The sequence below is a fragment of the Vanessa tameamea genome, chromosome 14 (assembly GCF_037043105.1).
Source record: "Vanessa tameamea isolate UH-Manoa-2023 chromosome 14, ilVanTame1 primary haplotype, whole genome shotgun sequence".
Classification (NCBI taxonomy): Eukaryota; Metazoa; Arthropoda; class Insecta; order Lepidoptera; family Nymphalidae; genus Vanessa; species Vanessa tameamea.
Window position 1 is genome coordinate 4777400 of NC_087322.1, and position 72089 is coordinate 4849488.

The 72089-nt window shown below is 31.1% G+C and overlaps 2 protein-coding genes and 1 pseudogene across 2 annotated transcripts; 1 reads left to right on the forward strand and 2 right to left on the reverse strand.

Annotated features, from left to right (window-relative positions):
• Positions 1-10472: 10472 nt before the first annotated feature.
• Positions 10473-11417, forward strand: LOC135193639 (histone-lysine N-methyltransferase SETMAR-like). Its single transcript, XM_064217011.1, has 3 exons — positions 10473-10576; positions 10654-10813; positions 11130-11417. Exons 1-3 carry the CDS (start codon positions 10473-10475, stop codon positions 11415-11417), a joined length of 552 nt encoding a protein of 183 aa, XP_064073081.1.
• A 3744-nt stretch (positions 11418-15161) lies between these two features.
• On the reverse strand, positions 15162-47386 carry LOC113398765 (cell adhesion molecule 1). Its single transcript, XM_026637651.2, has 8 exons — positions 47228-47386; positions 25246-25349; positions 21809-21976; positions 19468-19631; positions 19099-19312; positions 17344-17773; positions 16116-16219; positions 15162-15861 (listed from the first exon to the last, which is right to left on the reverse strand). Exons 2-8 carry the CDS (start codon positions 25304-25306, stop codon positions 15749-15751), a joined length of 1254 nt encoding a protein of 417 aa, XP_026493436.1. The 5' UTR covers positions 25307-25349; positions 47228-47386; the 3' UTR covers positions 15162-15748.
• A 16695-nt stretch (positions 47387-64081) lies between these two features.
• On the reverse strand, positions 64082-66763 carry LOC135193620 (uncharacterized; annotated as a pseudogene).
• Between the last annotated feature and the right edge of the window lie 5326 nt (positions 66764-72089).

A 72089-nucleotide genomic window follows, 5' to 3' on the forward strand; every position in this document is an offset into this window, starting at 1 on the left:
TTATAGCAAACAATAAATAGAGTTATTATATTTTATAACAACGCTGGTAATGGACATACATTTATATCGTGTAAAATTGAAAATAAACGAGTTATTCAATAAAATTCACCCTTAAATTCAAGACGGCAGATGATGAAACACGGTGCGAATCCCTAAACTCAAAATGTAGACTGCCAGTACGTGCCGGTAAATATATTTTTTTTTTATGTCAAATCCAAATTCGACTCGATGACAATTTCAAATATAGAATTTATTTCTTTTCTTAATTATAGAATTATAAATTGTCACTCGTACTCGTACATGGCTGTAGACAGAGCGTAAACCTTCTCGAAGATTTATGTAGTTAAGGCTCACGGGAAAGTGAATGATTACCCTTGTTTAGCGACGTCTTATTTGTCCTTTCCTTTTTCTTCTTTTTTTTTTAATTAAGGTCTCCATTTATTTGGTACGTCTACTGTTTTAATGGAATTTACTGCTAGGTGTCACTCAATTATCAGATATTTTATCAATACTATGCATCTATATTTGACTGCCCCGTTGGTTTAGTGGCTAAATATGAGATGGCAAATCCCGAGGTCCTGGATTCAAACCCCAGGTTGGGTCGATAAAAAAGAGATTTTCTTTCAAAAAATTCTCAGTAACAGTCGGGAGTCTAGAAGTTAGAAATGTGTCGACTCTAGTACCTCGGAGAGAGTGAAGCCGTCCCTCGCTCGAACTCATTTCGATCGTGTCTGTGAAATAGAAAGTGCACCTGAATTTACGCACACACTTGTGCACAATAATATGTCCTGTGTAGTTAGCTGAAAAACCTTAAGATTGGCCACCATCACCGAAATCGGTCAGGATGACATAATCAATATTCCGGTTCGGAGTATGATTATTTATAATCTTGGAGCTAGAGACTCTCTTCGGGACATTTTTAACAAAGTATGAATACTCATTGTTGCGTCACAAAATATTCACAAAAATATTGTGTATATTCACAGTAACATTGATCACTTTGATAAAATCAGCGATAATCATTGTATGTGCACAAGAAGTAAGGATAAGCTTATAATGCCAAGTTTCTGACTCTTTGACTTCCGACCGTTTCTATAATAAAATTCCGCAGACATTTTTTAACTTGATTTAACAAGATGTATTTTTAGATATTTAAAAATAGTAATTACTGAGCTTCTTGCCGGTTCTTCTCGGTAGAATCTACATTCCAGACCGGTGGTAGCTTGACTTAATATAGTTTGGTTAATTACGATTTAAAAGTGCTTGTAAAAATCTACTTGAATAAAGTATATTTTGATTTTGATTGAGCAAATTTGGTTCCATGCAAAAATACATGACATATTACATCAAATGCTGTGGGGCGCTGAAACGATTATTTTATGTCCTGTTGGTAGGCGAACTAGATGGGCCACCAGATGGTAGTGGTCACCACTGTCCATCGATATTAGTACTGTAGTCTTTTAGAACCAATGTCATTTATTATTCAATCCTCATCTTACCAATGCGCTACCAACCTTGGGAACTAAGATATTTTGTAGTTTGTGCCTATATAGATATCGGCTCACTCGTCCTACTAGAACACAACAGCACTGAGTTTTTTTATTTGGCGGTTGAATATAAAAATTATAATGAGTCGGACTACACGCAGGCCTACCAAGTAAGACTACGAAAATAATTGTTTTTAATTTCATACATCACCAACCTAATTTCGTTCTATACATATTGTACAAAAAATATTTACTTATCTAAAAAAAAAAAACGAATTCCTAGAAAGGACATTAATTCTTACGTTCTTACGAATACTTACGTACAATAAAGATTTGATAATATTCAATATACTATGAAATAAATGTATATTAAGAAAATAACGATAAACGTTTAATACAACTTTTTCAGTAAATATAAAGTTTATTGTCTAAAGATATAAAAGATTTCTAACTAAATCTCAGTTAGTTTACGTGTATAGTAATTTCGTTATACTTTCCAAGTTTCACAAAAGATTTATTCCTTGTCTGAAGTTGTATGTGAGGTTTCTTATATATTAATAATAATAATAAATAAATATTAAATATTGGACAACATCACATACATTACTCTGATCCCAATGTAAGTAGCTAAAGCACTTGTGTTATGGAAAATCAGAAGTAACGACGGTACCACACATACACCCAGACCCAAGACAACATAGAAAACTAATGAACTTTTTCTACATCGGCTCGGCCGGGAATCGAACTCGAGACCTCAGAGTGGCGTACCCATGAAAACCGGTGTACACACTACCCGACCACGGAGGTCGTCTAATAACACGTATTACTCTAGCTGTATATTTTTATTACGTGAGCCTATATTGCACGACTACGATGCGGAGCGTCAGAGAGTGCTTTACGATCGAAAACATTTTTCGCCCCAATTCGACAACTATTTATATTGTTATACTTAGTTAAAAATATAATAATAACTTAATTAAAAATATAATGATAAAAATTTATAAATTTGTTAGCTTACTAAAAGGTTTATTGTGTGAATATTTATTTGTTTGGATATTTCGGCATGTTCAACGTTCTTCATATTTTTTTTTATTTTTTTATGTGACAACATCACATACATTACTCTGATCCCAATGTAAGTAGGTAAAGCATTTATGTTATTGAAAATCAGAAGTACCGAAGGTACCACAAACACCCAGACCCAAGACAACATAGAAAACTAATGAACTTTTTTCTACGGCGTACCCATGAAAACCGGTGTACACATTCCTCGACCACGGAGGTCGTCGTATTTTACCTTCCCTTCTATTACTATTTTTTATAAAAAATAGGCGTAAATATTTTATTAAAACTTACTCTCAAAATCAAAATCAAAATATTTGTTATTCAAGTACACACATAAAGCACTTTTAAATCGGCATGATACAGAGTTGAATTGAATGTCAGCCTACCAGTTCGGAAAGTCGATGCTACCAAAAAGAACCGGCAAGAAATTAGTTACTCTTTTCCACCATTTTAATAACAGAGTATGCCAATAAAGTACAATTAAATTCATATATATCCTGCCTAGAAATAAACAAATACTAAGTACACACTTTTTAATCCTTAATATAATCTTGTATTGAGTAATATGCTTTATTTGTCCATGTTTTTTCGGCATAAACAGAACAAAGAAGAAGTTTTCTAAATTTAAACTTATACTTGTGATTTCCATATTAGTAGTTAGAGACCAAAAAATAAAGGAAAAAAACTCATAGTTTTATAGATACAAAAAAAAATAATATTAAAAGTAAATGAATTATAGAAAATCCAAGTGTTAAAGTAAATGAGATATTTTAAGGCGGCCTCGTTAGCTTAACGTGGCGCAAGCTTGGCGTTGCTTTGAGAAATAATCAACGAACAACAAAGAGGCCAAAATTGAACCGTTTAATGATTCAGCCGTTAAAGGCGTTTAATACAAACAGGTTAATGAATAGAGTTTTACGTCTTCAAAGAAATCTTTTGAATAAAATATCGCTACATATTTTAGGATGAATCATTTACGTATATTGAAAATTTTGAGCCAAAAAACGAAGTCACATTAAATATTTTATTTCATTACTTTTATTCACTCTCAGTTTATTTTTGCGAACTTTATCATTGAACACTTGACACTTAGATATTTGTTACTGAAAATAAACGAAATCTGATTAATGGATTTAAAATGAATTTGTACGTAGGTAAAGAATAAAACTGCCAATTAATGTGCTGGGAAAAGCGTTGGCGCGGTCCGATTGTGTTAGTATAGGTCGCACGAAGAATTAAAGCCGAAATAAAGAAAATAAGAGTGAAATGGTGGTGGAAAACACTCACAGTCAACGTCGAACGGAGAGCGAAACACAGTCAGCTGACCTTGACAAATGCACAGCTCTGTCGAAACGTCGGATGAAATAAAGAGGATACAATTGTGTTTAAGTACGAATAATATAAATTATATAGCAAATTTTATATAATTTTTATTTTCTGTTCCTAAGACAACACTTAGTTAATTTATGTCAACTAAATTTTTTGTTTAGTATATATATTTTTTGTCATAATTTATGTAAGTATATACTTATTATATAAATAAAAATTTAAATAAAAAATATATAATGTAGGTACGGACAAACGTAACGTAACGTAATAGTATTGACAAATAGCTATTTATTTTATAAAAAATAAAGAATTTCTTATTAAATCAGTAAGAGTAAAATGAGATTCTTGAAGGAGGCCTCGTTAACACCACGCGGCGCGGCTTTGAGCTAAATAATCAAGTCATTACAAAAGAAATGAGACCAAACGTTTTCTTTTGAGTCAAAATTATTGTGTTTTTTCGATTAGTTTTCATTAATTATTCCAATTTTTTTTTTATGAATGATTGGTATTTTTCCGGGCCATTACGGGTTTCACCGTCATGGAGCATCGAAATCAGCCGAGGAAATGTTTTTAAAATGTGGAAGTTTGACTGATTATATTAGACATAGGCAAATAGGCTACCTGATGGTAATTGATCACCACCGTTCATTGATACTGTTGTTGAATGAAATACTTACCATCCTTTATATCGGCGGTGCACCACCTACCTTACTGAGAGCTACGATTTTTGGGCCCTGTGCCTTTATATACACAGGCTCACTTAACCTTCAAGCTGAAACACAACTACTGCCTTTTGACGGTAGAATATGAAGAATCGTACCTTCCCATGGGATTCCACCAAGCCCCACTGCCATTTCAACGGGTGCAATCACATTTGCTATGGAAGTGTATTACATCTTGAAAACGGTAAATAACATCTTAGCTACATACCACAAAGAAGCTATGTGCTTTGTGTCAGTTACACTGGCTTACAATTCAAATCGAAACACAATGCAATACATGGATCGTTCCTATCAAAACAGTATTGCACGACGTGCGTAATGGGTCTTATAATGGTCAACTTTTGGAATTATTTGTTAAATAATATTTAAAAAAGAAATATGTACATCATTAGTAACGTAAATATAACAATCATTTGTAAGTAAGTAATAAATGTTTTTCATTTAATATGAAAAAGTATTTGGTAACACAAAAGCGCATTGCAATGTTAAATTATATATTATATCTTACGAAATTTCTCAAGTGTTCTCGTAATTAATACCAGCTGTGCTTTTGTGGTGTTTCAACAAAGCCTCATTATCGTGCGGTAAAGAATTGTATCATTTCTTATATATTACGTAAGAGTTAATATTTGCGGTAAATTTTTTTTAATCTATTTATTTACCCACGAATAAATATATTTTAATCTAATAATATTTTTTTTTATCGAAATGTAAAACCTTTTTTCATTTGCTACATGTAATAGTATTTTAATAAAAAAAGAATGGGCCTTAAACTTAATGCTGGGTAATATTTTCGTGCTTTCTTAAGGAGATAATTCAGAACTTATTCCACCACGCTGCCCCATGCGGATCGGTGAATATATATATATATATATGTGGACGAATTTGATCCAATACATTATGCAGGTTTACCTCACGATGTTCTCCTTCAACATCGAGCGCGACATGTTATTGTTAACACAAATCATGCACGTGAAAACTCAGATTGGACCCGCAATCTTCAGTTGAAATTAATTTGTTCTAATTAAACTAATCGTGTATTGGTGTGAGTTACATTATTATAATATACAGTCGCGAGGGATTGACGCTAACGCGTTTTCAAGGTAGCGTCGTTTCTAGAAACTTCGTCACCTTTTTACGTCTTTTCTGCACGTTTGAGTGGAACGAGACCATTTTATGCGGATTAAAATGATATTAATGTCGCAGTAACATTTTTAGTTACTGACATTTATAGAGTTTTTTAAGTTGTGTATTATTAGAAAGTATCGTTTATTTATAAATGTAAATGTATATATATTATGTAAAGAGTTTTAGAATGTCAAAATGTACAAAGTTAAATAAAGATTTTTTTATATAAATAAAGCCATTTGCCGGTGTACCTCACTGTGGCATTCTACGTGGTGGTACAACATCTCCATTACGCATAGCACGTTAGATAAATAACCTACTAAAAGTATAACTAGGAACGTATAAATAACAAAAGTAGCATTTTGCCTTTTAATAAGATCACTGATCATTCACACAGAACGCGTCGGTGGATAACTGATGAATGAACTCAGAATTATAATAAAAACATCTGGTATAATAAGTAATACTGGTTGTACGAGTAATTCATCAGAAATTGTTTCATTCGTAACGACCCAAAATAATTGTTCTCATGATATTATTTGAAAAGCGAAGCTACGTTAAGTACAAATGGAGTTTCCAACTACAAATAGAATGTTCTTCATACCTGAAGTAAAATGAAACGCTCGTTTTCCTTCCGGTCTTTACTTTTTAACAGAGATTTACTGCTATGAATGCCTAAAGGTTGAATAGAAAAAGCAACGTTGCGATTACTTAAGCTGTCATATACCTACTTTTCGTGATACCGAATAGGATGAAATACTTTTTCTTTTCGTTATTACATAATCATATACATTTTTATGTATCTTTGTAACATTAAACTTGAATTGATAAAATAAAAAGTATTGTTACCGTAGCTAAAATATGAGCACATAATTTTAAAGCTAATTTATTTTGTCGATAATTTCATGATATTAAAAGATAATTATGTTTATTAAAATTAAGTATATTACTTTGTATTTACGCTTGATTTCTCTTGAGAAAAGACCTATTATGCACAAGTAATGAAATAAAATAATTGATATATTATGTACGTTAATTGAAAAATTCATATGGCTGAAAATTTTCAACTAACTAACACAATCTTATAATTAACACAAAATATTTAACAATTTACATTCGATAAGGTTAATTTAAACTGACTCTTATTATTTTTAAAAACAGAATGAATTTTCATAATTGTTCTTTTGAATAAAGTTAAAAAATAAATGATAAGGAAAATAACATTAGAAGATTTAACACTCCGCCCCATCGGTGACAGAAGGACTCATTCATTGCAGAATAAAGAATTACTTTTCAAGAAATTACGTTACAATTTTAATATGTATTCTGTTCGAACACATTTTATAATTATATTTTTAAAATTATTTATTTTGTTAAATTATTTTATATTATCATAACTATATTAAATGAACATTATTGATTAGGTTTCAAGGTTCTTATTAATCCGAGTTAAGCTGTTAAAGCAGCTATTGAAAATAAAATATAAACGTTTTTCAACCATGTCATTAATCACGTTCAAACACGACTAGTTATTAATTTTTATAATTTTCAATTTTCAACGAAAATTACGAGAATAAGCAATTGAACAAATTAAAAAATAAACATTAGTAGTTGATTTTAAAATAAACCAGCTACAATAGAGTTGTTCAGACAAAAGACGCAAGCAAGCTAACTACATTTATGTTTACAATTCAAAACGTGTTCGTTGATGAATGAGGATATCGTGAGGAAACCTGCAGCTGCAAACTGCTGTGTCGGAGTAATTCTGAAACTTGTATTTCAGCCAATCCGCAGTGGAGCTTCGTGACGTATTAGAAAAGAGCCTTCGTATATTTACGTTACTTTACTTGTTCTTGTAAACTTCTTGTAAACTAGTAAATTATTATTTTTATAAGATGAGAGCTGACGTAATTAATAGGTTTATTTTAAAAAAATATATTGACAAGAAGTTAAATAACCTTAACGTTGAATATAATGGTTAAGTGTGATTAGACCAATTAATCAAATCAGTTAGGTGTTAACTATATTTAACATTATGTATATAACGTAACATCTATTGTCGCACACATATACAATAATAAATAAGAAAACTACTGGCTATGTTTACACGACAAAAGACCGAAGTTCAATTGAATTTTACAATCAATAAAAGTAACCGATGTATTGTAAATATATGTATGTATGTTAAATGCCGATGACGATTACTAATGTAAAACAAAATTATAATAATTTATTTTGTATCAGGAGAGCAAAGTATGGTATACGTTCCTATATGCCCTGATTATGTTATAACTTTAATACGTGCAAAATGAGGTAATGCTAAACATGCTTTATTTTCTTTCGTTATTTTTCATCAAAGTGTTTATATAAATGGTTTTTCCAACTTGTAGTTGCTGCGATAAATAATGTTTGGAATTTATTTGAGCGTAATAATAAGCTTTTGATAACGTGTAATGTGTTCTAAGTTCAAAAAGAACAGATTGCATTAAATTTTATAGCAACATTTCTACACGATTTAGAACAATGAGTAGTTTATTAACTATGTATCAATGTTTCCTTATTCCTGTCGAATACTTTAATTTCAGTGTCTGAAAATAAGCGAATTGTTATTTAAATAGTGTAACAAAGTTTAGATTTTAAATCTGTGCATATCCTTTAATGTATAAATATTCAGTCAAAAAGCCGAAAGACGGAGAAGATATTTATAAAAAAACATCTTAAGACAAGAATGTATGAAGAAATATATACAAAAATAACACATAATATATTCCATTTTAAGGGGCAACATGTTCCGCAAAATTAACAGCACATGAAAATAAACAATCCATCCTAAAATCACAGTTTCTGGTGGCCGACTTAGATTCTTACGACGAGTCAGAGTATCTATACTACTACTTGTTATAGCAGTAGTGACTCCTTACCAGCAAGTATCCTATTTGCCTATTTACTCTTATATAATAAATTTATTCAGATAGGCTCTTACAGTTTTTTTTTTAAATCAAGTCATTAGACAAGGTTAATTTAATTTCATGCTACCGCTCGTTTGAAATATTGATTCTTCCAAGAAAAATCGGCAAGTTACCCTTTTTCAATCAAAAACAATTTCCATGTTAATAACCCTATAAAGTTATATTTATATATCCCGTGTGACCTTCAAGAAATATTAACACCATGTTCTTTTGGCAATTATGTAATCCTGAACAGTCTAATATGCCTTATTTTGTTTTTAAAATTAGTTCTAAATTTTAGGCAAATGCAAAATGATGGTGGCAATATTTATAGAATATAAACTGATACTTACAGGCGGAACGCATCACAAGCACTAAACTGTCAGATTAGTAATATTTTTATCATATTACTCTCTCATCTTAAAAATAAGTATTGTTGAGAGAATTTTACATCATTTCCGATAAAATCGTTACGCATATGACTATTGATATATTTTACCAAGTACCTACTTCTATTTTATAAATCAATATTCAAATGCTCATGTTGGTAAGTTAAGGTCTTTGCGGAAAGCCGTTGATTGTAATTAATTTTCGTCCGATCTAAGAAATCGCCGGAGGGCCGAATTGACATTTTTTTTTATTCGTCGCCCTTCAGGAAGATGCTTAACGAATGAATAATTCTAGGTATTTTTCGTTAAATTTAAATGGGACCACCATAATCTGTAAAAAAATACAACAACCGGTTTAAGATCATAGCGAAAATAGCATGTGTCGTATAATATATACATATATGCACTAAAAACAGCTAAATTGAAAAGCTTCTGCTTTTTTGGAAAGTCGACAAAAAACGCGAATGGCATACGTGATAAAAATGAAACGTCAGAAACATCTTATTTATAACACACATATAGAAATGTTTTATTTAAAATTTTACTTGAATTTTCACTCAAATCGCGACCAAGAAGGTTTTACTACAGTAAAATAAATAAGTTTAGCAGTACAACATTTAAGTGTTTTTATTTAAAATAGTTTAAAATTAAAAATAACCTCTGGTTTGGTACCACCGATTCATATATTCTACCACAAATGTACAATGTTTGTGTTCGAGTTTGAAGGGTCGAATGAACCAGTGTAATTATAGGCTCAAGTGGCATAACTCAAAATAAAATATAGGGTAATTGAAAAAGAGAATATTAACATATTTTATGTACGTAGTAATTGTAAGGGACCTCCCTCCCTCCCTCCCTCTCAAACTGATAAAAGATAATGTTTAATAATAACATTCCTCAGCTAAGTAGAAAACAATACAAAAGCGATTAATTTTTTATTTTATACGAATACATAATATAAATATAATTAAATAATATATGTATGTGTAAAATGACTGTATATAAATCTAACGATATTTATTAACAAAAAGATTTAAATTTTATAATTGCAGTTTCGGTTTGGCTGCCAAAAAATCTTTTCGCAATGCACTATTTTTCTTCTCTGTACCTGCATTCATTTCCTTGCAACCTAAATACAGCGCTTCCTGCTTTTCGTGAATATAATATCATTCTATCCTTTACAAAATCGTTTCATTTGTTTAGTATGTCCATATGTGTTTTTTTTAGATCCTTACATATGAAATTAGCGTTTTGTCGTACTGACCATTTTGATCTGAAATTTTAAATTTTTTTGGTTAAGAATTCCGAATTCAAATTTATAAATTCATTTAGCTGGTAAATTTGAGTTTTGAAAACAGTCATTCATTTGTGTTTTCCTCATTCTTTTTATTTTATTACCGCAACATGGAAAACATGAAATATCGCTATATTTACGAGTACGAATTCTACCGTGGCACAAGTGCTGCAGAAACAGCTCGAAGGATAGATGAGGGTACGGCGCTGGTGTCGTAAAAGAAAGCACGGTACGATTTTGGTTTCAACGTTTTCGTTCTGGAAATTTCGACCTTCAGAAACAATCCCGTAGACGGCCGGAGACCAACGCAGAAAATAAAGAATTAAAGGCTATTGTGGAAGCGAATTCATCACAAAACACTTCAAAGATAGCTGCAGGCGTCGGGGAAAGTGATGAAACTGTATTAATACACTTGAAGCAAATCGGGAAAGTGAAAAAACTTGAACGATGGGTACCTCATGAATTGAGTGAATCGAACTTGCAAACACGCGTCAACTGCTGTGTTACTTTGCTCAACCGACATTATAATGAAGGGATTTTAAATCGAATCATTACTTGTAATGAAAAAATGAACTACTACTACTGTATGATAATCGGAAGCGCTCGCTGCAATGGCTGAACCCTGGAGACCTAGCCAAATCCTGCCCTAAACGAAAATTGACTCAGAAAAAGAGTTACTTGTGAGTGTTTGGTGGACTAGCGCCGGTGTCATTCACTACAGCTTTCTCAAATCTGGCCAAATGATTATGTTAAACATCGCTTGTCAGCAACTGCAAATCATGAAGAAAGAACTAGTTGCTAACAACCGAGATTGGTCAATCACTCTAGGCTACTGCTGCTTCACGACAACGCAAGACCACACTGCCCACACTGACCACACTGCACAACAAAAAAACACTAAGTTAGATGAGCTACAATTGAAATGTCTACGACATCCACCGTGCTCCCCGGACCTTGCTCCAACAGATTACCATTTTTTCGGGAATTTGGACAATTTCTTGTATGGAAAAAAATCAAGATACGGCAGTCCAAACCGCCTTCAAATAGTTTATTGATTATCGCCATCATCGGCTTTTTTTGGTAAAGGGATCAATTAACTACCTACGAGATGGCAAAAGTGCATAGATAACAAGGGTGCATGCTTTACTTAATTAAATATATTTTACAAAAAAAAATAACTTTATATTCCTCCCGCACAAAACGCCAATTTCATATGTAAGAACCTAATATTAAATAGTACCACCGTCCAATTGTTGAGCGTATCCGTGGATTTAATACCACTCGCATATCGCACTAATTTCCTTTGTTGTATAATATAAATAATTTCCTGTATACTATCCAAAAATAACTGGATATTATTAATATTTGTAGAATAAAAATGTATGGTAGAGATGTTTTCCAATAAATTCCTAATATATTTGTTATATCTCTACAAACAAAACGTTCGTGCCATTTTCAACTTATTAACTTAATATATTCTATTTTTTCTGAAAAATATTTTTCAGCATTCACGAAAACTGTACGTTTTGGTTGGGTAGGTATTATCGAGCCCACTTAGATGGTAGCCTATTTAACGGTTATTCTGCTATGCAATATCTATAGTCAGATATCACCAGAGCGTGGTTGGTAAAAAAGAGAGGTGTCACGGGTCACCCGTTTATAACAAAGTTTCTTTAACTATATTGTATATATTAAATATTATACAATAATAGAAATGAGAAGTAATAAAATTGTTATTATATATATGATAGAAAGAGAAGGGCAAGGAAAGGTTGGGGGGGGGTCATAAAACTTTTTCCATACGTGACGATATCTGCCTTTTAATTCTACTGTAAGCCCCGTAAAAGAACTTCGTTCTGAAAAACGTTTCAAATCAATATATTATACTAATATTGTAAATGCAAAAGTATGTTTAAAACAATGAAGTAATCGTAACAAAATTTGCTACTAATAGAAATATTTGCCAGTATTAAGAAAAGAACGAATAAATTACAAGATGAACGAAAAATATATTTTTTAGAACTGTGTCGCGGGGAACATCTCGTTAGCAATATAAAATACTGCAAACATTTTATAAGTCTGGTATAGATCTTTTCCAGCACATTTAGTACACCGAAAAGTAAATCTCCGAGTATCGTGCACCGTCACGTTCGACCTTAATATAATTTACCTGTGTGTGTTTAGGGCTAATCTCTAAATGTATATTGTATTGTATGTTTTATTACATTATGAATTTCTGTTAGTTAATAACGTTTGTTATTTTGTTTAAGTAGAGTAATACCGGCTTACAATCAACTTCACACCAAAAAGGATGAGGTATATATATTTAAGGCTCATGTTTATTTGTTTTTTACGTTCACCTATTACTTAAACCATTTCATTATCGGCATTATTAAAAAAAAAAATTAAACTGTATGTATAAATTTTATTGTAAAAAAATATATTTTAAAAGTCCTTATGTTTCAGATATTGGTGTACATATAAAAGTTTATAATAAAATTCTCATTTGATTTCTGTTAAAAATAAGTAATTAAAAAAATAAAGTAACAGCCTCAGCTAGGCTTTGGGACTTATACAACCAAGCTCATCTACTTTGGGTCAGTGGATAGTTATAAGTGGCACATTTTCATCCAATATATGTGATGTTGAAAATTTTCTTGGTGTTGACCTTCACCACGAACTAAAAAGATGAATTTAAGCTTAAATGAAGCTCTTCTCACAAATCAGTCCAGGCTTCATCATTCGACTTTAATAAAAATAAAACATCCGTTATAATTATTTGATCCAGTTATAAACTACGTGTAAAATTATTTTATTCATATGTGATACATATAATAATGGATTGTCGATTCATTTTGGCTATTTTTTTTATTTTTATGGTATTGTATTCCAAAGAATTGTTATTTGAAAAGAAGGAGGTTTTCAATTCATGTAACTGCACTTTTATTTTTTATAATTACGATATCTGTGCAAAACTTAGATATGAACACCGACTATTTAAGTATTACTTTCGTTAAAATTTCAATGGAGGTAAATTTTGAAGATTTATTTTGTTTTCGCTTAAATATACATAACGTGTCATCAAAGCCTTTGAATTGGTTCTATCTACTTGCTTATGCATTTCATTAATCGCAGTTCGATTAAACAAATTTAATTTTCTCTTGAAAATATCATTTTTAACATTTTAAAACAATGCGGGTCGATAATAACTCATGTCTTTTGGAAATCTATTTTTAAATTTACTTTTTTTTATCAGTAAATATAATATTTATTTGGCAAAAACAAAACCCATTAGGTATTAACTACTTACTTATATCATATTACTATTATTAATTCGACAAGTGCATAATACTAAACTTATCATTCATATCGTACCATAAAAGGTATCATTCTCTCGTAATTTCGCTTTCCCCTTTTATTTGAATGAGTTGTCAATTATAAACTACTCACTCCACAAATGCAGCCGTCAAAGAACGATGCGCTTAGCTTGAATTATTAAACTGTTTTAGGTGGATGTGTTTTAGATGTAGGTTATGTGCTTAACCGACTTCGAAAAAAATTATATATTTATACATATAATAAATATTTACACAATACTCGAACATAAAAATGTTTAAACTTTAATTTATTAAGGAATACCGTTCATCAAGACACGTCGATGCCAATCTGATAAACTTCATTTCTCGTGAATACATCAGTTTTAATGGATTTTGTTTTATTTCTCCATAATGTGACATTCGATTTCAGTGTAAATTCGTAACCAGGATGTACTAATAATTACAAAATGTATGCCATTATTAATAAGTTAATAGTATATTTGGTCTTGACCAAATGATTAATGTCAATGTCTGTGTCGAGCACAGACTTCAGACATTTTTGTTCAGTGTATCATATAAAAGCATATTCTTATAAATCAATTATATGATAAATCAATTATATTACGATTATAGTTTTTACGATTCAGTATGTAATTTGAAATTCTACGTATTATTATTTTTTCTGTGTCTATGTGTGTGTCTGTGTGTGTTTTTTCTTATGTCTGTGTAACTCTTTACGCTATGATTTAAGTAGATCGCTAGTACTACGTTTCGATATAATTTAGTTATTAAACATTTTACAAATAAATATAATACAAAATGGATTGAAATGAAACAAAGAATATGTCGATAATATTATTTATACGTATATTTATTTTAATTTTACATTAATTAATCAAATCTTCCTGTTTACAGATTTAAAATTAACATATGATAAATAAATTTAACAATTTATAAATCTTACTGATGTTAATTGGCTATTACTGGCTTATTTTAAATTTAAACATTCCCATAATTCAATTTCAATAAGAACTTACTGTACATTTTGTATTGTAATACATGATTCATAAATAAATGTAATGTTTCATTTGAATATTTTATATCTTATTCTAAAAATATTGAGTATTAAACAATAATATTTCCTATTATGTACAGCATAGTTTATACTAGGTGATTTTAACACTTAAAAATTTTCTTAAATGCTATTTATCTTAGAATAACTCGTTTATCCAAAGACCAATGGACTGATCAAATTCAAATATACTTTTTTAGAACATTACTCACGATGTTGAGGATTTCACGAAAGTTACGGATTATTATAATTAACGGTCACTAGTCGTCACGTACGTCGTACACCTCTTCCAGCTTATTAATTAAATTTCAATATGAATTTATACCGTTATATTAGCCGCCGTTGAATTTTTATACTATTTCGAAAAACAGTAAATATATCGACGTTATTTCTAAACATTTATCTTTTTGTTATGTAATTCATTAGATCATCAATGTTTCCGACTAAGTAGTCTAGCGTTTTCGTAACTGACTAGTGAGTTCCTTTACAAGTTCGCGGAAATGAAACCAAATCTAATATTACACTTTAAAATTCGAAGCTTGAACTTTAATTAAATATTTTATATTTAAACATCAAGATATTTCTTCTATATTGTAATCTAGTTTCGACATAAAAAAATTCATCGTATTTTCCTATAAATATATAACAACAATAGATCGACCTCGCATATTTGTGTTCTTGTCAAAATGCCGCTTCAGTTTTGGTCCTCGCCTAATTGAATTTTAAATGGAATTTATTTAATTATCTGTGTAGCATAGAACAGTTGAATGTTTTTTTTTTTCTTATTTATATAAGACTAAAAGCAGATTTCTTGTCCTTTCAGAAATAAATTAAGTTTACAAACAATGTAATCGATTTTGCCATTAATTACTGTACATTTTAATGTGTCTATATCAAGTTTACATTTATTATTCGAATACAAAAGTTACACAGTAATGATATATTTGGTCTCTTATGATGAAAATTGGAGTGTTAACATCGATAAATGTGCTTTGTCTTAGGTAAGAAATAATATAAGTATTATCAGAGTTACTAAACACAAATTATGCGGCTTCCAGAAAAGAGAACCTTTATTCCATGTATCGTGATGAACGGCGGCTTGATTCTCACCTGGTAAAACGAATAATAATTAAATTAATATAATATAATACTTTAACAGTTAATATAATTCCAACACATACAAAAGGGTTCCTACATTAAGTGAAATAAAAACAGATCATTATAATAAAATATAAATCTTTTTTTTTTAATATAAATTCATTGCATAAAAATAGATTTTTATTTAAATGAATAATTGAATGACTTGATAATATTGAAATGTATTCTTATGTATATAATTTCATGAAGACGATAAACCAGCTTACCTATTAATACGTGCACGTTGACTGTCACCTGTGAGTGGTTCCGTAGGAGGCACGTGTAAGCGCCACTATCGTTTTGGGAAGCCGAGCTCACGCTTATTGTAGCGCTATAAGAATAATATTTGCATAAATATATTGAAAAATGTAATCGCTTTTTTATCATATAAAATAGATCTATATTTATGAAATTTAATAATCACATAATAGTTTATCGTTGAGCCGTGATGGCCCCAGGGGTGCCGTGATGGTCCATTGCTTAGAAGACGTGAATCTTAACCGATGATTCTGAGTTCAAGTACCATTGAATTTTCATGTGCTTTTATAAATCATTTTACACATAAATGTGCTCGGTGGTGTTCGATAACATCGCGAGGAAACTTGCATTCGGAGAATGATATTCTGCTAGGTATATGCATCAACCTGCTTTGTTTTTTTATGTATAAATATTGTATTTTGTTGTATATTATTTTGTATGTTCCAATTGATTAAACCAATTCATACTTATTTGAACACAGAACAATTTATTATTTATCAATAAAAAATTTAATATACAATGACGAAAAATTCCAATTTTTCAAAATATTCTCAAATGGGAAACGATGAAAACCTTAAATCGAACGACATTTGAGTCACGATATTGGAAAAAAAAAAAAACGAAAAAGAAAACGAACTATTACGGTAAAATATTATTCATCTATAAGACCACCATTGTTAGGAATTATTGATTTCAGGAAAGCGGACGACTCCCGGCTTCCATATCGAATGACTTTCACAACCCAGATTCCTTCGATATTATCCATCGTTTCTATTATCTTCAACCGAGAACGTGATTCTTGTACTTATTTCCGCATTTATTATTTCTTATATTGTAATCATCTTCAGCTCTTGACATGATAAACTATATCATGATTGTAATAATATTCTTTATCGTACACTACGAAGATACACAACGTACCTATCACTAAGTAGTATCATCATATCATAGTTTTTACATATTGTAATAAATGATAGTGATCAATATAAATATCAATTATACTTTTTGGGTGGAAGATTTTGGAGTGAATTCTATCATACAACTTCTAATACTTAGGTAGCAGCATTCCATTCGTGTTTTTCCTTCACCATCGGGACCAAATGAATTATCAATTCGAATTAAGCAAATGAAAATTCAGTGATATTTTCTTGGATTCAAACCTTTCTTAATAAAAATCAATAATTAAATAGCTCTCACCTTATGTTTCGCCAGGATACTGACTCATTGTAGTCTATTCCTTGTTTCTTCCACGAAATACCGTAAATATTGTTTACAATGACTTTCGTAACTGGTTTCACTGTAGTCACTTCTAGTGTACTTTGTGGTTCAGTGTACTTCGCTGTGTTTATACTAACGGTTGATGTTATCGTTGTTGTTTCCACGCTCCAACTTTTATTTAACATTAAATCTAGTCTATTGAATATTGTGCTCATTTTAGTTGACAATTCCGTAGTCGTTGAAGGCGTGGTAGTCGTTGGAGATGTTTTAGTAGTCATCGTTGGTTTAGAGGGGAGAGATGAGATGTATTCTTCTGATATAACGCAGGAAAGCTTAATGGAACTCCCGGCTTTATAGAATCTATCTTTTACGTCGTGAGTTTTATCGTTATTTATTGTCAATACGGGGGCTGTAAAAAATTTAACGTAAACATCAAATAAAATCTATAAAATATATTTTAACTGGTTCAATAGTATTGCGGGATCTGTTCGTTTTGTTACTCATTTAAATATACTCATATAATATTATATTATACTTCATTTTATTAAATAACTTTTTCAAAGAAACTTTTTTATTGTTTTTATTGTTAAAATAGCATTCGTTCAAATTAATCATTTCAGACTTGAGAAAAATATTCATATTTCGAATTTTGTTCAATGATAAACTTTACAAATGAATCATTTTTTTAAACTTGTATAATTTATTATATTTTTTGATTTTTTTCAATACAAACTACTTCAACATTAATAAAACATAAACAGCTTATCTTCATTTAAATTGATACGGAAAAATGTATTCAATAGAATGCAAAGGCAATAATGTCATTTACCGTTTATCCCTTGCAACATTATTGCTTTTGGCAGTATTAATCACTCCGCGCATTTTCATTTTGTATCAAGCAATTCCCCATGTATAGCTTGCCAGTCCATTAAATCCAATGCAAACGTATAAAAGTATTCATATAACTTAATAGTCAATAATTTACTAATATATAAGTCTTGTACAATGAAAACCAGTACATTTCTTAATAAAATACAGCGTTTTATTTTTGTATTTATTAAAGTAAGGCCCGAACTGATGTTCATTGGAGCATGGGGACAGTACGTTACTAATATCGTGCCTGAAATTTCACGTCTTACTCATCCTTCAAACCGGTACATATTATTGCTATTTGACATTAGAATTTTTTATACATACATACATAACGTAATATTATGTGATGTGATGATAGAGACGGATTCATACAAAACCGTGTCTCGAAGAAAAACTATTTATGGTGTTTGAAGTGTCAGATATTTATTTTACTTTTCAAATAAAGCAACGTCGCCCTCGTTTTAATTTCAACGCCCTATCACTTTCACTTCAATATTAAAAAACATTGTGGCACATCCACAGCCATCCAAAGAACATGATACAGCAAAGTACACCAAAGTAAATATTTGTGCGAGTCATACATATATAACCTTTTTTATGTTTCTTTTTGTTGTACATATTCCCAGATTCCGATACAAAGTATAAAGACTGACGATTCTTTGTAAATGATATCTATACCATCCGTAGTCGGAATTATAAAACATATAAATAAAAATTAAGCAGTTAAATTAAGATTACACGTTTTAATTACAGGTATACATGTACTTGTATGCATATCGTATCTGGCCACTTGGATTTCCCTTGAAGTATTTCAATGTGCCATCAAATATTATTCTATTGAAATTAGTTTAATATACTCACGAAGTACGGAGAAATTTGCATATATGGTTCTTGGAGGATGTGTGGATATTTGGCACATATAAAGTCCTGCGTCAGACCACTTAACTGGATTGATGCTAAGTCTCCAATTGTTTGGATATTGAAATTTTACCGACACACGGCTATCCCCAGCATAAGGCGCTGGGCCAACTGTTAGCAATTGTGCCGTATCTGTTGTATTTCTGAGCCACATTACCTGTTAAAAAAAAGGTAATTGTTTATGATCACAAACGAAATACATTATGAAAAAAAAACATATGTAATGTATATGTAAATTGAATTATGTATTCAGTTGATTTTAAATACTCGCTCATAATTAAGATTATATTTGAAATGTTTCTAATGACTTACAGTTTTGTCTTTGAGCATCACGACTCTACAATTTAGAAGAGCCTCAGATCCGACATGTGCTGTCACTTGAGTGACGTTCCTCTCCTCGAAGTATGGGCCCCAGTGTCGTTCATAGTGATGGTATTCTTGATATGGTGAATAGTGACGGGACTCCGAGATTTTATCTTGAAAAAAAAAAAAATTAATACAAATTTGAAATATCATTTTATTTGAAAAACCTTAAAATAATAATTTCACCCAATTTATGAAATTAAGTTATTAAAGATAATTAAAAACATAACAGTCTTCTAGTTTGAATTTAGAGCTCAGCGACTGTTTCAAACAGAACCAATTATGCAAAGTATTGATAATCTTAAAGTGCACCAGTATGTAAACAGGAGGTGTATTTTTATTATCCGATTAAACGATATTCCAATACGATCGCGTTAAGAGGGAAGTCGTGGCCACGCCTTAACATGCTTTCCCAGACTTTAGTCAGTTACTTCAGCTTACTTTTGAAGATTTCTATCTTGTGATCCGTAGCTCTAAAAGCTATTAAATACAATCTCCGCTGCCAGACTAACAAAGCAGTTAAAATATTATTACATATACACTTTATTTGTTTATTTTAAATTTCTTTATTTTTTTATCGAATTTGTCGTATTTGATATAATTAATTCCGTCGTAGTTCATGCTTAGAATATATATGACGACCTCCGTGGTCGAGTAGTGTGTACACCGGTTTTCATGGGTACGCCACTCAGAGGTCCCGGGTTCGATCCCGGCCGAGTCGATGTAGAAAAAGTTCATTAGTTTTCTATGTTTTCTTGGGTCTGGGTGTTTGTGGTACCGTCGTTACTTCTGATTTCCATAACACAAGTGCTTTAGCTACTTACATTGGGATCAGAGTAATGTATATGATGTTGTCCAATATTTATTTATTATATATATTATAGAAACCTATAATATAGTAAAGTGAAAATACTCGAGTGTCGAGCGACATTCGACAAAGTACGGCAAACTTCGATCAAACTTAATACTAATTACGAGCACATATTATTGGAAGCTCGAAAACACTCTTTTCGTGTAATTGATACGAGCAATAGATTTACGTCTGTCTTATTTATTTTATATGTAAATTTTATTAATAAATAAAAAGACTTAATATGAAAAACAGACTAAAGATATCGAACAAATAATCATCTCCCCGATTTGTGTGTTTTTTTAATTATTGAGGGTAATATTTGACATTCTTTTTACCTTAATAATAAATAAAATCGTAAGATTACGTTAATCCATTTGATATTTTACGTTTTTAAGGAAATTTTAGAAATCGTTAATTTTTTTAAATGCAAAGCAGTTCCTTATATACGAGTACATATTCCCAAGTAGACTTATAAAAGCGCTTTTGAATAGTTACTATATGATATTATAATATCTTATCAATAAAGCGTGAAGATGTTCGAAATGAAGATACTACCGGGATTATCTTATAAGAAACTCAGCCATTACTTGTTAAAACTAATTTCATTACGTTACGTATTGTACATACTATATTAGTTTCTTAAGTAGTTATTAAGTTCTCTTAGGTATGTCAACAGCGTTAAGTTTGTTAAGCAAATGATGCTACGCGAGTAAATTATAAAATATAAACAGACTTACACAACTCAAGGATTTAGCTTAACTACGTTATTACATAATCTTGTACGTGTATGTAATACTAAAGATTCATATCAGTGTTGTAAGATAATTAAATTTTCATTTAATTAATTATTATATTTTTCGTTACATCGAAGAGCAACAGCTTGAGCTAAATTTATGAATATTTCATCAAATAAGTAACACTGTCCGTTTGGTTGTTACGTCATCGCGACTGAACTACTAAGCCGATCTTAATGAAATCCCTGCAGAATTCGATCATATATATTGTTAGATCATATTCTTCATATAAATTATATAACTAACTAAAATTAGTTATAATAGATAGTCTAACACTTTTACTTTGTGGTAGGACTCTTTGCAAGTCTGGGTAGGTACCACCCACTCATCAGATAATCTGCCGCTAAGCATTAAAATCATTAACGGCTATCCTCTGAACATGTGTATATTTGAAATATATAAATTGTCTACTTATCCGTTGACAACTAATTTAATAGCGATTAGATAAGAAATTCTTGTCTTGGATTTAGTTATCTAAGCTGTTATTATTTTCCATTTTATTGCTATTATTGTAGCATTCGACGTATAGTATACGAATATTTATATCCGACGATACAATTTTATATGGTGTAGTCTATTTTGTCTCTATTTTGTGCGGTATAGCGTAATACATTAACTTTCAAAGGCTGAAATCGATACTCACTCTGTAATAAATGATCGTTTACGTCGGTTGCTCCTTCCCTCTTGATGTTTTCTCGTAGCTTCATGGTAATGTTTCTGAATATCTCCCTGGACAGGGCGAGCCCGTCCTTTTCATCGCTTCGACGCCTTCGAATGCCGTTTGTGTGATAATCTGGTATATCCAGTGGTTCTGGGCAAAATTGTTTTAGTATAAAACTATTTCTAATCAGAAAGTTATTAATTGTACGTATGTTCATAAAAGTTACATACAAGTATTAGTTAACAATATATTTAAGCTTATATTTATTAAAAAAAAATTAAAATAAATGTCAGTTATAACTTTAATTGTGTATAATATTATAGCAGAGACAAAATGGCACAAGAATAAATACATCCACGTGGATCTTATTCGAAAGTCAAATAGGCAAGTAATGCATAAAAACCCAGTAAGACTTTTCATGCGCTTATTTTATATTTGTAAATAATCCGGTATTCTTGCAATTTTCCTGTTTTACTTTGAAGCGCACTGTTGTTGAATATTTTTATAAATATTTTCCTTAAGGAGAGGGAACTTTTATCATTCAGTCATGAGTCTATCATTCATTCAGTCATAATTTAGCTGATGTTTACTTGAAAAACCGTGGCAGTTTAATTGTATTTACTCACAAAAAATACTCACAAAAATAATCATCGCCGGCGAAAGAGACCACTTATTACAGAAGTAATATTAGATTGGGGAGAATGTTGTTGGAACTCAATATATTGCCTCCGAGATATTTTTGAACGACAGACAATTTGACAGACTATAAATATGTAGAATGTTTTAAATAAAAATATTTGATGTCATCTCTCAAATAAACGTAAAAGAAACTACGCCATCTTAATCTTGCCACGTCATGAAAAATACAGCCAACAAAATATTTTGCACGAGATGAATTATTTAATACATTCAAATTTCGATTCATTTTGTTAATATATGTATTCACGTAGCATTTTTATAATTAAATATAATTGAAATATGTTTTACATAAAACATGTACAGTAGTTGACCACTGTTAGTGTTCTACTGCAAATGAATGTTTTATTTACAACACCGTATCCAAACGTTTCGATTGATTGAAATGTCCATTTTGCAATATGATTCGCAAACATCGCGATATAAATTTCGTTAACAATATTCTGAACAGGTCATGTAAATTTCAACAGAATTTTTCTGTCACAAGGTCATTTTCCTGCAATCACAACGTTGACATTTTATTTATCAATTTATACTACAGAGCTTTAAATCGGTGTACATTTTTCTTTGATACGCTATGTTTCCGATGTTTAATGTTTTATTACCTTTAAGAAAAAAATATTTAATGTAATCTTTTATTAAGCAATAATAACGAATAGTAATCACGCGCAGCAATATCTGTTTAAATTTTTACCTATGCTATATTATTTATACGCCACAGAGTAAAATATTAGACTCTATATAACTAAGACCTCCTTTTTTACAGAGAAGGTCTAGATCTTATTCCACCATGCTGCTCTAATGTGGGTTTATGGATATGTACACCAGTGTAAACGTAGTAGTAAGTAATTGGTGCATTAACAAAATTCTCTGCACGAACATTGTAAACAACTCTACAAAATTCAAATTCAACTTTGATAAACAATTGAATTGCATTATATATTATTTTTTAAAACAATGCATATAAATATTAAGCTTCTGAACGAAGTTATATCCTACAAATATAAGTCGTAAAAACCTCTCAGTATATTCAACTAAGTACGTTCGTAAATATTTATTTCACTTCGATTTTTTGATAACAAAAAATAAATAAGTACAAGTGTAAATTAAAAAAAATTTACACTAAGAAGCCTTTCTCTAAATAATATTATCTTACTTTGACTTATGCTCTGTATCCTTGACGTAGATAAAATTAAAGATAGAATGCTTTAAAACGGATGGAACGCCAGGGGTAATTGATTTATTATATTATTCAACATTATTTCATTTGTGAAGCCGACTGAATCGAATTTCCTACAAATGGAATCCTTAAGTCTTCAGGATATTTGAAAATGAAACCTGATTGAATTTTATTAAAGCATGATATAAAAAAGTATTGTTTTCATCCTAAAATTATATCTTATATTTTAAGGAATATTTTGCTTAAAAATATTTAATACGTAATTACAAATTAAAGGTACATTAAAAGCTTATATTATTATCTAACACACTAAGTGTTCATTACTTTGTTTAACTTAATTGCAAGATTTTATATTTTTTTATTAACTCCTAACTAAAAAAGAGCCGAGATGACCCACTGGTTAGAACGCGTGCATCTTAACCGAGGATTTCGGGTTCAAACCCAAGCAGGCACCACTGAATTTTCATGTGCTTAATTTGTGTTTATAATTCATCTCGTGCTCGGCGGTAAATGAAAACATCGCGAGGAAACCTGCATGTGTCTAATTTCAACGAAATTCTGCCACATGTGTATTCCACCAACCCGCATTGGAGCAACGTATTGGAATATGCTCCAAACCTTCTCCTTAAAGTGAGGGGAGGCCTTAGCCCAGCAGTGGGAAATTTACAGGCTGCTAATTTAATATATGATTAACTCCTTTGCTAAACTTTCACTAACAATGTTATGGAATAATAGTTATGATATTCTTTTATAAATATTGTTACATTTTTTTTGGTATTTTTGCGACTTTTACTTTTTAAATATTGTTAGGATGCGTGCTATCTGTCCGTATTTCTTGTAGGCAAGATTTAACCGAGTACTTTTAACCTCATACATGTTACTATACTATACATTCTTCAATATATATATTATGTACTCAGTTGTATATCACTTTAGTTATATATCGACCGTCCGCTGAGGATAAAATTAGCCATCAGTATCATACGTACCTCTTTTAATCATGTCGTTTTATTCAAGTCCGAAAACACATTTAAGTTTTGCAGAGTTACATTACGGACCAACCCATTTTAATTACGGTAAATTCGACCCGTCCGGACACGATTATTGCTAACATTTATATCTTTTTGGAACGTCTGTCTATCGCTGAAACTACCTCAGCATAGTTGTAATGACATGTATGCTACATTTATATTTTTTAAATATTACTTATATTGTATCTTTCATAAATAGACAATGATTGCAAATATAAATATCCTCATATCATAAATGGAGATGATCGTTTTTACTTTCGATGCTATCGACTGGTTTAAAATGAAAAAAAATATTGACGTTCTCGTTTAATTCTGAATTTGATTCGTAGTAATTAAACAAATAATTTTAAATAATTATTAAAACTATAATTAAAACAAAAACAATTCTTGAATTAGACAGCTAAATTATCAGTATAAAGTGATAATTATCATAATAAGTATTTTAATGAAAAATATTATTCGTATATTCTACGTTTATATAAACATTTATACTACGTTTTTTAAATGTTTACCTGATGCAGTGTTGAAGCAGCATAGCGCTAGACACACGAAGTAGAGACCGCCCCACTGCATATTAGACCGCACATCACAGGCGCTGACGCATCACGCCGTTCACCTGGAAATAGCGATTCTAATTAAACAAAGTAATTGCTATTTACTATCACACCTCTACCGCGCGAGGCGAGAGCGAACGCGATGTCCTCTGTAAGGCTACGATCGTCTACGCGTCGTAGCAATTATAATACATTCGTAGCATTTTCATAGTATACTTAATATAGCTCAATGCCTTATCATAATAATTTGTTAAATACTTAAAAGTAAAGTTTGTTGTTGAAAAAAATATATATTAATGTATCTCAGCATCCTTAATATAATTGTTCTACAGCTAGGCTTATGCCTCTTTTTGGAGATGCTTCCATCATCCTACGTGAATGACATGAATAAAGAACACAAATCAAGCACATATGTAGATCCATTGGTACATCCCTGGGCTTGAAACCCAATCTTTGAGAAGGATTGAAGTGTCTTAAGCATTGTGGAATTCAAAACATCTTGATAATACTATTTATATAATATTATATTATACACGAAATTTTTTAATGACTTTTTGTTTGCAAACAATTTCAAGATTTCATATTTTGGCGATCATGTATCACCAATCATATTGTTACGAAGGAATACGTTATAACTAAGTTATGGTGAGAATCGGCAAAGTGAGATTGAGGGACCATAAGACGACTGTTGGGCAGAATAAAATTACATGAGTTAATTCAGTTCATCTGTAACTTTGCTGTGTAGCTACAGGGTAGGAAACCCTTCTTAATATTCATTCATTTATTATTATGCATGTCAGTCTTATTAGAAATATATATATTTTTATTAACATATTAAATTCATCGTCCATAAGTCCAGTCTAAAAAGACTAAACAACAATTGATATAAATAATAGTGACTCCAGCGGATAAAGAAGATTATTCCGTTTCTTAATATTTTAATGATTTTTTATTAAGTATACAATTTTTTGACTTATGATATCAATGTTAATAAATTAATTCAACTGTTAATATAAATTAAAAAAACATTACATAAATATTTATGTGATACTATGTAATCTCTTATTTAGAGAAGTTTTACGTTACAATTACGAAAAGTCCTTTAGTTCCGGAATAGTTGAATAATGTTACCAGTAACAGCCGGTTAAAGAAATGCATATCAATTAAATAAATACATTAAGGTCGGGCGAATGATAGCGGCTCATGTTAAAAAATTATTACCAAACTAGTTACTCACTAGTTTCCGCCCACGTGTAATTAAGCGGCTTCGATCACATGTAAGGATAAATGGGGGCTTCAGCTCCACTCCAAGGCTTTTTTGTATCCATGACACATAATTTTTCACAATGATCGGTAGAATAGTTAAAACGTAAACAAACAAGGAATTTGCAACAACAGAATTTGCATATATAATATTATAACTAGCTATTTGGTTTAACAAAATGAACAAAACGCTGCAAATTGTCTGGCAAATAAATTTCACGGCGTTATTACATAAACCGTAAAACTAGTTTTCTTGTTAAGAAAAATAATATGGAAAAGATATAAGAAAAGTTTTTTTTTTGTGTACAACAAGTTTAAATGGAACTGCACTGTGATTTCAAAATAATTGCCTTTTTAAATAATTATGGCCATTTGCAATTTACGAAAATGTCCGTCTGTCTCTCGTTGTCTGTTCGTCTAAAGTAATTTTGAATACGAACAAAATTACAAATGTTAATATTTTGATTACTTTAAAGAATATCAAGATACTGGTGATTTGACAAAGAAAATAATCTTAATTTCGTTCATATTTGGTTGAGACTATGACATCTTACAACAACTTAAAGTTTACAAACATTATTATTCATTCCTTGTATAATACAAATTTATTGCGTGTAAAACCGTGGAGCACAGCTATTAATAAATATATTCAACTTGTATTTTAAATGGCAAACTTGTTTGTAATAGCAACACGTGCTGCTTGTTTGTATTTTGCGAAATGAGTTCATTAATTTTCACATATCAAATATCAAAGTATGTTATTTTCTATTGTGTTTAATAAAACTTCTACATTATATTTCTTAAAGGACTAAAATTTATATAAACGTAAACGTAAGGTAACGTAATTAACGTTATAAACTTTAATTTAAACTTTGAAGTTTTATATAGTTCTGTTTCGTTGAATATCCCCAAAACACATATTCTAGAGCGAAACTATAACATTGTTTTCCGACTCAAGGGACGCATGAATCAATACAGATTATTGACACAGTGATGATGAAAAAAATGGTGAGTATTTGATATCATGCCAATAACGATATATAGGGCTGATAATAAAAATATGCCATGGTTTTACGAAAAGTATTTAATAGGTTTTAACTTGGAAATTAAATTTTCATTAACCCTATTGATGTTTTTTTGGGTTTTTATCTCGCAATAAATATAAAGGCTCAAGAATTTATTTTAGTAGATTTTTTATAAACACTGTCGAATGCCTTTTCAATTACCAGAGGAAAAGCGTACATTTAATTACTTTAACAGAAAAACAAAATTAAGGTCTGTGAAATTCAAGAGACGTGACTTTCGTAAAATATAAAAATTCAGAAAGGTTTCAAACTTTACATATAGAATAGTTGCACCTTCGTACAAATAAGTTTTATTACAAAAACATTAACTTCAAATACTAACATAAGTTTTTGAACTTTCGCTTGTAAAACATTTCAGATAATATTATAACAAAGTATTTTTATTTTATTTTAATATTAGTCAAATTATATACTCGTATCAGCTTTAAGTTCTTCATAAGATTAGAATCTATTTAGTATTAATACATATTTGTTTATGTATTTAGTTCTATTTATATCACTGAAGAATTAAAATAGTAAGAAATATCAATCAGTTAAACGATAGATTTAATTATGAAACGCAAAAAGTTATAAATAAAAACGTCACCTTAATCAACGTTAAAACAAATCTATCTACCTTACCTTATTTAAATTACATAGAATATGCAAAAAGTATCCATCAGTTCCGAGAATTCGTCTTATTTTATTATGGAAGTTCGTTTAAGTAAACGAAACAATTTCATAGGAACTCATCTTAAATTCTATCATAATTTCAATCTGAAATGATTTACGTTTGAAATGTCAATCCGTATTTTGATATCTTCTATAGTTGAATATTAATTTCTGGACTAAAATTTTATAAAAAACATGTAACTGTAATTATAATGCCCTAAAAACTAAAAACGGAACACCAAAAAGGATAAAAACTTTTAATGTGAACGCTGTTTTACGCGCAATTTACAAAGAGTAATGTAGTTTATAGTGTGGGTTTTATTATAGCAATTAAAACTTATCAGAATAAGATATTTTAAGCTTATATATTCTGCTCTTAGATAAGTGAATTATTAAATAACATTGCAATTTGTAATTAGGATATACGTAAACAATGATAATGTCTTGATCGCCTATAACTGCAGTACTAATCTATCTTATTGAAAGCACGACTTTTTATGATATCGGTAAGCAGACGAACAAATAGGCCACCTCATGGTAAGTCACCATTACCCACAGACAACGGCGCTGTAAGAAATATTAACCATTTCTTACATCACCAATGCGCCACAAACCTTGGGAACTATGAACTACATATGTGTGCGTGTTAAACTGGCTCAGTCACCCTTCAAACCGGAACACAACAATACTGAGTACTGCTATTACTATTATGATATTCTACTATGCGGTAGAATATCTGTAGTATTGTTGTTTTAATTATGTAATTTAACTTAATTATTTTATATGGAATTCATTGTAATCAGTGTTTAGAAATAAGTATTACCTGTTATTATATTAAATATACTTTTTTACTTATAAATTGATTATTATCTAGTTTGTCTCCAGTTCTCTCGCATACAAAATATATATAATTTTTATTTATATAAATTTATGGCATCATTGTAAATAAACCATTTATAAGTGGTTGGCTTGAAACTGAATAGAGCAAGTAACGTAAAGTATTATGGAAAATATAAAAAATAGCTTTGTTATCGATATCTATCTATCAAATCGTTTCTCTTCGATTACGAATATGTCTTTGGTACGTATGTCTTTTCTGAATTGATTTATGATGTAAAATCTTTGATGCTCACACAATCCATGTCAAAGAGTTGGAAGTATCCGAGATATGGGTATACAGACGAATGCTTACAGTTTATTGGACAGATCGCATACGGAATAGCACTTTGTTACAAACAAAGGAAAAAATTACATATATACTTACAATATGAATATTTTAGGCGCACAATGCGTAACATCAGGAAATATTAAATTCTTTTACTTAACACGCAGTTGAAGATGACAGGCAGGGGGAGACCCTACCTCAGAAGGATATCATGGCTTAAAATTTTGCACTAATGGTCTGGGGAGACCGCGACATCTCTATCTGGAGCGGTGGTCTCAAATTTTGGAATCACCTTACTATATGCTAACCTTCCTAAGGAGCTTAGAAGGAGAATGTTAATAATTATTGTCAATTAGCGTTAGCCAAACAAGTGATCTAACATAATATGCCTCGTATCTAATATCCGAAAGTTCTAGTCGAGATTGTAATATACAAACGGTAACTTTACTTTGCAGAACACGTTTAAAACTATCAAATAACCCACAGTATAGGAAAATGGGTGAATGTAGAATTTTATTGTAACTGTTATTATTTAAATATAATTGTGTATTTTTAATATAAATTGTTCAATAAAAAGATGTAATTTTGTCAAAACCTTCTAAAACCCAAGAAAGGTATACATTGATGTATTCTAATAAAAGCGAAAATCCCGATTTTTTGAAAAAAAAAATGTATTTTCTATTTCAATAAAATGTATTCGAAACATGCCGGGGATCTACCTCAACAGAAAAAAGAGTGATTTGTGAAAGTCGGATTAAACATTTTCCGAGTAATCTGCGACAAAATACATATTACGTAGCGAAAAAAAATTGCTTTGTACTCTTTTAATTTTTCTTCACAATTTCAAACGATTGATAATAAACATTATTTGTATTTAAATTTAATTTAAAGTTACCGTTGAAATAGACAAATTCCAGAGGTTCACTCGACAGCTTCTACTCAAGATAAATATGTAATAGCTACGCATCTAAAAATAACTACAATTATTTATTAAAAAAGTGAAGTAACAGCCTGCAGATGTCCCACAGCTGGGCTTAGGGTTCCCTTTAGAGGAGAAGGTTGGGAGCCTACGCCGCCATGATGCTGCGATGGTCACTTTGAGCTTCCTCACGATATTGTTCTTCTTCGCCGAGCACGAGATGAATTATAAATACAAAGTGGTGCTTGACCCGGCAATCATCAGTTAAGATGCACGCGTTTTAACCACTGAGCTACTCAGCTCATTAATTTATGTTACAATCAAATAATATAAAAATAATTAAAGAGGCTTATGTACAATTTACGATGCAGTTGGACAGCTTTTTGGCTCATACGCGTTTGTGATACTATATGATTGCCTGCGGTACAAGTATCTTGTTTGCCATTTATGCCTCTATATTTATCTAAACGATGCAGTCGTTTGCCAAAATAATATTATTGTTTTGATACTCTCTGAAGGCTGTTTTATAAAATGCAGTGTGTAATATGACTTTCTAAAAATAATATTCTAAAGACCTGTTTATTATGTTTAAGTTTTTATTCTATAATTTATTTATTAATAAAGAATATAAAATACTAACTAAAGTTAAATAAATTAATTTCAACGAATCCATTATTGTGAATCTAAAAAAAAAATCATATGCGATTATTTAATTTCAACGAAATTCTGCCACATGTGTATTCCACAAACCCGCATTGGAGGAGCGTGGTGGAATATGCTCCAAACCTTCTCCTCAAAGGGAGTGGAGGCTTTAGCCCAGCAGTGGGAAATTTACAGGCTGTTAATGTATGTAATGTAAAACTGTAACACAACTATTTAAATTTATTTTATATTAAGTTTAAACTTAAGTTGAAAATAATTATCTTTTATGTTCTATATACATTAACAGAGCTATAAATTTAAAATAAGATAATTCTACCCTTTGAGATATAAGTATCGTAGTACCGTTGGTAAGTAAGTTGGCACGTAAAGTTTGTTAGTTAGAAAATTATATCACCCGCACCACCTAGATGTCCGAAAATTCACAACAGCGCGATTTTTAAGACATTTTCTGCCTCGCACAACCACTCTGTGGAACCAGCTTTCGCCGGCGGTTTTTCCGAACCGATACGACTTGGGAACCTTCAAGAAAAGAGCGTACTCTTTCCTGAAAGGCCGGCAACGCACCTGCAAGCCCCCCGGTGTTGCAGATGTCCATGGGCGGTGGTAGTCACTTTCCATCAGGTGAGCCTCCTGCTCGTTTGCCACCTCTAACATAAAAAAAAAAATTACTCATTAATAAGAATTCAAAAGAATACAGTAGTAACACCAAGTAAAGTTCCCACTGTTGGGCAAAATCTGCTCTCAAGCTACTCTACGCTAAACGCTAACGCTTGTTTATCCGACCCATCTTATTTTCTTACGATGTTTTTCTTTACTACCGAGCATGATATAAAATAATAAAAATAAATTTAGCAAATGAAAACTCAGTAGATTTTTTTTATCTTTAAAATGAATCATTTAATTTTATATAATAATTACATTCTGTGTTTATAACGCTGACTCTAAAGTTTACCTAACCTTATATTATATACCACATATGTTATCATAACATATTCTTCTATTAAGAAAAATATCATTAAATTTTCATAATGACCTTCTGAGGTTGAAGTAAAATTAAATAACAAAGGCGAGTCGAAAGTAACTCACAGAAAAGTTTACTTATAAATTACGACTAAACCCGGGTGGGTATAATGCTCTTTTGCCTTCAAAAAGATATTGTGGAAAATTACCTATTTAGAAGTAACAATTTCAAATGGTAAAACTGAAGCGGCTTTTTATAGTCGCTTTACCTCTTGTTATGTATAAATTAGGATCCCTTGATCTTAATCCTCGTGAAACGTACAGTTCTTATATCTAAACGAGTTGAATAACCAAGTCGAGATAAGAAGCGCACTTGTATTATCGCCGTTACAAAATATTCTCAAATTTATAAGCCTTATATTAACATAAACTTAACTACTTAGATACTTTGGATTCTGTAAGTTTTACGTTGCTTAGATATATTGTTTGTCTGAAGAGAATAAGATTTTTTTTTTTTTTTATTTAATTTACGTAATCTATCCTAATATTATAAATGTGATACTCTGTCTGTCTGTTGCTCTTTCACAACAAAATATTAAACCGAATTTGATGAAATTTGTTACGAAGCAAGCTTGAACTCCAAGCAAGGACAAAGGCTATTTTTTATGGCTAATACCTGATAACCAACCCCTATAATGCGCTTAAAGCTGCTGGTGGAGACTATTATATTATAATGGTAATAATTAAATTATGTTTTTGCAAGTAATACAGACAACATTTAAATTTATATTGATTTGTTAGCTCGCTACACCGCGATAATAACGCTTTTATTGAGCAATTTAAATTATTTTAAACTCGTAGTATTGATATTGTTTTTTTTTTTATATAATAATAGGTAGGCGGACGAGCAATAGTGCCACCTGATGTTAAGTGGAAACCAAAGCCCATACACATTGGCGCTGTAATAAATATTAACCGTTTCTTACATCTCCAATGCGCCTCCAACCTTGGGAACTAAGTTGTTATGTCCCTAGTGTTTTACACTGGCTTACTAAATTGTCGAATCGGAATACAACAATTCTAAGTAAGCTGTTTGGCGGCAGAATACCTGATGAGTGGGTGGTACCTACCCAGACGGTCACAATGTAAACTTTGTGACATACAATAAATTTATTAGCATTGAAAGTTTGTTATAGAAATATATTTCTTAGATTTAATTCGAACATGTTAACAATTATAATTTAAAAATATTCATGATACAATTCAAATGTTATTAACAGTAGCTAATGTATTCTATGAATGTTTCCATGGACGTGGAAAGTGCTATATAAAATTTTACCAATTTTAAAACGGCATGAGCTTCTCGAGCTCGTTTCAAAGTAGTTACGCTGAAAAGACATCGTTCTGAATATTTAAAAGGTTTTCTTTGAGAAATAGAGAAAACCAGATAAAGTTGATTGGATTGTAAAAGTTACTATAATGCGTTTTGATACTGTAGGTTTTATATTATATTAATCTAAAGATTCAGTGGATTTACGGTAGAACAATTTACTATTAAATTGAAAAATATATTTTAGGTATGTGTAGTAGGTTTTATATTATGTTACACAAAGGATTTAGTTGAAATAAATTTAATAAAACTTTGAAGTTATTATAAATATATTTTTATATTCACTAAGTAAACAGTTACTAATAAAATATCAATTTTATTTAAGTCATACGTAATTTTGAAATCTCTTAAAATATTTTTCTAAAAGTTATTGATATCATTATGAAATCAATTTAGATATAAGTCTCTTACTTCCGCAACGACAGTTTATTTTCAAAGTGAAAATAAAATATATTTAAATTGAACTCATGACAGCATGAAAGTAGATAAGGAGCAAATCACATGTTTTGCCAGTTCAAGTTAAATGGATTCTCACACCTTTTCGATTCTGTTTGACTTACTCGTGACTTCAAATAACGTTATTTGTATACAATTTCAAACTTATTTTACGTTAATAATAACTAACTAGTGGGTCTCTCGAGAAACTTAGCGTTTACTCAAAAGAGTTTCCGTTTTTAGGAATTTCGAAACCAATGACAGGATTTGTTTTTCATTGTAAATTGCAAGTCACTGATCTACATTTGGCGCCAAATTGATGAAGCTTCTTGTAAGTGAAATTTTTAATATCAAATAGTATTCATTAGTTCAGTTAGAGTTGGAGTTTGTCGAAAACTATTTTAATTTTGTTTACGTTAACAATTTTTTTTTTTTCATATACAGCCGCTCTTACGGGTCGGTAACTTTTTTCTGCTCTCTAAAATTAATTCTGTGTTAAATCGTAACAATTTAGTAAATTGCAATCAAGAATCCTCTTTATTTTTATGCACATCTACCGCTACTCATCTTCAAAATTAGACCATAACCGTTTTTTTAGGTGCAGCTATCGTCCCATAATCATTACATTACATTAACAGCCTGTAAATTTCCCACTACTGGGCTAAGGCCTCCTCTCCCTTTGAGGAGAAGGTTTTTGGAGCATATTCCACCACGCTGCTCCAATGCGGTTAGGTAGAATACACATGTGGCAGAATTTCGTTGAAATTAGACACATGCCTGTTTTCTCACGATGTTTTCCTTCGCCGCCGAGCACGAGATGAATTAAATTCAGTGGTGCTTGCATGGGTTTGAACCCGATATCATCGGTTAAGATGCACGCGTTCGAACCACTGGGCAATCTCGGCTTCGTCCCATAATCACTGGGACAAAAATTGGCTTACGCTATTTATATAATTATAAGATTACATTTGGTTTTATTATTAGTCATTTTATTATTAATCATTTTATTATTAATCATTTTATTATTAATCATTTTATTATTAATGAATGTATCTAATACTGAGAACTTAACGAAATAATTATGAACAATTATAATAAACTTAATAAGGAAAATATTTTAATTATAATTTATATAAAATTAGGTCATGAAAATTATAATTAATGTTATTAATATCACATCATTATCATATTATAGTAATTAGTCAATAATTTAAGAAGCCAGTAGTAAATTATATAATTATTAATATTCTTCACTAAATATCGCTTCTTAAATTGGAATTTCATACAAATTTAAAGAACACTGTTTCTAACTTGTATTTTACGTTAATCTTTTGGAATTACTGCTTAGCAAATCCTAAGAGGAGCTCTTGAATTCGTAACGATGCGTGTGTTTTTCAAGATAACAACGTCGAGAATATTTAAGTGTCTTCAAGCGAAACATTTCGAATACTGAAAATAGGAAAAATATTTTTATCACTTTATATTTAATATACCTTTTTTGAGATACAGTACAAATACTCGTGACATTTTTGCTATTCTTACGTTCAGACTTTTATTTGCTGTAATAAATTAAAAAAAAACACATTTTGCTGCAAATTTTTGTAATTAAATTATTTTTATATATGTACATAAAAATTTAGTCAATATTTAAAAAAAAAATATTATAGAAAAATACTAGTATATTTTTTATTTTGAAACAATTTCCGCCAAGGATTATTGCAATGCTTTTTATACAATGATAATTATCCCACACAGTTCACGTGTCACGTTTTGTACGCTGATAGTACTATAATAGAATATTTTAAGCAAGTTATGTATGATACGTGAACTCGAAAAATACGCACAAATCAAGCACGATTTTAAGACGTTGTAAAGAAATAGTGTCATTTCTCGAAAACCTTTTGTTTATAGAATGAGGTTAGCGAACCGGTTCAACCGATAAATTAATTGAAAATCTTTGCCAATTAATAGAGATATTTGGCAAGTGTTTGATGCACTGGCAAAGCCGCTAGAAAAATCTCAGATATTATTATGACATATTACATAAATAAACTTAATTATAGTTATTATAATTACATAACAACAACATATCGTTAATATTTTTAACTTAATGCTAATAGTTTTTAAATTCTAATTATGGGTGTGTTTGAAAATTATTTAATATTATTTAATTTTAAAATATAAAAAACGTGGAGTTTGTCTTTATTTTCCACAGGTTAGATTATATAGAGAATGATAAAAATGTATTTGTTAAGTAGAGTAACTTCGCAGTTTATTTCCTTTTTTTTTTGGTATAATTTACATTTCGAACAGGCCATTGATTTATATTTAATAACTTCTCTGTAATGTTTTAATTTTGGGAAAGACTGAAATAAATTCGATTCGATGCTGATTAAAATAATTAATAGTGTGAACATTCTCATTTAATGCTATTATAAAGAATTTCCTTTTTTATATGGTACGGACTGATTGCTCATTCTAAAGGAAATGAATCATTGGACGTAAGTTCAAATTTTAAATTATTATTCTCATTAGGCATCGGATACGTGTAGAACTAAATTGAATTAATAAACACTTAGTCGAGTAATCAAATTACGATGTTAACTGAGTTAGTCGTTAGTGCACTGGCAAAATTATACAATTGCGGATATTGAGACGCTCGGGTTTGCTAGAATTTTCCTGATAATAAATAAATTTGTACTATAAAAGTGACGAAATAGATTGTTATGTGCGTGCCTTTACACGCACACATAATTATACCGATTTTTTAAATACAATTTTTTAATTTTGGAAATATTACAGTGCTATTTGTAATAAACCAAAAATTAGACCCATTACAATGATTAAAAATAAATTAAATTTATGAAATAAGAAACTAACAAGTGACTAACGAATATCCCCTTGTGTTTTATTCAACAAAATTTAGTTATTAAATTATTCAAATACAAAAATGCTACAAAGCGCTCTGGCTATTTCATTTCTATTTGGAAAACCCAAAACAGCAAAATTCACCAGACCATTGTTTGTAAATTGGCGTATTTCACTCACCGTTATAATGCTCTTGGAGTTTTTCATATTGTTCGCAAACATTCAAGTTTCAACAATAACTGGCGTTCAATTGATGTAATTGAAACGTTTTACTTTATTTAATTTCTGTCGTTTATTTTCCTTTAATATTAATAATGAATAAATTAAATATAATACGATAACAAGACGAAGCAAAAATACTTTGTGTTCATTTTAAATTAATCGGATTATAATAATTTTCGCGTGAAAATAATGTAATGACATTATATTATAAAAAATCTACAAGAAACGAATTCTGAATACTTAAACGTTATCAATGAATATCACATATATAGTCTTCAGAGTCACATACAAGCTCCAAATTTCTGTCAATAAATGCCTGCTCAATTTCGGGTGCCTAATGAAAACAGTGACCTGATATTTGCCCCTTTGTCCGATACTTTGATCCCTCTTTGCAATGTTTATTGCTTGCGTTCCGATGCGCAATATTCTTTGCCTCACAAAAAAGTTAAGTCTCATAAGCGATTCATATAATATACGTTATTGAGCCATATATTAAATGAATGTTCCATATGTATACAAGATATAACTTCAACTAAAACATTATATAAAAAATTATAAGATAAACGAGTCTGATTCTTCATCATTATTTATAAGGTTTTACTATGGACCTTAGAGGAAAATTAATGAAATTTTAATCCACTTTTTAATATGTAGCCTCTTTTATTGTTTATCGTGGCGTGGCGTTATAGGGGGTTAGAGGAGGAATAGTTAGTTAGAAGTAATATTCTCGCTCTCGAACCAATCGTAAGACGTAAGGCAGAGTAAGGGCTTCCTGGCTGTGGCTCTCCTTTTGACGTACCACACATCACAAAAGCACTTGAAGCCGAAAAAACGCATCGATACTTTCGACGGTAATTTGTGTATAAGGACGGACTATAATTTTTTTTTTGTGTTTGACCTGTTTTTATTTCTATATCCTACACAAATGCAATAAAGCTTTGGCAGTCTCATAATTTTCTGGATTAGTACAATAATCATTACATCAACAATTTTATAATTGGTAGAACGCGAGATCTTTTAACAAAAACGGTCGGCAAAGTCACTGGCAAAAGCTAGATCTATATAAATGCTATGAAATCATTGAAACGCTTTTGAAATAATTGATCAAGTTTAATTCCAGTATAAGTCATAGGAGTATTCGAATGATTTTAAATAGCAATTTACGACATCCCGAGCGAGTGTTTCAAACTTCATAAGATGAAGTTCTAGAGTTTCAATGGAACCTTAAAATATATATCTTTGTAATATTCACGCTTTACCGACTCTTTTAAGAAACTTTCATATGAGCAATTATGTTAAAATAAAAATTAATATTATATGATTTTAAGTAAGTGAAACAATTAATTTTTTTTAATATTTTTTCATTCTAGTATGATTTAATTTTATCTATTGAAAAAGGTTATGTATTAAAATAAATAATAACTAAGCAATGGATATTCATTTTGTTTTCACTTTTATTTATTTAACTTCTTCTGGATGGCCATAAAGTAAAAAGTGAATATTGTGTTAGATGAAAATCTACCACATGTGTGCCGCGTAGAAGAATAACTTTGAAATCTTCTCCAGAGGAGAAGAACAGGCTTTTGACCAGATTTGGCAAATAAAACGGTGTCTGTGTATAATATCTTAATTTTGCTTATAGAAACTCGAAATGGTTAGCTAGTGTAGAATATATTAATATTTATGCCTTTACCTTTATTTCACTTTCTTGTAAGTCATGTTAACGCAAAATCTTCAAGGAATAGCAAGCACTCTCGTTTAATATACAAATTAATGAATTACACGAACATGAAGGTGGAAATTTAGTTAATTTTTCTACTGCTATAATGTTGTTTTATGATATAGGTTGGCGGACGAAGAAATGGACCATCTGATGGTAAGTGGTCACCATCGCCCATAGACAATGGCACTGTAAGAAATATTAAACATTCCTAACAACGCCATTGCGCCACATTTGGGAACTAAGTTGTTATGTCCCTTGTGCCTGTAGTAGCCCTGGCTTACTCACCCTTCAAACCGGAACGCAACGATACTGAGTACTGCTGTTTGACGGTAGAATATCTGATGAGTGGGTGGCACTTACCCAGACAGGCTTTAAATGTATAATGTACAGATATACTTCAAAAGAAAAAAATATATAAATGTACTTAACAATACATTTATATATCTGAAAGCTATATTATCAAGTATTTACCAACATATAAAAAAATGGATATGCCAGTATGTAAGTGACGTTTGTATTAAATGACCAGCAAATTTCTTCAAAGGCCGCTCTCAGACATAATCGACTCCAGCTTACTTTTGCCCCAAAAACTTAATAAACAATCATCAATCAACGTTTTGAGGGGTAACGGAGGCAGAGTTCATTTGTAAACTCGAAACGGCACCGTTTAAGGGTACGCCTCAACTGCTTTCATTAACAGAAGGGCCCTTCTAAGAGAATTGGGAATGTGGAACTGTTACCTCTCGTGATAGTAATCTCGTGGAAAAAATTGAGCATATTATCGAAAATATTGTTTACCTTTTTTTCTTTATTAAAGTTAAATCTTCATTTATAATCAATATTTTGAAGTAGTTATATATATATTGATAAAAGCATATCATCTACATATAAAAAGCTAAATACCCCTCATTGATTAATCACGAAATCTCAGAAACCATAACACCTATAAATTTGAAATTTGGCAGGTAGGTTCCTCATAGGGTGTAGATATCCGCATTTTAAGAAATTCCGTCCCTAAGGGGGTAAAATGGGGGTTGTGAGTTCGTGTTTTATAAATTTATGCGGTAAAGCCGCAGGTTCAGCTAGTTTAATATATATTACATTACATAATAGCCTGTAAATTTCACACTGCTGGGCTAAGGCCTCCTCTCCCTTTGAGGAGAAGGTTTGGAGCATATTCCACCACGCTGCTCCAATGCGGGTTGGTGGAATACACATACGGCAGAATTTCGTTGAAATTAGACATAGGCAGGTTTCCTCACGATGTGTTCCTTCACTGCCGAGCACGAGATAAATTATAAAAACAAATTAAGCACATTAAAATTCAGTGGAGCCTGTCTGGGTTTGAACCCGAAATCATCGGTTAAGATGCACGCCTTCTAACTACTGGGCCATCTCGGCTTAATATATATTAAACCGAGATAACTTAATATACATTATACATATATAAAATGCAACGCACAAAAAAAATATTATATTTTATTCGACTAAGGCTATTGTGTAAAGAAATAACAAATATGGGACGTGGCGAAAGACTGATTGAGTAATTGTTTTCACAACTAAAATTTCTCCTACAATAAATCCTAAATTATGGTAGAGTCAGTATTAGTATCGACGGTTTTTAGTGTTTTTCGAAATATAGAAATATGAAACCACCACTTCTTTTATCTTGGGCTGCTGCCCAGAAATCCTAATAGCTTTTATTATTTCGAGAACAATACACTTGACAATATCGACTATAATAATACTATTAGAGCCAATACTCTTAGGAACATTATATATGTTATAAGTAATCGTTATTTGATTTATTTATCGTTATAAAATTCTTTGACTTTTCAACAAACTAACGGAAATAATTTGTCTTACTAAGATAACATATCAATACCGTGAAAATAATATCCTAAGACATCAATTTAACTTTTATTTAAATAAAACGAGTGCGACGTTACGTCAGTATCAAATGGTAACAGTAATCGCTCTAAAAAAATTATTTGGTTATTTTAATAAATTGAGTTATGAGAAGGAACAGTTTGACTTATTTCTTCAATGTATGAGTAAATCTATTAATAGACCATAGAAAAACCTATGATGTAGCATCACTTCTTGGTCATGCAACCAACATAAATACGAATATTATATATAATTATGTTTAATATTTACGCAATAATATATTATAACCCGAACCCCAAATCAATCAAAATATTCTTTATACAAGTAGGCTCATAAAAGCACCTTTGAATCGTCATGTTACGGTGTTGAATTAAATGTAAAACTTCACTTCTAGCTTCACTAATAAGTTTGTTTAAAGTAATAAAATTACCGACTGTCACTTTAAATATATATTTGAGAATGTAATGTAAGTTTGTAAACACATAAATGATTTAGCTACAAATTGTGAGATGCACGCTATATACATATATACAAGGAACGAACAGAAATCTGTGGCTCCTTTTACCTTTTTTAAATACACGTTAGCTTAATAATAGCTGCAATAAAAGCTGATATTCTCTCTATTTTGATTTATGTATTTGCAGAAATAAAAACAATTCATCCTCCTGCCCTTATCCCAATTTTACTTGGGGTCGGCGCAGCATGTCTTCTTCTTCCATACTTCTCTGTCGGACGTCATCTCACTAGTAACATTATTATTATTTTAATTATTTTTCATTCTAACCATATCGTCTTTCGCACAATCCATCCATCGTTTCTTTGGTCGTCCCCTACCTCTATATCCATCCACATCCATTCTCAAAACCTTTCTCACAACATGGTCCACATTCCTCCGCATAACATGCCCATAAAAACAATTCGTTTTCGTTATTATTTATTTATTATTGTGCATGTAATATAAACAAGCTCATTTATGTATATTATTTCCAGATATATATTTAATTATGGTGTCAAATTGCATTTATTTAATTTACACAAAATATTGGATAAATTTGTGAAAATTTATGTTTTTAATATTAAATGTTATTTATGGCGGTCGCGTAAAACAGTGCATTGTTAAGGCGTTACCCGAACATGTAGTCAAGTTTATCTATGCCAATGTCGTATTTCGTACAGCGACCGAGCGTTCATTCGATGTTTTTGGCAGCTTAGCATTCGTCTTACTTTAATGTATCATACATAAAAAATGCGTCGGACATTACTTTCAAACTACATTTAAACTATATTTTAGGATTTATTCTCGTTCTAATCATAATTTAAAAATAAATCCAAGTAAAAACTCAACGTAATAGCCTATAAATGTATCACTGCTGTGATAAGGCATAATATCCTTTTGAGGAGATGGTTTGGTCTTATTCCACGCTCCTGTAATACGGATAGACGGATAGACATGTTATAGATTTCTAGTTTCCTAACAATATTTTCCTTTACTGCTAAGTATCAGTTGAAATATAACACAAATTAAGCATTCGAATTCAGTTGTGCTTACCTGGTTTTGTAACCGCAATCATCGATTAAAATTCAAGTGACCTATTGTGACATCTCGATCCCTTTTTATTGAAATTAATTAGTTTGTAAAAGTAGAATAGAAAATAATTTATTACCAGATAATATTAATAAAATTATAAGTCAGAATAAGAGAGTCCTCGGACAAATATCATTAATTCGTCAAACTTAAGCAATATAAATGTCACGAACTTTATCGATATTAATTTCGAACTTAAAGTAACATTTGATGTTCATCTGTAGAATATGGATCTAAAACCATTAAATGGAATCTCTTCTGGCGTGTATCTAAAGCAAGCTTAACTTATTTATTGTAGTTTAGTATTAGTAAAGTCTAGCCATACATACGGGCTTAGGGTATTGTTTGAAACTTTAGCTACGTGGCTGATATACCAGGCATGAATTCATCACAACTATCATTAACTTTCATTTGTTCGTGGCTACTCTTACGTATTTCAAATAATTACATGCTTTTAAGTACGTGAAATATACTAATATACTTCTACATTTATATATTATTATAATATATTCATATTACATATGAATTGAAGCAAGAAAGTAGATAACTATTTTAACAGGTTATTTAAGCTGGGGCGATTGTATAGCTACACTAGAAATTTTCTTTTATTTTACATTTTAAAAAGGCAGACGAAAAAGTAGACGGTTTAATATGAAGTATTTACCTCCATCCATTGAAACTGGCATTGCAAGAAGTATAATTGTTTCATTAGTATACAGGGAGATGGATATAATTAATTATTTTTAATATAAGTTTTATTTGTGAAACAAAAACTATTACAAAATATTTGAATAATTATAACGTTAAATACCGAATGATTTCCTCTTGGTTTTGTTTTGATAAATTAATTTATAATTTGTTTTAAAATAATTTATACATAGGTACGAATCGTTTATGAATATAGTGTATTGTGTGTGTGTGTGTGTGTACATCGTAATATTTCGTTTCATTTACACGGATTAAACAAGTAACAAGCGTTGCTTTTACGTCATAGTTTACATAAAATGTATGAAATATGTTCATAAATTCTATTTTTCTTTACAACCATTGTCTAGACGGGATGTTTTGTATTTCCAGGAGAATGCTATCTGAAACGTGCTGTTTGCTACAATGCTCATTATTTTTAAAGTGTGTTTAATTTCTCGTCGCATTCATAGCACTTGTCTTACGTATATCAAGTTTGAAACGCAGTTTTGTAAATTAAATTTTCAGTTTGAAATCATCGAAATATGTAATTATTACATATTCTTCAGATATTATACATTACATTTTTTTTACACTAGCAGCCCGTAAATTTCCCACTTCAGGGCTAAGGCCTCCTCTCCCTTTGAGGAGAAGGTTTGGAGCATATTCCACCACTCTGCTCCAATGCGGTTTGGTGGAATACACATGTGGCAGAATTTCGTTGAAATTGAAAACATGCAGGTTTCCTCACGATGTTTTCCTTCACCGCCGAGCACGAGATGAATTATAAACACAAATTCAGTGACACATGAAAATTCAGTGACGCCTGGCTGGGCTAGAACCCGAAATCATCGGTTAAGATGCACGCCTTCTAACCCCTGGGCCATCTCGGCTCATTCAGATATTATAAACATTAAATAATATAAAAAGTAATGCAAGATAATTTGAAACATTAAATTAATTTGTGTCCAATATTTTAATAAATTTTCGATAAACTTTACTTAGACAATCTTTCATTGTAATATCGTGGCATTAATTGCATGACACTTTTGTATTAACACTATTCTAGTAAAATATCAATACAAAACCATTTTCCACAGTCATATTATAAAACAAACTACGAGTACGGGTACGATTTTTTTTTAATTCTTTAACATCTGGACCACAATGCTAAAAAGGTTAACAGGCATCATTATTTCGTACAAAACATAACATTTTAAACAAACCTTTCTATGTAATTTGACAATTAAATATGGCCTGCACTTTTCTAAACGAAAATTAGGTGCCTGCAGACGTAATTGGGCCAATTAGGCGCCATAGTTAAGTTATGCTTCAAGAACGCTTAACTCTGGCAGGACAGTAATTAGGTAACCTACATTACTTTTCCAGTGTAAAAACTTTATTAAATATCATTTTTATTTTTATTTTTGGCACTTACATATTGTAACAAGATACGGTCACGAAAATTACTCGTGCAATACATTAATCTTAGTTCTGTCACTTTACTTACATTTTAAGATAAAATGATTTGTCAAAGTGATTTGGACTAAATTAACAACGTTTATAATAACGACGATTCTTACTAGCAAACGAGTTTCGCTAATTATATAAAAGAATTGATTCTTAACAATTCTTATACATTTAATTAAACAGCTCTCTTTGTCATTATACTTTGAACTCTATATATTTTTTTGTTCTTTTCTTCTTATTCTTAAAACCAGGTCAGGTTTGGGCAAACACCGTGAAATAAAATTCAGCGTTTTACTTTCAAACAATCCATTTATATAACGTTAGTAAAGATTTTAACGTTATAAATATATTGATCCCAATAATTTTCATTTCAGTTTTCATAATATTTCATTTAGTTTTATTTGCTTGTTTAATTTGATTAAATTTTTTTAAGCAATAATTACATACATATATTTTGCAACTATGTAATTCGATGTATTAAGAACATTTACTCGTAGCGTTATATTATATAAGCATTCTAGGTAACAACATCGCTGTACTCTTGATTACATACCATAGATAGCTCTAAAATTGATCGGACCAAGCTCATAACATTGACTCGGAAACATAACTATAAATTTATAACAATATGATATCTTGGTTGGTTACTACACATCCAGTACAACTGTTGTATTATAAATACAATATTGACAAATGATGGTCAAGCATATATATAATCATTATAATTGTAATAAGGTTGATTGACTAATATTTTATATGCTAATATGTGTTGGTTATATATTGTATATATAACCAACACATATTATAACTTTTAACGTTTAAATTTTACGTAACGGATTGTAACGTTATTTTTTTATTTTTATGTTTATTTCATTATTTAATTGTATTTTTCATTGAAATATTTTTTTGTTTTGTTTTTGTTTTATTTTTTTTATGTCATTTTGTCAATTTATTAAACTTTAGTATTATATCCTTGAGCTTAGTTATAAATAATCAAGTAGATAAATATACATTTATAATATAAATATTTAATATTAATAATTAAAATATATATTTATGAATAGATATATAGTTTAATTAACAAGTTTTATTTTTTATTTTTGTTTAAGTGATTGTAAGAAAACCGAAAAAAAATATTTGAAAATGCAGATAAAATGTATTTTTAAATATTTATATAGATATTAAAATATATAGAGAAAATAAATAAAAAGCTGATATATATAAATAGTTAATGTTTTTTGTGGAATCTAAAAACAAACTAATTACTGTAATAAAATCTTAAAATTAACTAACCATTTTAAGCTATTTAATAATTAACCCTAAAAAAAAGTCACAGCTTTTCTTAGTGTTAATAGTGCAATTACAAAATGTTAATATACAGTTTTGTTTAAGAGCTCTTAACAAAACTGTCCTTCTAGCTAATTGGGTAACCCACATCAGTAGCGACACAAAAAAAAAACAAATATTTTTCAACTCGGCTGTTACTGGTTTTTTAAACGCCCAGAGATTTTGTGATCAAATTATAACATTATTACACATACACGTAATTCAATGTTTTTGTATAATCTATACTAATATTATAAATGCGAAAATAAGTCTGTGTCTTTCATGGCCAAAAAAACTGAACTGAATTTTATGAATTTTCGTATGAAGTAAGCTTGAACCCCAAGGAAGGAAAATCGACTGTTTTTATATCTAATACTTATAACTAAAAACAATACGAAAGCGAAGCTGCAGGTGATAATTAGTATATTTATATATTAAATTAAGGCGAGAAGGCCGAGTGCTTAAAACGCGGGCACCTTAATCAATCATTAAGAGCTCAAACCCAGGTAGGCCACACTGAATTTCCATGTGCTTAATTTGTGTTTATAATTCGTCTCGTGCTCGGCAGTGAAGGAACATATCGCGAGAAAATCTGCACATAATTTATATAGTATAGTATAATTTCAATGAAATTCTACCACATGTGTATCTATCAATCCGCATAAAGGAGCGTCGTGGAATTAGCTCCAAACCTTCTCCTCGAATGCTAAATAGGCATTATCCCAGCCATGGAACATGTGCTGGCTGATATTACACTATATATAATATACAGATTGAGTTAAGTGTAGGACTATACATATATATTATTTACTTAACATTACTTTGAGTGGTTGCAGTGTATTCTCAATTGTATTTAATTAATTACATTTTTGTATAAATCTCTGATTCGGATAATCGACATTTTGACTAAGTTATAATTAAAAAGAACGTTCCAAAATTATTTATAAAAGTAACTTGTATGGGATAATTCTCTTTTTTTTTTACAATACAAATACAAATAAAATAAAAACTTAACGCGTAGTAATAGCAAAAACACTTAGCTGTATTTTCTTTAAATTTATATTGGAAATGCAGCAACATATGCATGACGATATTCATGGTACTTCAGCGTATATTTTTTAAACAATTCTTTTATTTCTGCTTTTAGAATTCCAACCCGATAGACAATGAAGAATACCGCTTGTCCAGTCATGGAAATTGTTTAACTTAATAAAAAAATATTAAAATAGTTTTCACTTCAATCACGAATATTATGTTTTTTTTTTTTAAATTATAATGTAAATCTGAAACGCATTTATAAAAAATAAAAAGAATTGATTGCATGTTTAATTAAAAATACAAGAAGTAACATAGATTAGGATAAATAAAATAATAATATTAAAAAATATTTTTAATATATTCTTCTCTCATTTTAATTCATTTTTCAATTAAAAACATTATTTTATAACAATATTTCATAATAATAATTATGTAACAAATTAATTTAAATATTTACTCCAATATATTTATTTAACTCTATTTTATTTTATATTAATTTTACAGTCTTCTATTTTTAATTTAAATATTGGTATAAGTCAATAAACTAAAAAAAATGATTCATAAAACTTTAAAAATTAATTTAATAAATTCAAAAACACTTACATTTTTACACACCACACTATAGTATTAAACACGCACTTCCACTGCACTCCACTCGTGTCCTAATCACAGCGTTCCGTTTACACAAGAATCGGGTTACCTCAACAAGAGGCTGCGTGGTACTGAGTCCGATCGGGATAGCTGGGAGCCGAATGACGTACTCGTCAACTATGTTAGCGTACACTGCTGCGTTACTGTCTAATATAAATTGTATTTCAGGCGTTATAATTTTCAAATATAACGGATATCAAGTGCACATAATTTTTCCGGGAAATATGCATTTTGCACATTGTGAAAGAAATAACGTTTTTACAATGTACAAATGACTATTACATTAAATTGTACGTTTCAAATGAAGAAAATTTACCTGTATGTTTTAATATATTTTTTAATTAAAATTTTAAAAAAATATTAAACGATACCAGTGTACGCCATGTCATTGTATATAGGTAGCAGGCATAGCAACGTTGGAGACACCTGAATGCGCAAAGGAAACGAAAGCACCTTGTGACAAGCGCAATTTTTTAAATGAGAAATAAAAATGCACTTTCTAATTAGCATCGTTACCTCGCAACTTACCTGAAATACCGGCAGCAAATAAAATCGTTGAAGGTCGAAAACTTACTCGTGACGTTAAAGTTATTTTAATTAACGTCATATACGCATGGAATGTATTTACTAAAATGTGTACATAATTTGCAAAAAAATTTATTAGGAAAAAATTGTTTGTTGAATTTGGAATTCAAAAGGGCAAATTTCTTATCTCCGTTTTGATGAGAAGGCTTGGAGTTTACTCTACTATGCTGCTCTAATGCGATGGGCACGTGGATTTTCTCCCACCATTTGTAGGTGTCCTCGCGATGTTTTCCTTCACCAGCGAGCGCGAGACGAATTATAAATACAAATTAAGCACATTAGTAAGTGGTGCTTGCCCTGGTTTTGAACTCAAAATATTCGGTTAAAATTCACGTCTTGCAACCATTCTAATGCTGTTTGACTCTTGTTTGAGTACTTAAAATTGCTTTTGTCAACTATTCAATATAAGCTTATTACGCCCAATACGATGTATGGGCGTTATCGGGCGTAATGATGATACAATAACAACAAATTTAAAAATAAAAAGATAATATCGGAAGACTAAATATCGTATTTATATTATTATATTTTAAATGTATATAATTTATATTTGATGTTTAAATTTTTAAGAATAGTATATTTAAATTGAATCTTGTTTTTGTTGCAGCGATGCGAGTTGTTGGACGACATAATAACTATTACAATTTTCAAATTTCTCAAATACTGACACTTCAAGTACTCATATGCCTTCTATACAACACGTTCCAAATTCATCAAAAACTTATACAACGAAAGACATCTTCTTAATAAGTGACCGAATCATGTTATGGAAATAATGAAAGAGAGAAAACTCAATTATATAGTTTCTGTAACGAAATAACATAACGAGGCAAAATTTATTAGATATAATAGTGTTATATCGAACGAGACAAATGATTTATTCATGGAAATATATTAGCTTTAATTCATAGAATTTATTCTAAAAATCTCCTACTACACATTGGGCCCAATAGAACTATACCAAAAATAATCAAGCAAGCTCTAACAACAATTACTGTTTGAATTTGTAAAGCAATCGTATACTAAATAGTATAGAAATGGCACAAAATAAAATCATATTTTTATATTAATAATTTAATTTTATAAATTATAAATTGTTGATTTATTAATCCCTGTATTCGTAAAATAAAGCTTTTATGAAATATTTCAATGTTCAGCAAATATTTATTTAAACATAGTTTAGTTTTAATGCTTAACTTGATCGTAATCATACTTGTTTGTGTACATACATTCGATATAATTACCTACGCGGTTATTAGTTTTGTGAATGTGCGTTTCACGTAGGAAAACTAAGTTTAACTTGATAATTTGATTACTATCGTAATTACAATTTCTGTGTTATAACGAACAGATTACAAATTTTATGACGATTTTTTGTTTTGAGAAAAACTCAATAAAATATAAAATTTCACATCGTCCCGTGTAATCATCATGATTTGTGAAATCAATTGATAATTATTATTTTAATTAAAAATAAAAAATACAACCACAACTCAAAAATAAAATTAATTCTTTATTCATACTTTTTGTTTAATCATAAAAAAAATGTATGACATCCAAACCTTTGAAACATTCTAGCCCGGAATTTAGTTTTGTTTTCAATTTGTCATACTGCGGAGGAAAAAAGAAAAAGAAAGGTGACATTCAATCAAAGCTGCCAAGAATCACCAATAAAAGAGGATCCGATTTGATTCTTTGCCCCTTTGAAGGGAACCCGCAATTGAGAATGCTAAACTCCTACATTTGGAGCCCTCAATCCCTCGGATCGTAAATCTGTAATTCCAACATTCGCGGCCTACCTAATTTTGTAAGTTATTTTGTTTCTTGTCTTCAAATAACAACTCTAAAATTCCGTAATTACTATTTATTTAAGGAAAAAATCGAGTCAACAAAAACTAGTGCGAGCGAGATTTAAAAAAAAAATATTTTCACTCACCAACAATATTTTTTCTTTGATCCGACATTTTTCCTTCTGTAAATCGTCATTGATACTATTATCAAAGACGGGATAAAAATATATTTGTTTGTTACAATATTCGTAGCGATTCTCAAAAGCTACTAACGACACGCTGTAAAACAAGGGTAAACGATATATCACGTTGAAAAAAAGGCACTCGTTTTTTCGTACGATGTGACCCACAACTCACTAGTCCCCCTTCTTCCTCCCGAATACATGTTGATGGGCTCCGACTCTCCGGCGGCTTTGAAAAGTGACGCTCTGCGATGCCTAGATTGAAGTGTTAGTGTGAAACTTTCGTTTGCTTCAGCACTACAATGTTTCAACGTGACACAATTTCAAACTTTATTCCGTTCCACGCTCATATTTTAGGTTGCAACGCAGGGACCTTATTTTTATTTAGTTTGTACTCGAAGATATAAACTTCGGGTATCGTGGGATTTGCGAAAGTAAATAAATGAATTTTTGATCGGTCGGGCTCATGGGTCGCTTCACGGTTACATTTTTTTAAAACGATTTTTTTACTGAAATAATATTTCTCTATCGCTTTTTCAATTACAAAGCTTTAAAAAATATATATGCGAACTAAAAATACTTTCTTTGAAAGCCAGAAAAGCGGATTTTGCATGCTTTAATTACGTTTATAGGGATTATAGGGATACGATGATATTAATTACACTAAATTTACCTAAATATATCCTAATTTCTAGCATAGCGTTGGAATAATTCCATCATTCTCTTCTCGATGGACCATTCGATGTACGAATAGATTACTAATACTACCGGAATTAGTGTTTAATAGTCAGAGCATTCGAAACACTATCGAATTTAAACACCATCTATCAATTTGGGTATTTTGTGCTGCAAAATCAATAGTGAATCCCACCGAGTACTCGCTTTGGCTGCAAATATATCCCATTTAACTTCTGAAATACCATTGACGGTTTTCGTCAACGACAGTTTTGAAGTATATTAATCCTTTATTGAAAGAGTTTGGGAATTCTCTACGTGTACTTTTTGTGTAGTCGGAAAAGATTAATCTTTTGCCGTTGAAGTTTTTGATACTTTGTTAATAAATAAATCGCATTTTAATGTATGTGACGGAAGATTTTATGGTATTTTTATAGAAATTATTCAAAATCGAAATATTTTTACATATGGTGCTTTATTTAGCTTGCTAGCTAACTTATTTAGCTTTACTTTGCACAGATTTTAACGTTCTTAAATTGTGTGTTTTTAATAATTTTCTTTCATTCGGTGGTAAACAAAACATCGTGAGAAAATTAGGACAATACGTCAGATGAAATTCTGCAATATGTGTGCATCAATCAACCCGTATTGAAGCAACGTGATTGAATGAGCTCATAGCCTTCTCCTTAAAAGGTGAGGAGGCATTTGGGAGGTTGAAATCCAGTGGGACCTTTGGGCTATTGGAAATTAATGGCTAACATTAACTTAGTACATATAAGAGATTATTTGATACTTGTAAATTTCAATATTAATTTAGTACTATTATTTACACAGACTATAATCATTTTGAATGAGAATATTCCACAGTTCTGACGTACGTCGCTATAAAACAAATAATATAAAATAAATAAAGTAGCGAATTGGGAATATTCCACCGCTAGGCTAAGTCTTTCTCTATTCTCCGCTACAAGAAGCCTTGGTGCTTATTCCACCACGTTGGTCCAGTGCAAATGTACAATTACACATAATATAACAAAATTTCATCAAACATATTAAGTACGTTCCCTTAAAGTGATTCATAAATATGATAAGTTGTCCACAAATAAAACATAAAGAAACTCAGCAATTTAAATCCGCATTTTACGTTATGACTCACGTGTTCCTACCAAAGCGTCATCTCAGCATTCTATACTGAAAAACATCATCATTTCAAAATTATAATTAATATACGTAAATAAATATTTTATTCATCCAAACATGAAAACCATCAGATGAAACCATTAATTTAAGTTCTTAAAATCCCTTGATGTAAAATAGTAAAAAATATCACAGGAAAAACTGAGAGATACTCGTAGTTTATTAATTCTTGCAATAAATTTTCCCAAGATCCTTTGAATTTTAATAAAACCTTAACACTAAGAAAATGAAGAGTAAAGAGAGGGAAATAAGTAAAATAAAAATGTAGTGAACGCCGAGGAAGGATATCGGCGATATCATAAAATTTATTTTATTCCACGGCTCGGTATAATGCACCGAACTGCATTATTTTTCATTCGATATCGTTCCTACGGCTTCTTTATTAAAATACTTGACATACGAATACGCATATAACAATGCCTTTATATTACTTGACTACGAAGCAAAAATGAGAGTTATGATAGTGTCAGACGTATCTTAATTGGTCTCTTGTAGCTCCGAAGCTACTTATTATAACTTCGAAGTTAATTCCATCTTAGTGTAGGGTTGCAATATTTAAGGCAAAATGCCTGAAATCAATTAAAGGGAAATTTAGTAGATATTATAAAATGGAATATTTTTATTTCACAATGTATTGTGCTTTTTGCTTTTGTATTTTAGTTTTTTTAAACTCATTACTTTTTGACTATTTTTTATATAATGATTTCTGGAATAGATAATTGTAATTTCATTTACCATAAAACATTTCTATTCTTTACAGTTCAACCATATCAAATTTCACCTAAAATATTTATGCAATATAATATCGGACAGAGACTTTTTTATATAAATTCTGTGAACGTGCAAATTTTCACTCGAGGGATAGTAATATTTGATATTAATGCTTACTTTATATTTTTGAACGTAAGTTCTGTTAAGGTACCGCGGTAGAAAAACGATCTTACGTAACATTTATTAAAACCACGGGACAACTAAACCAGTAAATTCTAGAGAAAAACGAATACAAATCATTTGACAATTTTTTATGTATATATTACGAACGAAATTTACAAAGTTAGACGGATAGCTCTAATTTATTGGAGCTATATTTCGTGGGAATCGTGTAATATTTGTAAAACCTATTAAAAGAAATTTATCATATTTGATTCATTTACAGTAAAAAATCGCGTTTGATTTAAAAAGAGTCAGAAAAAGTTAATCTGTTCAAAATTTATCGCGCTCTAAATCGTTTTGCTACATTGAATGTATATTATGTTTTTTATTAATATTGGATAAACATAGAAACAGTTTTTTAATGTCCCAAACCTGGACGAAGATATCCTATATAATAATATGTTAAAGCGTGAATATATTATTTTCTCTATAATCGATTCCGGAAAAACTTAAGGATATATGTGTATAATAAGCTACGTTATATACAGCATTTCCACTTTTTCTCCAAAAAAATATTTAAAAACAACACGTAGTGGAAGTAAACATTCAAAGTACTCTTTGAAATTATTTTTTGTTCTGATATCTCAGATAGCCTATCCGTCAAAATACTTTTTTATTTACCTAAAAATATTTAGTAACACAAAACTAAGGGAACCTTCGGATTTTTTTTTATTCATATCATTTTAAATATATATTAAAGAAATTTTACGTAATCAATGCACGAAAATCACGATGAAACCTCTCAGTCTCGACGAAATGTGGTGCTGAACGGATAGTTTTCTTCCTATATACAAATCAAAGTTGTCTGCGAGGTATATTTATTTGTGACACTGAATCAAGCAAGCCAACGACGTATATCTTAGTCTTTATCTTATTATTTATTCTTTTTTTATTGTATTTCGGACATAATATTTCCATATGATGCCAATTACAAAAGTCTTAACCTATATTTGTATTGCATAATTTATAACAATATTTATATCCATAACAAAGAAATAGATTCTAAGTTTCGAAGTTTCGTGAACACGTTGCTGAAGTGCAGGTTTGTGGATATAAATTTTGCAGTATTTTACCCAACACATGCAGGTTTTCTCGCTATGTTTTCCTTCACCGCTGTGCACGTGATGAATTATAAATAGAAATTAATTGCGTGAAAACTAAGTGGTGAGAGCTCGGCAATTTTTTAATGTAATAATTAATTTTATCGAGTTTTTTTGTTAGTCATTTTAACTATTTTTTACTGCACAATGTTTGTGTAAGTAAGTGTTTGAATGATTTACTAAAGTATGTTATTCAAAGCAATCATTCTATGTATATAAAAAAAAAAACCGTTAGAGTAACTGTATGTTTTGCCACTGTTACAAAAAATATAAAATATGATGTTCAGTCTTGTTTTTTATTTGGTTTTGAGACTATCAGGATTTAGACAGCATCAATACGTTTATTTATATTTTTATTTTAAATATTTGTAAATTATTTTTTATATTTTATATTAATTACAATAGTCACTTTCTAATTGTACGACACAAAATGCCATTCGTCGAACGGAATTGGGGTAAATGCGTCATCCATTCGTCAGTTACTTGAACCTTACTACAAAACATCAATACTTTGTATTACCGAGTTTGGAAAAAGGCAATATGCTTTAAAGTGAGCCAATGTAATTACAAACATACGAATAACACGAGATAGTTGTTTGAACATGTCAATCTTAAGTGAAGATTGCGGGTTCAATTCCAGGCAGGAACCACCAAATTTTCATGTTCAATGTTTCATTTGTATTGAATTCATGTCGTGCTCGTAGTTGGGAAAGCGTCTAATGCTAATCTGCCACATGTGTATTCACCAAATGGTATTAGAGCAGCATAATGGAATGAGCTCTAAACCTTTTGGGTTCGGTCTGGGCGACATTATCGTCGTCCGTAGTGACGACTGCTGCCTATAGCTACCTATTAGCTTAAGTGATCACTTACCATCAGACAACAGATATTTAATCTGCGTTACTTTTAAAAATTGTAGTCATGCAAATACTTTATTTCTTACCTATGTATATCATTATATTTATACGTAGCGCATAATTCCAGAATATATTAGATACCCATTTTCTTTAATAACGATATATTCGCCTAGTCATGATTCGCGTGTTCAGGTTTATTGATACTCATACCCGTCTCGTAACAGAAGAAAGATATTTCTTAACCACGCCGAATCCTTCGCACTAAGAAAACATTTCCAATCCCGTGTCTTGAACAGAGCCAATCCTATTACCCTAATGTTCGTGACAATGTGGAAGACACGGTGAATCATCAAAAATAAAATACGTTTTACACGCTAAACTCTTATATATGTGTAAGGTATGCTTGTGGGTTTTTGAATCAGTTGAATTCTATTCGTGAAATATTTCTAAGTTTATTCTGTGCTGGGTAATAAATTCCCTCGTTTCGGATCATTAGTCCTTCTAAATTGGCTTTGAGTTACCTACAAAATAATGATTAATGGAATCTGTATCCTTTTATTCCGTAATATAGTTTGCAAAAATGGATTATATTAATTTGTGGGATACTTTTATTCTTCTATATCAAATGAAGAGTACACATCCTACTCTGGGGTAATGCAGCTGACATTAATACTATTTTTGTACTGCAGAAGAGGGCTATTCGTGCAATTTATAACCTGGGCCCAAAAGATTCGTTAAGAGATAAATTTAAAGAAATTAAAATAATGACTGTCGCTTCTCAATTTGTTTTTGATAATGTTGTGTATGTACGCAAAAACATAAACGATTTTCCCAGAAATTGTAACGTACATTCTATTAACACTAGGAACAAGAATAAACTTGTTACTCCAAGTACCCGATTACACTTAGTACCTAGTACCTACCTACACTTAGTAACTCTTTTTTGGGGCAATGTATACGTTTTTACAACAGGATCCCAGAAAACGTTCAAAATTATTCAATTATAAAATTCAAAAGAATCGTTAAAGAGCGTTTGTGTGCTAAAGGATATTACAACACTAATGACTTTTTAGTTGACTGCACACCTTGGGAATGAAATGATCGCCTCCAGGCTGTTTCAAATAACTAAAATATAATAATTATTGTACATGCAAAATGAAAAAAAAAAAAAAAATATCCCGCTGAGTTTCTTTCGCCGGTTCTTCTCAGGTCCGAGGTGCTAAATTCCGAACCGGTGGTAGATTTTTGACAATCAATAAGCAAGTGTAAACACTTCTATATTGAATAAAGATTTTTGATTTGATTTGATTTGATTTGATATATAAAAATTATGTCATTTTTTAAAACAGATACATACATTTCTTCCAATAGAAAAAAATATAATTAATTAGTAAAATATTATACAATATGTTGACATCATTGACGATATTTATTATCTGCAGAATATTTTAAATTATAGACTATTTCCATGAGGAAAAATAATATAGAGAAAATAAAATTAAGTATCTAACCACATGCGACTGAGGTGAAATCGTACATATTCCTTTGAAACTTTTATTATTCAATACTTTCGCAATATTAATGTAGAGATTACGGGAAAACACGCATAAATGAATTCAATCCTTTCTTATACTCGTGGCTAACAAATAACCTTCACTTTCATTAACTTTTTAGATAATTTATTAGTGTTTTAAAATAAATATTTGAGATTATTAATATCACAAGAGTTGAGAAAAACATTACACTTAAAGAAAAAATAAAAAAGAATGAAAGTCCCTATTCGCCAGAGCATACCTTCTTGGCTTATTTTACGTATGTATGCAGTTTAGATATTATTATCATATACACAATTCGACATTGGATATTCGTAACTGATAAAAGACTTAACCCTAAACTAACATCGTTTTTTTTTGGAACACAACTGACATCCTGATGTAAAAATCGGCCCCAAACGGAAATTCGAAACATACCAAAAACAGTAATACCTAAAATTTACGAGTATTATTCTTGTGTAATACGGTCCTTATTTAGTAACATCTTATATAAAAACTTATGTTTTAAAAAACGTTGTTGTTGCTATTCAATAATATACTTGCTTTAACTTTTATATTAAATAGTTATCACTATGTATAGCCCAGTACATACATATTTAAAGTATTCATTAAACCGGTTTTACATTGTATTAATTATATTATTATTATATTTTATTTGAGGTGAACCCCGATCCTTTTTGTACTGATTTTATTTATTAAATACATCTCATACAGAACATAAATTCATTCATATGACGGCGCACCGCACAGTTGTTTATAATAATAACGTATATTATTTATAGATAAAGTGCAGAAAGCACATTCCCATTATAAATATAATTAGTCACGTATCCGCCACTGATATAAGAGCACTACACCGACACACGGATTTGCGCCACTCTCATACTCCAGAATACCTGCTGCAACGTCTGGTATCCTTCTATTTACGCAATTGATATGTATCATGTCCCGAGATGGCCCAGTGGTTAGAAGGCGTGCATCTTAACCGATGATTTCGGGTTCAAACCCAAGCAAGCACCACTGAATTTCATGTGCTCAATTTGTGTTTATAATTTATCTCGTGCTCGGCGGTGAAGGAAAACATCGTGAGGAAACCTGCATGTGTCTAATTTCAAAGAAATTCTGCTACCAATCCGCATTGGAGCAGCGTGGTAGAATATGCTCCAAACCTTCTCCTCAAAGGGAGAGGAGGCCTTAGCCCAGCAGTGGGAAATTTACAGATTGCTAATGTAATGTAATGGCGCGAGGCCGTGCCACGGTGCCACCGCCTCAGTCCTCGCCGAAAAACAATCTACCAACCCGATACGGATAAAAGATAAACCTGGTTTTATTTGACTCCTCTATAGTCGATTGAACTTATAATCTCTGACGCTCTAAAAGAACACGGTTATTATACAAAATCAACGTTATATGGATCCTAACTAACTAGATGAAATCACGAGCGAAACCGATATTTAAATATAAGAAATATAAACGTAAAATTATATTTTAACTAAGATAGGCAGGGAATAGTCACAACCTGTATGCTGATCTGAAAATACTAAAAAGAAGTATGGGCTACCTAAATTGCAAAATGTATGCTGTTTTATTAGCACCCGGGTATTTTTTTTATATCAATTATGGGTTCATATTTTGTAATATACAAAACAAAAATTTAAAATTATAACTATGGGTAAAATGTGATAATTACTTAAAATGGTGACAATTATGCTGCGAGAATCTTAATCGTTCAATTGCCACTCCCTTAGCAAAAGTGAACCAGTCGGTATTGCATTACAGTGAGTCTCTGATAAGTTTAAAAAATATAAAACCTCTGACCTATGATGAACTCCTGATCTTATAAAGAGCTCATAAAACTCCGATTTCTGGTTTCTACAATAATATCCGTATCTGATTCGACATCTTTACAGAGTGAACGTAATTGTTTCGAATATGCTTCGTAGTTTCATTACACTCATTAAACGGAGGCAGTTTATGTTGCTGATGACATAAGATCGAATCAATTCGTACTCGTAAGGAGTGACCTGAATTTATTGTTATAATATTATTATTATTGTTATATCACTATTTAACTTATAACGAATTTGGTGATGATGTTCTTAAATTTACATGACTTTTTTTAAATTAAGTTCCTACAACATTTTAGTGTACTTCATTTAAAATATAATATTGTACTGTGTATCATTATATTTATAAAGCTAAAAATAGATTTTAATTCTAGGTTTTTACTAAATTAATATTATATTTTTAAATTAATAGATATTAAAGAAAACAAATTACTTTAAATCTCAAACAAGTAATTTTAGACTGTCTGATCTCATGTTTAAAATAAACAAATATCTGCATATCTGTTCGATGTTGCATATCTGTTGTATGTGTGTTAAATATCCTTGTTCAATACTTAGTACGTTTGAAACAGAATACTTTTATTATTATCCTTTTATTTAGTAATAAACAAAAATAATATACATTTTATTAAGTAATTTTTATATGTAGATTTCATTTGATATTTAATTGGCTCATGAAAATACGAGTATTTGAGAAAATTCTCAACAATATTACAACAATGTTAGCATAACTTTAAGCCGCTGATACTCGATAAATCTTCAACCGAATAAATCTATTAGTTAAGTTCGTGTAGCAGATTTAGACGTACCTTCACTTGGAATATCTTGATTCGAGTTCAAGTCCAAACTACTGGTAAACAATGTCAGATATTATCCTGTTGTTCACAAACTAGACAGAAGGAAACGATGACAAGAAGTGTTCTACTTAACAACAACTGGTAACTGGTCGCTTTGAAACATTGTATAATTTGAAATCGACTTAGAAAATATATTCTATTTATTGTGTGATTTGTTTAGGTACACATACATATGTCTTTTTTTAACTTTGTTTATTCCCAAAGCAAGATTTTGAATAAAGAAAATATACACTCCCAATATTCTGGGAAAAAATATTTAAAATTCCTACTTTTTTTTCCGTCAAGGTAAATACGAGTATTTATCATCCATTTATCTTTCGTTGCTTAAAATAAATTTCACTCGAAATACAGAAATACTGATATTTATTATAGTTAGTACAGTTTATTGATATTATAATTATTTTATTTAGGTCGATATTAAATTGTTTCAGAAAATTTAGATTTTGATCTAAATGTAAATATATTGTGTGCCATAATGAAACAAAATACAAAACACGACTTTATATAATGGATTTTCTTAAATCTATATATCTATTTTTTGTTCCATTCAATTACAATAATAATAATTATTAAAGAGATGTTTCGGATTTACTTCGCCATAGTAGGGAATATTTATTACTGATTTAATTATTTTATTATAACCTTTTGTATACTCATCATCATCACAGTGATCATTTTTTTTTAATCATTGTTATTTGTTTATTGCTTTATATACAAAGATATGGGATAAAATATAAATAGTAAATCAATGAAATATATTATATTATCATTTTATTAAGTAATCATTACATAGAATAAAACAAAGACGCGTACCGCTGTCTGTCCTATGTATGTTTAGATCTTTAAAATTACATAACGGATATTGATGTGTTTTTTTTTTAATAGATAGATTGATTCAAGAGGTAGGTTTATATGTATAATACATGCACAATATAGTAGAGAAACACTGATCATTATAGAGGCTTCTAAAGTGATGTCGTAAATAAACACATTTTTTACGCTTACATTACAAACGCTGGCTGAACCCTACGAGATAATTCAATATAACGTAGTACAGTGTTGTGTACCTTAAAAAGGTCTTCAAAAAATTCCGCAATGGCAAATGTCTGTCTCTCAGGGACAACCCACAATAACCATTTTTTATCTTTTTGTTTTTACGAGAAATAATGGCTTATTTTCGAAGCGATTTTAATCAATACAGCATTAATCCTTATCCAATTAATCATCCATTTTAACACTGACTCACTCACCCTCAAGGTAATATTAGGTACTGCTGCTTGGTGGTCGCATTTATGATGAATGGCTGGTACCTACCCAACAGGTTCGCACAAGCCCTACCACCTGGTAAATCCAAAAGTAAAGTTAAAAGTGAATCGTTATCCTATTTTTTTATAATATCCAATATTTTATGTTTTAATTAAGCAACGTCAAACGAGGTACGCTTGATGAATATTATTTCGCTTCGGAACGATTGACGTACGAGACGGCTGTAGGAGTAAATAAAATGGGCACAAATGTAAAAGGAGCTTATTCTCATGTTATTAATAAACGACGTTTCATTTTATATTTAATATTAAATCCAATATTGTATATGTAGCACGCAAGTATAGATACATTACACAATTAACAATACTTATTACAGTTTGAACGCAATACTGAGAAACCAAGAGATATTGAATAATAAATGAATATTTTTAGTATGTAACGATGATTTGAGTAATTTTATAATAAAGGAAATTATGTGATTGTGTGGATACTGAAAAGTTATTTATTATTATTACTATTTTGTTTTAATTTTCGTTTGAATTTGGAATATATTATTGATTCTATGTAGAATCACTAGTGTTAATATTTGTCCTTTAAATTTATCGACATTTAATTTTATAATAAGGTGTATAAAAACAATACTAAATACTATTATTACTGAACAAAGTTTACATAAATATAGAAAACGTATAAATACATAGCTATAGTTTAAGTTCGTCAAAAGAGAAAATTATTCAGATTCATTCAAAGTAGTTTCACAAATAGAATAAGATTACATTTTTATAAAGCGCGGCTTATAGGCCTCTTTAATATAGATACACAATATACTATATACTTACACTATGTTCTACAATAATCAACAAATATGAATAAATACGATAGAATACTATCATGCAAACCATGAAAGAATTGTATAAGTTTTTATTTTAGTGAAATTTTTTTGGACGAAATGAGACAAATTTCAAAGTCAAAAGAAGACCCAAGTCAAAGATCCTTGGCATTTCTTTAATTACTTTCTACTGAGATATTTCAAGGAAAACTTGTTTCAAAATGAGAGTGAATGTGGGCTAAATGTTCGATTAATGTATGTACATCGAATAATAATTGTGCAACCCCTCCAATGTTAAAAATGCATATAATATTTATACGTACATAATTATAACATTACTACTATGCCAAAAATCCAAAAAATATCCATTATATTTAGTGTAACGTGTAAAGACTGATAAATATATTTTAATTTGTGAATTATTAAGAAATTGTAAGCAAAGACAGAATAATTTCTTGAATTTTTTCTTTCGAAAATTGTAACCAACTGTAACTTGAACATCAATGAGTGACATCTATTGAATCACAACCGAAGCGAGACGGTACTCGTTAAAATCATGTCACGTCGCCACATTTCCGAAGATCCGTGTCATGCCGGTTTCACGGTAGACGACTACATTACCGCAGGGCACCATCCTGTATGTATTTATGCACATGTATGACGAAATGGAAACTGAACTTCTTGACATACGTTATATTAATATCTGATATGTAGGTAGTGAATATAACGCAACTGCTCTTTCCTTTTTCGGTTTACTGTTGTTAGAATAAATTATTGACCTTCGTAGCATATAAGGCTGCACACCAGGTCCAGTCAGATCAGGTTCAAGTCAGGCTTATAAAAAAAGAATGATTATTATTGGACCAATCAGTTATACAAAAAACACTTCGACTTGTGAACCTTCAAATTTGGGGACATAGCGGTTTGGATTGTCTAACGACTGAAAAACTGTGAACGGTGTAAGACATCCTTCAGTATCTTTAGTATCAGCATTGAACCCGTGCGAAGCGGGAGCATGTCGCTATTATAATAATACTTATAACTAAAATATATAAACAAATTAGTGTTTATATAATCATAATAATAATTAAAAATAATATGTTTAAATTGTACTGTAATGTTATTAATGCAATATATAATACTGTTGAGAAATATGAAACTCACGTTGAATAATAATTATAATTAATCCTAAGCGTTTTTCAGTTATTCAAATATACTTTCAATGCCAGGAAATTGCCAATGCCACGAGGGATACATAAATATAAGACGCTCGTTAATGCAAGGTCGAGTAAGAGATAACGATGATTATAAATTCGATGTCCGTACTTCTGAAGTTTATACTTTAACAGACTTCTAAATGATTGCTCACGATCGCTTTTGGCTAATGCCTTAAACGGTTTGGATACGTCTTAATGCGTATATATTAAATACTAGTGATCGTCCGCGGTTTCGATTGCGTTTTAAGGTTTTGTTTGACAAGGCTGTTTCATACTAATTTTATCACAACTATAGACAAGGGGCATAATAACTTAATTCCTAAGGTTGCTGACCCTTTGAAGATTGAAGAAATATTTAAAATTTCTTACGTTGCGAATGTTTATGGGCAGTGGTGTCTACTTACCATCAGGATAATGTGGACCTTGTATCATAAAAAAAAAACAAATTCGGTTCATTTGACCGTGAAAAAGCGTCAGACAGACAGACATATATAATTACTTCCGCATTTGTAACATTATCATATATCAAATATCAATATATATATGGGAATAATAATGTTTATTATTAAGATCCTTCAATATATATATTTTTTTGTTTTTATGTTATAGGTGGCAAACCAGCAGGAGGCTCACCTGATGGAAAGTGACTACCACCGCCCATGGACATCTGCAACACCGGGGGGCTTGCAGGTGCGTTGCCGGCCTTATATATTTTATATTATATCGTTGTGCTATTGACTATTCTCGAATGACTAATCTTAATACTATATTTAAGAGATTCCTTTATCCATACAACTGGCTAGAACAAATAAAAAAAAAACAAAAGCATGCGAAACCGAATTAAGCCGCCTTTATTTTTTATTTTTGGCCGCGGACAGTAAGGTCTTAAGTAATTTAAATTCATGTCTTTTTTAATCCATTGCGCAAAATCTATAGCATTTCTTTTATATATGGTTGATACCAAGGTCAATTGATCAGAAGCTGTTAAGTCTTGAAAGGGGCACAATCGTTGCGCTGATCTTTTTATTTGGTAATTAACTAAATTGACATATTATTTCTATTTGCTGTTGAAATACTTGGACTTTGGTTAGTTGTGCAAAAAGCTTCATTAAAAGTATAACATCTCGCCTTATTCACGCCTCGCCTTCACTGGTCACAGAACAGCTGGTTCGTTTTTGCCCAGAAGATCGGAATCAATTCAAAGGGGAAATGCTGCTAGCGTTCTTGCCACCATTCCACGCGGTCAAGATTTATACAGTAAATATTTTAAATTCATATTTTTGTTCATATATTTAAGGACTTAAAGTTAATATTTTTTTTGTTAACAAACACGTGAGTTCACTACGTTCATTATATATTTGTGTTACTAATTATCTTATATAAACTTAAAATTTAATTAATTGGTATACAATTAGTATTATACTTGCTATTTTCAATATAACTGTGAACTGGTTTATTTATTTTGTCTCTCGTCACATACATCTATGTGCGAATAATTGTTTATGGTTTGACGAATGAGTAAATGGGTACTAACAATAAAGTGTTATCTGATCACAGCGCATCACTGAATATTTGAGACTAGCATAAAATCTAAGATAGAATCGATTGATTTTTCATAACTCCACATCATAATCCAACATCCATTGATATTATAATATTATTTGGAATATATTTTAATTAACCATATTATATTATTAAGTCATCATACATCATCATCATCAGCCCATATTTGTCCACTGCTGGACATAGGCCTCTCCAAATGCACGCCACTGTGGTCTTTCTACGGCAACTCGCATCCACCTCCTGCCAGGCGTCTTACGCAAATCGTCACTCCACCGTGCCTGTAGACGTCCTATTCTACGTTTGCCGAGACGCGGTCTCCACTCTAGAACACATTTTCCCCAATGGTTATCCGTTCTACGACAAATGTGGCCAGCCCACTGCCACTTCAGCTTACTAATCCGGTGGGCTATGTCGATGACTTTGGTTCTCTGAAGGATCACCTTATTTCTGATGCGATCCATCAGAGAAACGCCGAGCATAACCCTTTCCATAGCACGCTAAGCGACTTTGAACTGGTCGACCAGCCTTGTCGTGAGTGTCCACGTTTCGGCTCCGTATGTCATGACGGGTAGGACGCACGGGTTGAAGACTTTCGTCTTAAGGCACCGTGGGATCGACGTAACTTCCCAAATGCTGCCCAACTTAGCCGAATTCTTCTATTCACCTCGTCCTCAAAGTTGTTTGTACCTAATCGCAATGTCTGCCCGAGGTAGACATATTTTTGAACAACTTCGAGAACGGTACCGTGTATCGCAATCGGTTCCGGTAGAACATGTTCATTGAACATGACCTTAGTTTTATCCAAGTTCATCCGTAGGCCGATGCGCATAGAAGAATCAGCCAGCTCATTCAGCATTTGTTGTAGGTCCTGCAGCGTTTCTGCCATGATGACGATGTCGTCTGCGAATCTCAAGTGAGAGATATATTCGCCATTGATGTTGATGCCACGTCCTTTCCAGTTCCGCGTCTTGAACATATCCTCCATTGCATTAGTGAACAATTTGGGGGAAATAATGTCCCCTTGTCTCACACATGGTGGCGGCTTTGTAGACACATCTCATCATTTGGATGTATCGCCAATCAACTTGGCAACGCTGGAGGGACTCCAGAACAGCCCAGATTTCAACTGAGTCAAAGGCCTTGTCATAGTTCACGAATGCAAGACACAGGGGCTATTATACTCATGAGACTTCTGTATAATCTGCCGCACTGTGTGGATGTGGTCTATGGTGCCGCATCCGCTCTGAAACCTGGCTTGTTCCGGGGGTTGGAATTCGTCGAATCTTCGGGTAAGACGGTTCGGGATCACTTTTGAAAACAGCTTATAGACGTGGCTCAGTAGGGATGCTCAGTAGGGATATGGGTCGATTGTTCTTCAGCAGGGTCTTGTCTCCCTTTTGGAAGAACAGGACGACCACACTCCTGCTCCACGCCTCCAGAGTTCTTCCTTCGAAGAGGACAAAGTTAAAAAGCTTCTGGAGCTCCCTCAGTACCGGTTTACCTCCTGCTTTCAATAACTCTGTTGTAACCCCGTCCTCTCCAGGGGCTTTTTCATTTTTAAGCTGTTCAAGAGAAATCTCGATTTCGCCAATCCTGACTTCTGGTAGGTCTTCGGTAAAATGGCGTGTTAATGTAGCTCTAGGATCCTCATTTTCGGGATCAGGTCAAGATGCATGCGATGCGTATAACCGGCCGTAGAAGTCCTCTACTTCCGAAAGAACTGCCGGCTTGGAAGAAACGACTTCTCCACTTGCTGTGGTCAACTTCGTCAGGTGGCTCCTTCCAAGAGATTGCATGAACACCTTAGACCCTCGATTCTGCTCGATGGCTTTTTCAATCGTACGAGTATTGGAGCACCGGAGGTTGTGTCGTACGCGCTTGCTGATCTCTTGGTTCAGTTGCCGTTTCTCTGCCGAAGTGACAGGTGGGTTTTCACGTCGTTTGTTCATTAGCCCTAAAGTCTCTTCCGAAAGTTTGGACTTTCTGCCCTTACGCTGCATGTTACAAAATCTCGTGCCTTCTTCCCTGAGAATTCGAACTACGTTATCGAGGTTCTGGTTTACGTCTGTTGTGGTTTTCACGGCAGCGAATCGATTCTCCAGGTTTGACTGGAACGTTTCAGATCCCGCAATGGTTTGGAGCAGGGTTGGTCGGAGTGTGGACTTCATCAGACGGACGCGCTCGGCCTTAAAATTGATATTCAGAGAGCCTCGGACAAGTCGGTGATCACTACCGGTATTGAACCTGTTGAGCACAGAAACGTTTCTCATTTTTGGTCATAGTGTCGGAGCTTTGCCATGTCCACTTCCTGTGGGGCTGCTTCATGAAGAAGAAGTTCATCAAGAAGAGCCCCTCCCGTTCGAGGAAGTTGACAAGCATTTGCCCTCTATGATTTCTGCTTCCAAATCCATCGGGTCCTACTACCTATTCGCAACAATTCTGTACTCCCACTTTAGCGTTGAAGTCCCCCATGACAATGTTGAAGTGGGTTTTCGTGGTGAAGAGGAGGGCCCTCGATATGTCATTGAACATTTCCTCCACTTCATCGTCCGAATGTGTCGAGGTCGGTGCGTATGCTTGCACCACCTTGAGGCTGTACCTCTCAGTGAGCTTTACAATGAGGTACGCTACCCTGTTTGACACACTGGAGATTTCTACAACGTTGTCAGCTAGGGACTTATTAACCAGAAACCCAACGCCACCTTGGGATTGTTGATCTCCCACTCGGAAGTATATTAGGCGGCCCGATTCGAGGGTTACGGTGTCCTCTCCCTCTCTACGGACTTCACATAACCCTAATTTGCCACCTAATTTTCCTAAGTTCCACCTCGAGTTGCGCTAGATGCGAGTCAAGCCGTAGCGTGCGTCCGTTGTAAGTCGCCAGGGTCAGTCGGTTGTGGTAGCCTCCCGTAGCCCGGTGATTCTTAGCACTCCCCGTCCCGCCATTACCATCGTTGCCACCATGACAAGAAATAGCGGGACCGCCGGGAACTGGGGGCCGTGGCTTACGTGTGTTCAGCATTTGTAGGTATTGCCCATAATCGCCACGCTGGGCAGGCGGGTTGGCGATCACAGAACGCAGCTTCTCGCATCGGTGACGCTGCTGCCCGTCACCGGCCTGTGGTGTATTACATATTATTAAGTACAGCCATATATTTTATACTATTTTAATTTAATTAAGTATTTTAAGAGAGCAACGTAGAGCTGGTCTAATTTTTAGAACGCCAGCATCTTAACCGAATATTGTGGGTTCAAAGACAGATAAATACTACTGAGGTTTCATATGCTTATTTTATGTTCATCATTTTATTAAATTCATCTCGGGCTCGGTGGTAAAGGAAAACATCGTGAGGAAACCTGCATGTGTCTAATTTCTTTTGAAGAATTCTGATGAATGACACATATGTGAATATGTGTCCACCGACCCACATTGGAGCAGCGTCGTGGAATAAGCTCCAATCCTTCTTCTCAAAAGGGAGAGGAAGCGTTAGCCCAACAGTGGGACATTTACAGGCTATTACTTTTTAAGAAGACATCTGAAATTACGTACAAAACAACCACCCGATCACGACATATACCCATGTTCAATACAATAGTAATTAATAAAAGGAATTCGAACCCATAAACTGACACCATTCAACCCAATTGCGGTGCCAGTTGGCACCGCAATTGGTTTGTCCTAAGGTCAACTTTTAGTCGAAAATGAAAAAAATATATATTCAATTTATTTTAAAAAACAGGAACTTTTATTTTTTGCAATTTTCTTAAGCTCAAAGATAACGAAGCCTTGACGCAAAGGAAACATTTTTTCACTTCTGATCTTCTGAAGGGAGCCGATCCTATTACGCTAATGTCACAAACAGGATGACTCGTAGAAGTAAATCGATTGATGTCACGAAAGAATACGTGTGTGCGTTAAGCGCTGTTGTAGATATTGAAATATAATACACGGTAAGGGGTTCGCGTAATTTGATTCCGTACGCGGGAGTTTTTCGTGTTTCACATCATTAGTTCGACATCGCTCGTAAGGTGTCGCGTTACCTTAAATAATGACATATCGTTACTGTTTATGTGGTTGATCACACTTCTAAGGAATTAATTTATAAGTGAGATGAATCACGTAAACAAGAATATCATTATGTCCATATTAATCGCGCGTGCCTTAACGTTAATTATAAATTAAATTAACGTTAATGCACGCTCCTTACTCTCGGCATGTATTCAATGATGATAACTGTTAAAAAAATAACAATATTGACTATATCGTACGATCTATATGCCAGATATTTGGAAAAACATTGAAAACAGTTTTTTTTTTAAATCAGTAAAAAAATATGTCATAATGTTGAAGCTAAATTAAAAAAATATTGTTTAAGAACGTAGGTTATTATACAATTAGTGAGTTCATGGTGGATATCACATCTTGGAATGAAACTATAATGAAAATATTTGTAAATAATCATATATTTACAAAAAAAAGACCCGCTGAGTTTATTTCCTCGGTTTTTCTCAGGTCAGGGTATTTCTTTTCCTAACCGGTATATTTCATTTGACAATCAATAATAAGTGTATTGCTTCTATATTGAATAAATGAATTTGATTTGATTTGATTAGACGATTTGAGTAATTTATTTGATATTGTAGAGTTAATTATTAAAGTATGTGTTAATAAAGCTGATGTATGTAACCAATCACCATTAACAATATTTTTACGAAAAAAAGTCTCAATTTAAAAACTTCCATTTTGAACCGAAAGGATGGCTTATATTCATATACAGTAAAAACCAATGGTAACTGTTGTTTCATTTTCATACTTTTTAAGAGATAAGAAAATCATTTCGAAACAACAATATTATTTGTTGACAATACAAGGAATAATATCTAACCACTATTTTAATATTAAAAATAATAATAAGAATTTTATTAATTATTACATCACAGCTTTAATAATAAAATAAATATTTATTCGACAAAGTCTATTAAAATCGTAGAATTGTGTATTTTGAAGTAAATTAAAATATTGTGCATTAGGTAAATTGAATATTACGCAAGTAACGTGCATTCAAAACTCGCCGCTATTCATGAGTCCGTTTGAAATGTTAATTGCTTGCTTGAAATACAAGAAGATTTGTCACACATATGACTTGTTTGTGGACATAAATAAAAGAAGAGTATCTATTTCTTATTTGAAAACAAGGATAAATCATATCGTACTTTTGAGTATTTTTCGTTTTATTTGTTTATGAGATAGTTATATTAAAATACCTATTACAGTTGTGATTTCGTTATAATATAATAACAACTAACTGTTCGTTGCTAGGTTTATTATCTATAAGTACCATCGTATACGACATTCCAAATGATTCCGAATAAAGTTGTTACTTAGCATAAATTTCCTTAATGAGATGAATTGCCGAACGTACTATAGCAACGCGGTGATGAAAATGATGACCTCTAAGAGCAAAAAGACAAAGTAGGAGAAGTTGGAGTGTTAAAAAAATATTATTGAACGCAAAGTATTTCTGTTATTGTTCCTAAAAGTGATGATGTCTTGTAACCAATTTTGGCCGCAGTGGCCATTGAAACTTACCAATATCACAGAAAATATTATAGTGAATAAGTGGGCAGGCTTACACAGCTCTCTTTCTCACATTATCCAATATGACCAGAGAGAGAAAGATAGAAAATTAAACAATTAAATGGTTGAACGTGTTTTTCGAGGCAAAATAATTTTAAATCATTGCCATCGGATCTTACTTGACGACGAGACGATAAAAACTTTTCATCTAAGAATACAAAAAAGTCTCTGTATAAATAAATAAATTGAAATAATTAATAGTATGCAACCTTATCGTAAAAAGCGATGTCATCCAGACTTAATACAATTGTGTTTCCTTTCTATTGATAAATACTTACGGTTGAAAAAATCTGTATAACAAATAGATCGGATTAAAGTAGCTTTCAAATTGTATTGTTTATTTTAGTGGAAAATTCTTGAGTCTAAGCAATAGCATAGATTGCATTACGGTTTCCGCGAGACCATAATTGTGGAAATAGAGCTCGCCGTCAGAACCATTAGTATTCGCGTCATTGTCCTTTCTCATTGTATTCACTTGGATAGTATTCAACCGGTTATCAGAAATGAAGCATAAAATCTTTTGTTTTTTGTCGGCCATTCAATAAAAATTTTATAATTATTAAAAATAAGTTAGTACTTATTCAATATTAGTAATATTAAAATTATAGATAAAAATATCACTATAATCAACTTTTAATCGATGAATCAAATAACGCACGTGGAGGACTATGTATAATAATGTCTAATAAGCATGGTTAGAAAATAAATCATGTTATCTTCGTGTGGGGTCACGACAGCCAATAAGCGTTTTATGCGAATTACGAAGAGACAAATTGCTTGCCTCCGACATTAATGCGAATTTTCAACCGAAAATAAATTACCTACCTGTATTAGCTCAGATTCGATGTTTAAGTTCTTGCAAGTGACATATTTTTCATAAACTCATCGCCACTAATATAAAATTACTTATTATTTAAAAAATCGAATATTATTCGATATTAGTTATCGATAACTTAATAAAAAAAACTAAGAACTATACAAATGGATAGCCATTTATTTTCAGAGGAATCTACGTTCCGAGGCAATGATGATTATACATGTAATTTTACAAAACAATTATTATTAATTGATAGTCAAATTAAAAACTAACACCGATTCAGACAATAATTGAGAAGAACAACTAAGATCAACCCTAGTAAGTAAAATTCTGTGCCATTAGGTTGTTAAAAATTATATATTATTATATATACAGTACACATTTCTACTGCGCAAAACATATATATGTTCTTGAAGCTACCTTTGATTTAAACTTTTAATTTGAACTTTAACAAGTACTCTATATCGTGATTTGGTTTTAGCTAGTCTCTGTATTAGTGTAAAGTTTAAATGTATCCTGTAAATAATGTGTTCTAAATTCGAGAAGCCTATTTAACTAATTTTGGATTAAACAAGTAAAATATATAATACTAAGGTAAGTATACATACTATATAATATGTTCATACTTACTTAAGACGTTCTATTTTTGTATAACTGTCACATGTTTAAAATTTTAATATTTAGTATAACAATTTATAAAATAAATAAATATTTTCTTTATATTTTAGCCGAATGTCTTGTGAGCATAGTTCAGTTTCATCTAGCGTTAAAATTAATATGCTTTAGAAGTCTCGATTCAAAAAATCATCATTGAATATTTTATTGAAATCTTTATTTGTGTATAATTAAGACCTTGTTACATCTAATGTTAATGCTTTTAAGTGATATGTTATATTATTGGGTATATTATCAAAAAAAAAAATTGGAATTATCACAAAATGCTCAAGCTGACCATTATTAGAGTAAGTTTAGAAAGGTCAATAATTGAACGTATGTATATAAATAAGGCATGGTATGATATAATTAGGGGGAGGGTTTGTAAGATTCCGCCGGGGTAGGTACGACAAACAGTAATACATAGTATAGCGGTGTTCCTGTATGAATTACATAACATCTTAGTTCCCAAGGTTGGTGGTCAATAAGCACTGTATATGATATACCTATATAGGTCCAATGAAACGTACTGTGTTGTATACAATTTATTCGTAAATTTAACATAAAAAACATAACATAAACAGCCTGTAAATTTCCCACTGCTGGGCTAAGGCCACCTCTCCCTTTGAGGAGAAGGTATGGAGCATATTCCACCACGCTGCTCCAATGCGGGTTGGTGGAATACACATGTGACAGAATTTCGTTGATATTAGACACATGCAGGTTTCCTCACGATGTTTTCCTTCACCGCCGAGCACGAGATGAATTATAAACACAAATTAAGCACATGAAAATTCAGTGGTGCCTGCCTGGGTTCGAACCCGAAATCATCGGTTAAGATGCACGCGTTCTAACCACGGGGCCATCTCGGCTCCGTAAATTAAAAAAAACAAAATATTGCAAAAACGCATAGACAAGACGCGATAGTAAGTAGCAATAATAACTGTAGTAAATAGTATTGTATCATTATTATTAAACAGTAAAAAAATGTTTCGTTTCTCTCACAAGAGTATCTTATATCTCAAAAACTGATTAACTTCACAAAACCCTAACAAGATATACCTACATTTTTAAATATTATTATTTATATATATGTAAGTCGCCAATTTAAAATTACATTTGATAATAAAGTGTATTTTGAATTTGAATTAAGCCGTCTAAATATTTAAAGGTATACATATAGTTCATAATAATTAGTCGTAGGGAAGTTGAATTCAGCGCCTAATTAATATGCTCAAAGGTTAATTTAGGCAA

Coding starts and splice junctions, on each gene's coding strand:
- LOC135193639 (XM_064217011.1), top strand. CDS start 10,473: ATGGAAAACATGAAATATCGCTATATTTACGAGTACGAATTCTACCGT. Junction 10,577..10,653: donor GAGGGTACGGCGCTGGTGTC/GTAAAAGAAAGC, acceptor ACAATCCCGTAG/ACGGCCGGAGACCAACGCAG. Junction 10,814..11,129: donor TGAAAAAACTTGAACGATGG/GTACCTCATGAA, acceptor ATCGCTTGTCAG/CAACTGCAAATCATGAAGAA.
- LOC113398765 (XM_026637651.2), bottom strand. CDS start 25,306: ATGCAGTGGGGCGGTCTCTACTTCGTGTGTCTAGCGCTATGCTGCTTC. Junction 17,774..19,098: donor TGCAAATTTCTCCGTACTTC/GTGAGTATATTA, acceptor AATTTTTTACAG/CCCCCGTATTGACAATAAAT. Junction 16,220..17,343: donor GTATCCTGGCGAAACATAAG/GTGAGAGCTATT, acceptor TTATTCTTATAG/CGCTACAATAAGCGTGAGCT.